This window comes from Narcine bancroftii, chromosome 10, assembly GCF_036971445.1.
Source record: "Narcine bancroftii isolate sNarBan1 chromosome 10, sNarBan1.hap1, whole genome shotgun sequence".
Lineage (NCBI taxonomy): Eukaryota > Metazoa > Chordata > Chondrichthyes > Torpediniformes > Narcinidae > Narcine > Narcine bancroftii.
Genome location: NC_091478.1, coordinates 61,255,788 through 61,327,876, shown reverse-complemented (window position 1 = coordinate 61,327,876; position 72,089 = coordinate 61,255,788).

The following is a 72,089-nucleotide window of genomic DNA, read 5'->3' as shown; positions in this document are numbered from 1 at the left end:
TTTGACTAAATTTGAATCTTTTCTTGTGATTGCACCAAAAAAGGGATACATTTCATTGATGTACCAAATATTATAGGAATGTATGGAAAAAAGGGGATGGGATAGATCTCAGATTAAATGGGAAAGGGATATCAACGTTACTTTTTCTGAGGATGATTGGTTAGATATCTGTCATGATTGTGTTACTAGATCGATAAATGTTTGTTATGCAATGGTTAATTAAAATTTTTTACATTAATTGTATTTAACACCTGAAAAGTTAAAAAAATATATGGTTTTAGTGAATCAGATTCTTGTTTTAGATGTGGTAATTTGGCTGGAACTTTTTTTCATATTGTTTGGTTATGTGTACATATACAATCTTTTTGGAAAGCAATTCAATTGTTTTTGGAACATTTGTATTGTATAAGATCAAAATACCTCTGGATCTGACAATACTTTTGTTGGGTGAGTTGAAGCCTTTGAAAGATTTGGGATTAGATAAATTTCAGATTGCTTTTGTATATTTAGCTTTATCTGTAGCAAAAAAAATGTAGAGCAAGTACATGGAAAAATGCTAATATGATTGATATTAAGAGAAGGCATAATGGGATGAAAACTTGTTTGGTAATGGAAAAAATTACATATGTTTTACATGATAATTATTCTTTTTTTCTTAACAAGGGGTCTTTATATTTAGAATATTTACATTTAGATTTACCTTGATTAGATTTTAGTAAATTTATTTCGGTTTTCTTTTCTCTTTCTTTGGCTCTCCTAAAGAGAGCTGGCTGAGAGGGGGGAGGGGGGGTTTCTTTTCTTTTCTTTTCTTTTTATATATATATATATATTCTTTCTTCTTTGGCTTGGCTTCGCGGACGAAGATTTATGGAGGGGGTAAAAAGTCCACGTCAGCTGCAGGCTCGTTTGTGGCTGACCAGTCCGATGCGGGACAGGCAGACACGATTGCAGCGGTTGCAAGGGAAAATTGGTTGGTTGGGGTTGGGTGTTGGGTTTTTCCTCCTTTGCCTTTTGTCAGTGAGGTGGGCTCTGCGGTCTTCTTCAAAGGAGGCTGCTGCCCGCCAAACTGTGAGGCGCCAAGATGCACGGTTTGAGGCGTTATCAGCCCACTGGCGGTGGTCAATGTGGCAGGCACCAAGAGATTTCTTTAGGCAGTCCTTGTACCTTTTCTTTGGTGCACCTCTGTCACGGTGGCCAGTGGAGAGCTCGCCATATAATACGATCTTGGGAAGGCGATGGTCCTCCATTCTGGAGACGTGACCCATCCAGCGCAGCTGGATCTTCAGCAGCGTGGACTCGATGCTGTCGACCTCTGCCATCTCGAGTACCTCGACGTTAGGGGTGTGAGCGCTCCAATGGATGTTGAGGATGGAGCGGAGACAACGCTGGTGGAAGCGTTCTAGGAGCCGTAGGTGGTGCCGGTAGAGGACCCATGATTCGGAGCCGAACAGGAGTGTGGGTATGACAACGGCTCTGTATACGCTTATCTTTGTGAGGTTTTTCAGTTGGTTGTTTTTCCAGACTCTTTTGTGTAGTCTTCCAAAGGCGCTATTTGCCTTGGCGAGTCTGTTGTCTATCTCATTGTCGATCCTTGCATCTGATGAAATGGTGCAGCCGAGATAGGTAAACTGGTTGACCGTTTTGAGTTTTGTGTGCCCGATGGAGATGTGGGGGGGCTGGTAGTCATGGTGGGGAGCTGGCTGATGGAGGACCTCAGTTTTCTTCAGGCTGACTTCCAGGCCAAACATTTTGGCAGTTTCCGCAAAGCAGGACGTCAAGCGCTGAAGAGCTGGCTCTGAATGGGCAACTAAAGCGGCATCATCTGCAAAGAGTAGTTCACGGACAAGTTTCTCTTGTGTCTTGGTGTGAGCTTGCAGGCGCCATTTTTTTATCGTTCATAATATGTATTTTTCTTATTGTATGCAATAACTTTGTTGAACGAATAAATAAAGTTATTTAAAAAAAAACCCTACCCCAGGTTCCTCTTCAACCACATGGAGAAGTCCCGAGCACAGGCACTTTGGGGCTCCCTCCGTCCTTGTTGTTTGGGTCCGTGTGGGTCCTACAGGTTAAGAACCAGACCAAAAGTTGAGGTACAAAGCAGGGATGCAAACTGGACAACAGGGACGATATGTTAGACAAACCACTACACACACAATTCTTTTTTTTTTCTCTTTCTTTGGCTTGACTTCGCGGACGAAGATTTATGGAGGGGTAATGTCCACGTCAGCTGCAGGCTCGTTTGTGGCTGACAAGTCTGATGCGGGACAGGCAGACATGGTTGCAGCGGTTGCAAGGGAAAATTAGTTGGTTGGGGTTGGGTGTTGGGTTTTTCCTCCTTTGACTTTTGTCAGTGAGCTGGGCTCTGCAGTCTTCTTCAAAGGAGGTTGCTGCCCGCCGAACTGTGAGTCGCCAAGATGCATGGTTTGAGGCGATATCAGCCCACTGGCGGTGGTCAATGTGGCAGGCACCAAGAGATTTCTTTAGGCAGTCCTTGTACCTTTTCTTTGGTGCACCTCTGTCACGGTGGCCAGTGGACAGCTCGCCATAGAACACAATCTTGGGAAGGCGATGGTCCTCCATTCTGGAGAGGTGACCTACCCAGCGCAGTTGGATCTTCAGCAGCGTGGATTCGATGCTGTCGGCCTCTGCCATCTCGAGTACTTCGATGTTAGGGATGAAGTCACTCCAATGAATGTTGAGGATGGAGCAGAGACAACGCTGATGGAAGCGTTCTAGGAGGCGTAGGTGATGCCGGTAGAGGACCCATGATTCAGAGCCGAACAGGAGTGTGGGTATGACAACGGCTCTGTATATGCTAATCTTTGTGAGGTTTTTCAGTTGGTTGTTTTTCCAGACTCTTTTGTGTAGTCTTCCAAAGGCACTATTTGCCTTGGCGAGTCTGTTGTCTATCTCGTTGTCGATCCTTGCATCCGATGAAATGGTGCAGCCGAGATAGGTCAACTGATTGACCGTTTTGAGTTTTGTGTGCCCGATGGAGATGTGGGAGGGCTGGTAGTCATGGTGGGGAGCTGGCTGATGGAGGACCTCAGTTTTCTTCAGGCTGACTTCCAGGCCAAACATTTTGGCAGTTTCCGCAAAACAGGATGTCAAGCGCTGAAGAGCTGGCTCTGAATGGGCAACTAAAGCGGCATTGTCTACAAAGAGTAGTTCATGGACAAGTTGCTCTTGTGTCTTGGTGTGAGCTTGCAGGCGCCTCAGATTGAAGAGACTGCCATCCGTGCGGTACCGGATGTAAACAGCGTCTTCATTGTTGAGGTCTTTCATGGCTTGGTTCAGCATCATGCTGAAGAAGATTGAAAAGAGGGTTGGTGCGAGAACGCAGCCTTGCTTCACGCCATTGTTTATGGAGAAGGGTTCAGCGAGCTCATTGCTGTATCTGACCTAACCGGTCAGAACACTTCCAAACTCTTTTCAGTGCCAACCGCTTAGTCCAAGAATCCACCCTGCTCCAGCTCCCTCAACAGCCCCTAAGGCTAGAGCTAGATGAGTTCCTCACCCGGGAAGAGACATATAAGGCAATTGAACAACTGAAAAGTGGCAAAGCAGCAGGTATGGATGGAATCCTCCCAGAGGTCTGGAAGGCTGGCGGCAAAACTCTGCATGCCAAACTGCATGAGTTTTTCCATGCTCTGCTGGGACCAAGGAAAGCTGCCTCAGGACCTTAGTGATGCCATCATCATCACCCTGTACAAAAACAAAGGCGAGAAATCAGACTGCTCAAACTACAGGGGATTCATGCTGCTCTCCATTGCAGGCAAAATCTTCGCTAGGATTCTCCTAAATAGAATAATACCTAGTGTCGCCGAGAATGTTCTCCCAGTATCACAGTGCGGCTTTCGCGCAAACAGAGGAACTACTGACATGGTCTTTGCCCTCAGACAGCTCCAAGAAAAGTGCAGAGAACAAAACAAAGGACTCTACATCACCTTTGTTGACCTCACCAAAGCCTTCGACACCGTGAGCAGGAAAGGGCTTTGGCAAATACTAGAGCACCTCGGATGCCCCCCAAAGTTCCTCAACACACACAATACGCAGGGGGTAAATATACACTTTGGATAACGAGGGAGAAACCGGCAGAGAATGGGGGAAATTACATGAACACACACATTCAACAGTGAGGATGATACTACATGCCCCCACCCCTTGCCCAGTACGGACACGGCTCTTGCTAACTGACCTCAGGACTCATCCCAACCCAATGTGAAAGGTGCTCCTTACGGGCTACGAGGAGACAGTCCAAAGAAGCAGAACAAAGGGGCACATGGTCCTTTATAGTTCTGCAGGCAGGACAATCACTTGGGGCAGGCTGGGCCCCGTTGGCTGCTGTGGCCAATGGTTTGAAGCCAAGTGCAGGGACTCAGCTGAGGTGATTCAACCGGGCTAATTGGGTGAAGGTCAGGGCTGAGTGTGGATGGGCTGTCTGGATTGCAGCACCTGACGATTTAGGCGGGCCAATCTCAAGGGTCACCTTCATGTCTTTGACCAAGATTGGCAGGTAGTGTGTCCCCTGAACAGGAGTGCAGCGGCGCCGCCAGGTCGTGGGCGCTGTCTCTCCATCACAGTCCTCAAACCATACCTTTCCCTACCCCTCTTTCTGAAGCCACACGACCAGCGTTAACTCGTGCACACTTTGCTCGGATAGATTTAGTGCTTCCTATTTCTGGACATGTTAAAAATGTTAATGTAGGATTATTAAAGGCAAGTTAGAAGATTCTGGCAGCAGGAATTTAGTGATGCTAAAAGATGTGATGAGGAGGGGCTTGAAGATCAGGCGAATGCGACCTGCAAGCCCTGCCAGTCTCAAGTCCTGTCAAGCCGCGCGTCACAGAGCTTCAGCGGGCAGGAGCAGAGGCACCGGCTGCCCCTCCTCTCACGGGTGACGCCGCACGGCGGGACAGACAGAGCAGGGTTGCCTGAAATGAGGGTTCAACAGCGGACTCGCCGTTGTCAGGCCGGCGCTTGAGCTTGTTGCCCCGTGTGCGCTCCATCCCATCCCCTGTAACAACTCAGTCTGCACTAGATACTAAAAGCCCGTGCCGGTGAGTAGCAAGAAGCGGCTGACAAATCAAACCAAACTCGCTCTTTTTCTCTCTCTTCTGAATGTATTCCCCCCCCCCCCCCCGGTTGAAATATTAATGCAATTGACCACTTTTTTTGCTTTTGAAATTTCAAATGGCAGAGACGTTGTTTTTGCTTTTTTTTTTCTTTCTTCGCCGTCATGGTTAAAGATCCAGTATTTTTGTGTGATGTGACTTTGTGTGTTGGTGGATAAATGCTATGAAATCTCAGTTGACGTCCCCTCGGTGGCACCGAGGCGCAATGCAGTGTGCGGAACGCGGAGGAATGGCAACCGAGGTTGAGTCTGAAAGTGCAAGCGCTTTCCCCACTTGCCTGGAATTCTGACCTTTCTGCCACCAGCCCCCAACTCAGAAAAGATGGAAATTGTTTCCCCCGCCCTCTTTTAACAGCTGTTTGGCAACTCTGTGTGTCCGTCCGCATAACTTTTTTTGAAAAGGATAACTTGTTGAAAATGTTGACTGCTAATATAAACCTTTTCTTTTTAGTGATTTTTGGGTGAGTCTTTTTGCTCAACTTTCCACCCCGTTCTCCTTTATTTTGTTTTGGAAGAGATTAGAGAACCTCGCGTCTTGTGGGGGTCTCCCCCCCAATTCACTGGAATCTCAGTTATTTAAAAAAAAACCACGTTTCCGGATTTTTGTCGCCTGTAAACTGCATTAACCTGTGGGGAACACCAATAAAGATGATTTCATGACACTGGAACCGTGTTATTATTTAAAATGCTCAACTGGAATATTTGGGGAAACTGTAACGTGTTCAATGAATATTGATTCTTTTTTAAAAAAACTAGTCGCATTTTAAGTGTAATTAGAAAATGCAAAAAAAAAGTGCTTATTTCTGTAGATCCTTGTTTTAAAGAGTTCTCCAGAGAACTGTGCTTATCCGAGCTTGAGATTTCAAGCCGTGTTAAACGAGAAAGAATTCCAATGATGTGACTCTTCCCTGGTTAGCAGATCGAAGACCCCGGATTACAGTCTGGGGACCCTTTTATAGACTTCACACAGTTTCCAAGATCGCTCGCTTCTTCGACATTCATCGCTTTTAGCTTTTTTCCTTCAGCTGTTCGAAGCGCAGTCGATTTGTGTGTCAGACGCGCACGGAAGAAGACCCCCAGATCGCTGAAAGCGACCCTGCTCAACAAATAGACCGCCGTTTGATGCAGTCCATCAGCAGGCGAGGCTGGAATCCACTCCAATTCATGCTCGAACGTGCAAACCTTCCAACGAGCGACGAATTGATAGTCTTCCGTTCAAGCCCCGCTGCTGAGTGAAACCCCTCAATTTGTTTCTCTTGCCCATTCTGAATCGAGCCCAGCTTTTGTGGCGCGTCGTAATTATATTTGGAGTTTAATGCGATTAAGCACATCAACTTAATGAATAGGAACACACCAAAAGCAGGGCTCTGCGTGATTCATAATTAATGAGAGGCAGTGAGTGGTGTGTGTGTGTGTTTGCGCGACGTTCAGCCCGTTGGCGGCTAACGCAGGAACGACATCAGACCCATCTGACTCGCTCAGAGATTTCGACAGTTCAATGGTTCGCGCATTGAAGCGGCGTTGATTACAGGTAGGTTTGTATATCTGGCTGGCATTTATGCTGTATTTAACAAAAAATAATCTTGTTATTTGGTTTATTATACGCGCTTCACAACAGCGACCAGTGAGCGCGGTGCCCAGTCGCCCGGAGAAGCGGGTCGATGCTGCTCTCGCATCAAGTGCGCCGTGATGAACGGAAGATCGTGTCAAACTTCTTGTCTAGGAATGTGACCTGAAATAATTCAGTAAACGGGGTGGGTGGGGGTGGGGGGCAGACGAATCCAACTCAAATCGTGATGCCAAGAGCTGTGGGGCGAGAATGAGAGGGAGTCATTCCTTCTTTCACAACCCCCAAGAATGGAATTTGAGCCAGAACGCACATTGTGTTCTCCAAGTTTTCACACAACTTGCAGCGCTTGGCGACAACCTCTGGAACGAAACCAACCTTCGGCCGTGTGTGGCAACACCGCAAAGTGCTCCAAAATGTGATTGGTGCAATAATCCGCTTGTTCATCTGCAAATTCAGTTAAAAAAAACCCACCGGGGGATGGACACCAATAAATTAAACATCTGGACCGAAGCATTTAGCTTTATTTTGCGAAAGTGGAAGGGCGAGACGTAACGGGGTGGACGGGCTGTAGCGGAAAATGTTTCCTCGCTGCTTTTGGGGAAGTTCTGCGTTGATGGTGATGGCGAAACACTGACTGAAAATGATTCATTCCTCCAGTGCAAAATTCTTGAGAGAAGGGTTTCTGTGGCCTGGAATTGGCAAATACTTTAGGGCAATCCGTAGATTGAGTTTTCAGATATGAAGTTCAAGTAACTTTTAGTTTGGATTAATGAAGGTTTGCACCACACTGAAAGAGACAAATATTCAATCCCCGTCCTGTGTTTGAACACAGCTCGTAAAGTCTTTCCAGTGTGCGTGAATTCCCAATTGTAATCACCTTTCTCTCTTACCCCCCCCCCCCGACACACCCGAGAGCTTCTCTGCTGGTCGCAAGCAGAAGTTGGCTGAGATGCGGGGCAGTTTGCTTTCTTTACGTTTTCTGGCATTGATCGAGATGCGAAGAGACCGGTGAAAACAATTCTGACCCAGATTTGATTTACCCTGATTTGCGTTTCGTCTTCACAGATTTCAATGGCGAATTACTTAACTAAAATGTCCACCTCTGCTGTTCTAAGTCGTGTATTGTCAAATAAGCCAATGGCGAACAACTAAAGGTGCCAGAATCACAGCTTACTCTTGTCCTCCTCCAGTCTAGTTGCATCATTTGGCTGTTGGATTTCCCTGATATTATTTGGACAGAGCAAATCAGTCCAGATTTCCTTCATTGATTGTTAATTAGTTGAGCCAGTGCATGTGTGAGAGAATAGAGACCAGCCCCAATCTATCTTCAATTCCTTGCAATTTCTGTGAAGGTACATCTATTTCTAACACCACCTTCAGTCAAAAAAATGGACTACAAATGGAGATACAAACCCAGAGGACATGGGTTAAGAGTGAAAGGGGAAAAGTTTAGGGGGAAACTTCTTCACACAGAGAGTGTTGGGAGTGTGGGATGAGCTGAGGTGGCAAATGTGGGCTCAATCTTAAAATTTAAGAGGAATTTGGACAGATACATAGATGGGAGAGGTATGGAGGGCTATGGACTAGGAGCAGATCAGTGGGACTAGGCAAAAAAATGGTTCAGCACTGACTAGAAGGACCAAAGGGGCCATTTTCTGTGCTGTAGTGTTCTATGGTGGGAAAAGTGCAGCAGGTAGCATTTGTGGAAAGAGACAGTTAATATATCATGTTGAAAACTTTTAGAACTGAGAAAGGGGGATTGGATGAGGTTGCAGGGAAAATCTAATAGATGGAGCGGATGGAATTTCTCTGTGAGAATGAAATTGTAACTCTTTATTACTTGTGCCGCTAAATACAGTCAAGTCACATTGATCTTTTATGATCTGACTTACTGAGATGTCCTTGGAAGGCCTGAATATATAAGTAGAAGGGTGGGGGAGGGAGGGAGTGGGGAAGAGGAATGGCAGGCAAAACTCATCTGACCTGTTGGGTAGTTACAGCTTTCTGTTTTTATCTCGGAATTTTAGCACCCGCAGAGTTTTTTTTCATATAAGTCTCTTGGATTGTGATGCAAAAAGGTTTTCAGCCTCCATGAAGCCCTATTTTACAGGAGCACTGTCTTCTGAAGTGTGGAGGAGCGTCATTTATGTGAGCCAGGTACCTTCTGAACAATCAAGTAAGTTTCAGAGCAAGTCTGACTTTTAAAGATTGTACTGAATTAGTAATGATTGGGGTGGTGTTGAGAAAACTTGGGTGATGGAAAGTGAAGTCAATTCTGTTTGCTTTCAGTGCAGGTTATTGAAGCAGGCTTGTGTGGAAAGGCTCATTGAGTTGCCTGTGGAATTGAATTATGTTCTGAAGAGTAAACTTTTAAATTGTAGAGATAATAAGCTAAGAGATCTCAGTGTCATTTTACAAAGTGATCAGGTCACCCCCTTCTATGTGCTGGGAAGAGCTACTTAATTTTGACATGGTTATCCAGTCTTGAATGACCATGAGATTGTGATCAGGTTGGATTAAATGGCAGAGTCATGCAAGAGGCCAATTGGACCACCTCTCCTCACAGGAAAGAATGTAGGTGGAGGTATCCTTGAAGGGGCCTATCCCTTGGAAGGACAACAGAAGGATGCCAGATGGATCACACAAGAGATGAAGACTGATGAAACTTTCGAGACCAGGAAATCAGGCTAGAGCAGTTATCAACGAGGCAGCAGGTGAGGCGAGGGGGACGGCCTGAATTAGGTCAGCCTCTGGATTATGAATCACCACGACTATGCATCTTTTTCTCGTAACTCACTTCAGCTTTGCATTTATTTTTAACCACATTTCATCAATCTTGGTCTTTTTGTGTGTCTGGGTTTTCCAACTTTCTGACCTGGCTGCTTGGATCTCTTGCGTCTTGTTGCCATTCCAGCCAGAACACAGAGCTGCTAATGGTTTATCTGATTTTACGTTGTATTTGTGCAGCATTCGATTTGTTATCTCGATGCCTGGAAGTTGGGTGCTGTAGATTTACTGCTTGTGAGAAACTTTCTCTTGCCCAACGGTTGTGGATCTGTAACACTAGACAATATTTTCTCTTATCTTTAAATATAGTTTTCCCATAATCCTCCCTAAAAAAATATAATCACTGGCACTGTAGAGACATTGCACTAATCACCACGCCAACTGTGTGTTGCGGTTAACACAATCAGTGAGTTACTCTTCAGAAATAAAACATGTTTTATATTTTGAGAAAGTTGACCAAGAGATGAATGTACATGCAAACATTTTAAATTGTAGGAAAATGGAATAAAATGTCTTGCTAAACACTTCTTGAAGACACAGTGTGGCAATTAAATAATTCTAGTTGGGATGAGGAGACAGAATGAATGAGAGTGTTAAGGCAAGTCTACATTTGAAGGTCTGCCTTTTCTTGAAACAAAATTTGAGCTCCTTTGCTACAAGATTTGTGATCAACAAGGATGAAATCTTATAGTGATGGCTCAGTGCACAGCTGATAAAGCTGCTACCTTGGCTCTGACAACCTGGATTCAGTCCTGATCTCCCAGTCTATGTGGAGTCTGCATGTTCTTTCCCTCTGGATACTCTAGTATTTTTCTTTCCCAAAATGAGCTGTTTTTTAGATTAATTGTTAGGTGTAAATTGTTCCCAAGTGTGTAGATTTTTTTGGTGGGAGGGAGGGATAGGGACAGAGTAGAATAAAATGGAATTAGTGTAGGGTTAGAGTACATGATGGTGTAAAACACAAAAGTCTGCAGACACTGTGATTGTAATAAAAACACACAGAAATGTCGGAGGAACTCAGCTGGTCTTGCAGGGTCCATAGGAAGTAAAGGTAGATTACCGACATTTCAGGCCTGAACCCTCCCTCAAAGAATAAGCAAAGAAAAGGAATGGTGTCAGAATGAAGAATGGCTGGGGGAGGAGTCCAGGTCAGCAAAAGCTGTTGATTGGATATGATGAGAGGAAAGGTGAGAAATAATTTGGGCTTTGAGAAAGCAGACAAAGGGAAAGGGGAAAAGAGAGAGCTGGTGGAAAGGTGACGAGGAAGAGTAGGGGTGAGAGGGTTGGGTTTAATGGAAACTGAAGAAGTTGGTATTAATGCCATCTGGTTGGAAGGTGTCCAGATGGAAAATGAGGTGTTGTTCCTCCAATTTGTAGATGGTCTCAGTCTGGCAGTGCATGATAGGGACGAGGCATTGAAGTGGGAGACCAGTGGGAGATCCACGCGAATGCATTGGACAGATCTGAGGCACTCAACAAAATGATCTCTCAGCCTCTCCGATGCAGAGGAGTCCACAGCAGGAGCACAAAAGACGGTAGATGACCCTTGCAGATTCACAAGTAAAATGTTGCTTCACTTGGACTGTTTGGGGCCCCGAATGGTGGTGAGGGAGAACCTGCGGATGCAAGTGGAGCATCTCCTGGGGTCACAGGGGTAGGTGCCAATGGGATGGTTGGTGGGGAGGGAGGAGTGGTCAAGGGAGTCACAGGGTGGAGATGGGAATAAGTGTCTCGTGATGGGATCGTGTAGTAGGTGGCGAAATGGTGGAGGATGATTGGCGGAGGAGGAGGTGAGGACAAGGGGAATTGTATCCTTGTTGCCTGTGGGGTCAGAGGTGACTAGGGTGGTGGAGTGAAAACTGAGCTTAAGGTCCTATTTCTGCACTGTCTTATCCTGTTTTGAGACTGCCATTGGATCAGACACTCAAGGGTTGAGGGTTTGCAATATCCCTGTTGTGCTCTATTTAATTTAGACATGCAGCATGGTCACAGGTCCTTTTGGCTCACGAGTCCGTGCCACCCAATTACATCCAATTGACCTTCAAACCCCTGGTATCTTTTTGATTGATTGGAGAAAACCAGAGCCTCGGGGGAAACCCCACGCAGACACAGATTCAACTGCGATTCCTTACATAAAGCGTGGGATTCAACTGCGATTGCTGGTGCTGTAACAGTGTTGCACTAACCACCTAAACCAACCATGTCCCAGAACACATTTGGACATCTGTGGATAGGAAATGAAACAACGTTAGAGCATGCAACTTTGTGAATGGAGGGTTAGTGAATGGGCAGAAAATGGCAAATAAACTGCCTTCCTTGGGTGCAAAGAGGAGCTACCCAGAGATCAATTGCTAAGACCCCAATTGTTGCCAATCTATATCAAAAGTTTGGAAGAGATGACCAAGTGTAAAATATCTGGGTACTGCGAAGAGTATAAGGTAGTGGTTGGTGGGAAGCTCAGATGAGTTGATTGGGGAATGAATGAATTTGTCCTATACATACAATTTCCAAAGGTATTGGACTGCTGTAGGTAAGATGAAAAACAGCTGCATAAATTACAGTGAAGGAAACAATATTTTGAGTTGCAGTTACTGCAAGGAAAAAAGTTACAAAAGTGCTGAAATGTTTTGAACCTTGAGTCGTTTATGGTTTGGGTTCTGCAGGGAAGTTCAAGAGCTGGAGAACAGTTTGGGGAGGGGGGAGAAGAATTTTTTTTGATCTGGAGGTGCTGGTCTAAAGTCTTCAGTACCTTCTGCCTAAATGTATTAGCGAGAAGAGATTGTGAACAAGATCCTTTCTTGAAGGGTGTCCTCTTGAGATAGCATTTGATATGTCTCCAATGGATGGAAGGTCAGAGGTTGTTATGGACCTGGCCGTGTTTGCCACTTTCTGCTGCATTCGTGGGCCCTCGAATTTTCAAACCAGGCCATCATGCAACCAGCCAGAACACTTCCCACAGTGAACCTGAAGAGGTTTTGGAGAGTATTTGACGACATGCCAAATCTCCTTGGACTCTTTACACAGTAAATAATGTTGGTATGGCTTTTTCATGGCTTTAGGAGGTGCCCAGGAGCTTGAAGCAATGAGTGTGAGTGTTTTTTGTCCCCCAACTGATCATTCTCCAACTCTGCACTTCCCTACTGTGCTTTTCTCCCCGTCCTTTGCATGAGATGCCTGGCTGGGCTGCTCACAAACCTTCTCACTGCACCTTGGTGCTCATGACGATAAGTGGGGACTCGAATGGCTTGTTCCAATTTATCGCCTTCCTGCCCATTCCACAACTTCGGTACCTCCCAAAGTAGAGGCTCGCTCTTGCCTGGTGATGGAATTTGATTCGAAAATTGATTCCGAGATGTGCAATTATTTCAACTTGGCATTCATGATGCTTCGAGAATCATTTTTCCCGAACCTTGTCACAATTTTGAAATGGCAAAAAGGTGTCTGTGGGCATTTGAGCATAGTTTGATCTTCATTTGTTTTAGAGCTGTGAGTTGGTGTAAGTCTTGATGCACTGACTGTGTTGCCATGACTACAGAGTCCTGTCTGCAGCCCACTTTCCCCATTTATGTCACTTGTGTTCCAAGCCATTGATTAAAGCAAAAACAACAAAGTGAGACAGTGGAGGAAATCTTCAAGGTCTGGGAAGCTGTTTGCTAGATGATAGTTCCCTTTTATGAGGACAGGCTGAAGGCAAATTGATTAGAGAGCTTTGTTCTTTTGCAACTCCAACAGTACATTTAACTATTCTTTTACTCCTGTGTAGAGTTGGGCAATAATTGATTTTCTCAAAATCCTAACACAAGATTGTTTCTTGTCATCACTTGGACAGCATAATTACCTTGAATTGTACATAGCCATGTTTAAACAGAATTGTTTGCGGTTTTTCCAGTATCTTAAATTTTACACTTGTCCTTATCTATAAAATTCAACCACGGTCATTTTTCTTTTCTCCAATGGCCGTCAGTGTATTTCCAATCCTCTCCCCTTCCTTTGTGCCCATTATGCACCTGTCTCTGGGTCTCTCTCAACTGGGGAAAGCGAATACCTGAGCCAACCAAGAACTGCTGGAGCAACTTGGCAAGTGGGTCAGGCAGTATACACGGGCAGAAATAGCCAGTTACCGTTTTGAGTTGGGACCCTTTCCCAAAAGTTGACTGACCATTTCTGCTCATAGATGCTGCCTGGCCCGCTGTTTCCTTCTCCAGCAACTCATGGTTGGCTTTTCCACAGCTGGCCTCTGCCTGTGGATGGAACTGCTCTATTCCTTTCACTTCCAAATGAAGTGAAGATGTGGGGATGAGGCTACTTAAACTTCTTGACCGTGAATGCAATGATATGGGGTTATTGGAGCAAGAGATGATGTGTTGTTGAGAGATGTAGCCATTATCTAGGGACTTGAGCAGGGTAGTTTTTCCAATTTTGACAATGTGAGATGAGTTTGTCACGGGGAAGTACACTAGACAGATGCAGCTAAATTCTTGCTTGCTGCCGGCCAACAGGTGTGAGCCAACTACAATATTATACCTTATAATGTGCCAAGAGAGCAAAAGGGGTGATAGATATAAAAGGATATAAGTATTCAGTTGCCGTTGGTGCAGGAGAAAGGGAGATTTCAATAGTGTAGGTGAAGTAATTCATGGTTTGAGTAGTGACAGATTTAAGAACCTGATAACAGGTGGGGGGGGGGAGGTGGTGGGGAAAAATGTGTCCTTGAACCTAGAGGTACAGGACATCAGGCTTCGGTACCTTCTGCCTGAAGGTTGCATCAAAAAGAGATTTTGATTGGAGTGATGTGTTTCTTCAGTGGACAGACGTTGGTGCCCGTAGTGAACTTAGCAAAGTTTGTCACCTTCTACGTCTCCCTGGGCACTTGAGTTTTTAAACCAGGCTATGATGTGATCAGTCAGCATTGTGCATCTGTAGAAGTTCAGCAGTATTTAATGATGTGCCACATATCCTCAGACTTGTTAGAAATAGAGGTCTACTGCCTTCACAGTTGCTTTGGACTGGCTCCAGGTATGGTCTTCTTGTGTGGACTCCCATTAACATGAAGGTACTAACCCTCCCCATTGCCATCTCATTGGTGAAGACTGGGGTGTGTGGTTCCTCAACCTCCCATTCCAAAGTCCACAACAAGCTCCTTGGTCTTGCTGATAATGAGAGCAAGATCGTTGATCTGGCATCACCCAAACAAATTCCTGACATCCACCCGATATACTAATTGATCATTTCCTGTTATTCAGCCAACAACGGCGGTGTCGTTGGCAAATTTATAGACCACATTGAAGTTGAAATTGACAACACAGTTGTGAGGGAAGCTGGACTAGAGCAGGGGCCTTAGCACACAGCGTTGAGGTGCCCTGTGGTTTGAGGAAGAGGTGATGCTGCCCATTGACTCTGATTTGGGTCCTGCTGATGAGGGAATCCAGGATCCATTTGCAGAGGCAGGAAGAGAGTCCCAGATTTTCAAGTGGAATTATTAATTTGCTATTATGATGGTATTGAATGCCAAGCTGTTGTCAATGTACAGCACCCAGATGTAGTTGTTTTTGTGGTCCAGTTGATCTGACAATGGGTGAGGGGGCCGCAAGATGGCATCTACTTTTGGCTTGTTGTGATGCTGTTCTGACCATGGGCCTGAGGTGCTCCAAAACTATAAAGCTTTAATAGGTTGGCTGGGGGGAGGAATAGCAAATGAGGAGAAGACTTTTCAACTGACAATTTTGGAATAATGAGACCATTTTAAATTGATGTTACAACTTTTAGTTAAGGCATTTGATGCTTCACCTTGTAGATCATTTTGACTTGATGTGGCCCACTTCTCCCCCAATTTAGACATATGGCACAGTAACAGGCCATTTGGGCCCACAAATCTGTGCTGCCCAATTGATGCCCCATTAACCTACACCCCTGTATGTTTTTTTTTGAAGGGTGGGAGGATACTGGACCCCCTGGAGAAAACCCATGCTGACACTAGGAGAATGGACAAACTCCTTGTCGACAGCACGGGATTCGAATGCCCGGTCCAGCCCCGATCTCTGACATTGTGTTAACTGTTGCGCCAACTGTGTACAGTGGTTAATGCAATTAGTGAGTTACTCTTCAGAAATAAAGCACATTTTGCATTTGAGAAAGTTCACCAAGAGATAAATGTGCATACAAACATTTTAAATTGTAGAAAAATGGGAAGAAGGGATAAAATGTCTTGCTAAGCATTTTTTGAAGACATGGCATGGCGGTTAAATAATTGTCAGTTGAAAAGTCTTCTCCTCATTTGGGATAAGGAGACAGATTGACTGTGGAAAGTGTTAAGGTATAAATGGCAAGTCTTTGCATTTGAAGGTGTGACATGAAACAAAATTCTAGCTCCTTTACTAAAAGGGCTCTGATAAACGGTCTGCATCATTAATGTGAGCATACTCAATGTTTAGAAAATCTGCACAAATTAAAGGAACTGGTCTGAAGCATTGTTTTTGCATGTTCAATCTTATTCATGGAAGAGCTAGCAATTCTTTTGCAGGATAAGTTTGCTCAAGCAGATGATGAGGAATCTTTTTATAGTCGTCGTCATTTCCCCCCCTCAAAAAAAATTGCCAGGTTTGAAGAGTGAGTGCTATTGCACATTTTGGAGTTGGGATACTCAAAAACAAGAACAAAATCCCCAAAATGTTGTGATGAAATAATTAGTGTGACGGACTTGCCCTTTCAGCCTCTACTGGTTCTTATCGCTTATGTGGTTTCAGGAGGCTCGCAAAAGATTCAATTAATTGGGGGAGAGGAGAGCAACATCAAGTCAAAATGGTCTACAAGGTGAAGCTTCAAATGATGACTAAAAGTTATAATATCAATTTAAGATGGTTTCATTATTCCAAAATTGTCACCCATTCCTAATGGAGTTAGTACAATAATATTAAAGTGCCAGTGACCGGGGAGGGTTTGAATCTGTTGCTGTTTGTACATTCTTCCCATGTCTGTGCTCCAGTTTTCTCCCTGCCCTTAAAATGTACAGTGTATTTGGGGTGCACGGGCTCATCGGCCAGAAGGGCCTGTTACTATGCTGTATGTCTTTATATTAAAAAAATACGGTGGGTGAATTGAAATGGGTCCACTTCTTTCCTGAGAGATGAGTTGATTTTCTCCATCCTCAGCCTTTGGTAGCACATTTAAAATCTCGAGGGGAATCTGAAGTTGGTGAGGGAAGAATGGTGATATCGGGCTTACTTTGTGTTTATTTAAAAAAAAACCTTACGCAGAGATGACTAGGTTAATTTGGTTAGAATAACAGATTCTTAAGTGATTACAATTTTAGTGCCTAAGCAATACAGAAGGTAAATCTGTTGGTGAGAAGTGATCACAATATTTGAGATGAACATCTCAATAACGAACTCATTATTTGGAATAAAAGTGGGAACAAAAGTATAGGAGTCTTCAATGGTCAGGATTCTGTGCAGAAGAGATTTGCAGTCACTGGCTTGGGTGTGATATAATGATTGAAAGAAGTGAGGTGGATGATTGAAACATTCAATTTTGTGCTGTACACCAATTTTAACCTTGTGGGAGAAATCTCTGGCTGATTTAGTAACATGGCAGGATATTATTTTAAAAAAAAAATCTCTGGTTTCTGTCCCTATGAATCAAATCGTTATTGCTTGTTATGCTTTTGTGTTGGAGCTGCCACTGTGAACATCTTGATAGAAGCACCTGTCTGTTGTAGGTTGGTGTTAATGAGCACAGATTTGCCCTACTGAAATATTGTCACTTAATTGAAATTTCAAAGGTTGTGAAATTAAAGTTGCATAGATTGCAGAAGATATTTACGTGTTGAATTAACTTTGAAATTTTCACTTGAAGGGCTAATCATACTCTGCTTGGACCTTCAGCAGCTATTGCTCGGGGCAAGAATAGGTGGCAGAGCATTATTCCATTGGAGCACGCATCTGTAACATTTTAATCAAGGCAAATGCTTCCTGCCTGAATTCATCTTCATTGTAATTTTCAGCACTAATTTCAGATTTAAAATGTGAACAGTTTTGGCTGTGTGTTCACAATATTTTGAAGATGTGGAAATGGCTACTGGATGCAGTTGACTTTGACCCTTGTATACCTCAGAGTGATTGATAGTGGAATTTCTCCTGCTTTCAGTAGATGAACTGGCAGCGTTCATCAGAGATTTGAGTTTATTGCTGGAGAACTGAAAGACGGCTGGATTGCAGTGGGCAAAAGGGACGGACTTGCCTACTTCTGCTAATTTGTCTTTATTGCTAAAGTTTGAAAGTGTAAATGTTCTGAATGTGACTATACCTGCTTACAATGGGGTTACATTCTGACAAATCCACTGTAAGTTGAAAACGAATACAGAACATGGGTTTGGTGACGCTGCTGCCGATTGATAACTATTAATGTTCACAGCACATTGGGTCTGAAGAGCTTTTGAAACATTGAACTAAAATTAATTGCTGGATGGTGGGGGTGCTAAAGCAACAGGGTCATCAATTTCTCTTAGCCTTGCGGTTGTTTACACGAGTTGGCGTGATCGCTACAGAGACTGCACGCGTGGTTGAGTGGGTGCTGCCCAGCATCGCGAGAGAGTATCTTATCGCACGTGCGGTAACTGATCGAAGTTCAAAATACAAATTCTATCTTCGATAAATCAAACAATGGTAAGTAGAAGAGCACCTATAGCGCTCGCTCACTCATTCACTTCTTTACTTATAGCAGGTGAGCTTGTTTAAGCCATAGAACAGATTAAATGTTTTGGGTGAAAATGCATCATGAACAAAGTGAAATCAAAAGCTCCAACTTTAATTTTAAGTCCTGTTTTATTTCAAAATATTTTTAATTATCAGAATTGTTGGCAAAACTAAATCGTGGTGGTGGTTTAATTATTAAGTTCTAACCAAGTTCAGTGCCCATTACCACTGATGAGTTGAAGTTCAAGAATCACCTTAAATTTGATGTCCTGCTCAGAAGCACATGAGGAGAACCAATGCTAATGGGACCACTCTTCCACCAAAGTTATTGTCCCTTAAGTGTCCTCTTAACAAGTTAAGTTTTGTCTCTCTTCGTTCAATTAGCTCACTGCTATAGCTTTCTACAAATATCTGTCTGGCTGCAGCAGATAATAATTTTGTACATAGTCAATGACGAGAAACTCATTATCATGGACCCATTTGAAAAGGGCTAATCTATTTTAAATGGTTTGCAATCCTTTAATAAACAATACTCTGGGCTCAATTTTTCAAGCTCTGGGATGTTCATTTGTGCTCTTTCTCAGCTTTCACTACAATCCTGATGGTGCTGCAGAGTTTAAAAGTGGACTGCATTAAAAGAACTGCATCTAATATTGTTCAGCTCTTCATGTGATGACAAATGTTCAATGTCTTGTAAATAATCAGGCCCCCCTCAAAAAAAGTATTTCTGCAGTGCAAGATTTCCCTCCCACCAGCTAGCAGGTGTCAAGTTCCATCTGATACACCTCTGCTTGTGAATTGAACACAAATGGTCAAGTTTCACAAAACGGACAGCCTTGTGAATTTCAATTCAATCATCGAAGAACCAACGAGAGGTCAAGGGAGGGGGAAAAAAAGCAATCTGCTGGTGGAACTCTGAGGTAGAGAAAACAATTTACACAGAAATTGATTTTATTTCCCAGCCATATTGAATAATTTATGCTGTATTGAGAATAAAATAGCTACTACTTACCTATTCCAAATGAATCTCTCAAATTCCGAACAAGGCACTGGACAGTTTTCCAAACAAAATGTATTGAGTGTTGTTCAATTAATTGTAGGAATTGTTGCTTCTAACATGCAATATCTATGTCTTTCCTCTAAGAGTGTCCAAGAGCATTGTGATGTATATCTGGTAGTGAGAAAGTTTGTCTTGGTGAGCAGTCAGGCCAGACATCCCTTACCAAATGCTGCAGTAAAACTCGTAGAGTGTAGAATGGAAGAGCAAGCACGGTTAGAACTGACCCTGTGGAAAATGAGCTGCTCAACCTGAATGTAGATTTCGTGTTGTTTTGTGACCATCTTATTTTGGACTATACATCCAGATGATTACAAAACAATTTAGCTTTGAGATTTTAAACTTCCATTTGCTGAGTTCTTGGTGCATTGAATGAGCTTTCTCAGCAATGTACTTGAGGTGGTGATTAAGGAATCAAAGATGACTTGGATGGGCGTGGAACCTCCCTGCTGCTCCTTCATTGACTTGATGGAAATTTTATCCACCATAAAGAAGCTGGGATGCTGTCAACATTGGGTTGTCACAAGTTGAGTAGCTTTACTGATAATGTTCTGGGGCTGAAAGAGGAACACCGGACGGCTGGAGAAACTTTGCCCATTTGTGTCAGGGGAAGGCCAGAGATAATGATGTGGGAATGGGAGGAGACAAAACGTGGATGCTTGAGGGAATGAGGGAATGATTTCCGCAAGCTTTCAATGTTGTTGGCTTTTGTGGTGTAAGTGGAGGCCACTTAATTCTATTAATGATTTGAACACAGTATCTCTGTGGAAATCTTTTATCTGTTCTACTCAGGTAGCCTAAAGAAATAAGCATGTTAGAGTGGAAAGTGTAACTTATTTAACCTAACTTAACCCCCTTCTAATTCTAAGCGCACGTGTATGTGCAAGTTCAGAAAAGTTCTTTTCTTCACAGTCCAATCTCACTTCTCATTCCTCCAAGTTCACTGTTTGAGGCAATTCTTGTACTGTGCACAGAATTTAACATTTATAATGTTCACCAGGCTTTGGTGCTTGAAATTGTCATACGCTGGACACCCACAACTGATTCCTTGTATCCAGCCACTTCCTGTCTTGCCAAAGCAACTTACCCCATCAGGGTTCTCCAGATGATGACCTCTTCCTTTCAGGTCACCACAGAGTTCCTTTTTGTTTCCCTTATTTCAAGTGAAACATTAGGCAGTCAGTTCTCTCCTCTTGCATGAACCACAAGGGGTTTGACCAGTCTGAACAAAACTCTCTCTCTTTCTCTCTCTCTCTCTCTCTCTCTCTCTCTCTCTCTCTCTCTCTCTCTCTCTCTCTCTCTCTCTCTCTCTCTCTCTCTCTCTCTCTCAGAAAAGCCTGTTTTATATTTCTCTCTCAGAAAAGCCTGTTTTATATTTCTCTCTCAGAAAAGCCTGTTTTATATTTCTCTCTCAGAAAAGCCTGTTTTATATTTCTCTCTCAGAAAAGCCTGTTTTATATTTCTCTCTCAGAAAAGCCTGTTTTATATTTCTCTCTCAGAAAAGCCTGTTTTATATTTCTCTCTCAGAAAAGCCTGTTTTATATTTCTCTCTCAGAAAAGCCTGTTTTATATTTCTCTCTCAGAAAAGCCTGTTTTATATTTCTCTCTCAGAAAAGCCTGTTTTATATTTCTCTCTCAGAAAAGCCTGTTTTATATTTCTCTGCTTGTAAAACCACATGACCCTCTTAGAACAGCAAGTTCCACTCCAGACAGCCTGCGGGTCTGATGGGTTCTTTCATCTGTTGCCTTTTTGTAAACAACAATCCATTGGTGAAGTCTCTTGGGCACTCTCCAAAGCTTTTGCAAAGCTCTTGGCACTGGCCTGTCAAGCATGAGCAGAGCTCCAGTATTTTAAATAGGATCTGTAAGTGTTTGTATGTGACCTACACTAAAAAAACCTGCCCCAATTTATCTCCCAAAAACATATTTATATACAATAAAAACAACATAATCTGTCACAGAAGTGTAACAATATTGTGATGTAAATTTGGTTACAAGATAACCATATAACTCTTCTGTTGGCTCTGTCTCCATGCCCTCTACCACAACCAGGATTCTCCACCCCTCAGTATAGACCTGCCTTAAACCTGCCTTAAACCTTCCTCCTCCTGGACACCTCGTTATCATCTTCTGCTGGCTCTGGACTTTTATATTTCCAACTGCTGTATCAACTTCACTCCTCCCCTCACTCATTCCAATCTCACCTCCTTGGAATGCCTGGCCTGCCATTCTCTCTGCACAAATCCAAACCTCGCCATCAAATCCACAGACAAGGGTGGTGCTGTTGTGGACTGGTGCCAGACAATAACTTTCAGACACTTTCGCTTGCTTACCTTTCCAACAGGACCCCAGCAAAGCTCATCAAACCACTGTATTGTGCACTAACTCTGAACTCATCACCTGGTCAACTCGTAGTATGGCTTCCAACCTTGCACTGCCTGTTTCTACCTCCTACCTAAGATCCACTAACCCATTTGTCCCAGCAGACCCATCGTGCTCCTGCCTTATCAAATTGGTGTTTGTTTACCTTGATTTTGATTTGTCCCTCCTCACCTACATCCAGGACCCTTCACATGCCCTGCATCACTTCAACAACTTCCAGTTCCCTGAACTCAATTGCCTCATGTTTACCATGGATATCCAATCACTCTGCGCCAGTATCATCCATAATGAAGGCATCACAACCCTTTGCTTCTTTCTGGCAAACAGACTCAACCAATTCCCCTTCATCACCACCCACCTCCGGCTGGCAGAATTTATCCTCACCCTCAATAACCTTCTTTGACTCCCCCTACTTTCTCCAGGTCAAAGGGGTAGCCACGGGTACCTGCATGGGCCCCAGCTATGTCTGTCTTTTTATTGGCTATGTTGAGCAATCCTACACAGGTAAGGCCCTAAAACCCACTACATCGATGATTATTTTGGTTCTGCCTTATGCTCCCATGATGAGATCATTGACTTCATCCACTTTGTGCCAACTTCCACCCTGACTTCAAATTCACTTGGTCCATCTCTAACAACATTCCCCCTTTCCTCGATCTCTCTTGGCTCTATCTTGGGAGACAAAATTGACAGATATCTTCTACCAACCAAGCTCCCACAGATACATTGGCTACTCTTCCATATCTTGTTCCCTGTAAGGATTCCATTTGTTCCCTCAATTCCTCCGACTCCATTGCATCTGCTCCCAGCACGAGGTCTTCCATGCCAAATCCTCTTCAAAAAAATATGGCTTTCCCTTTTCTACCATCAACTTGGCCCTCACCCACCTATCCTCCATTACCTGAACATCTGACCTGGCTCCAATTGCCCCCACACACAACAAAGACGGGATTCTCCTTATCCTCACCAAACACCCCAACAGCCTCCTTGTCCAACATATCCTCCTCTGCCATTTTTGTCACTTACTAGGTGATCCCACCGGTAGATATCTATTACTCTCTCTTCCCTCTCCACCTTCCACATGGACCACTCCCTCTGTGACTCCCTCCCCACTAATTGTCCCCTTGACACATACTCATGTGACAGAAGGAGATGCTCCACTTACGCTCACACTTCACTACCATTCAGGGTCCCAAACAGTCCTTCCAAGTGAAGCATCATTTCCCTTGTGAATCTGCAGGGGTCATCTACTGCATTTAATGCTCCCATTCTGGTCTTCCCTACATTGGAGAGACTGGGTGCAGACTGGGAGATCGCTTCGTTGAACACCTTGGCTCTGTCCGCCTGCAATAGCGTGAACCTCCCAGTGGCCACCCATTTCAATTCCCTGTCCAATTTCCTTGCTGAGATGTCTGTCCATGGTCTCATGATCTGCTCGACTGAGACCACCTGTAAATTGGAGGAACAGCACCTCATTTTCTGTCTGGGCACCCTCCAACTGGGTGGCATTAACATCAAGCTCTGGTTACTGTTTAAACACCGCCCTCCCCACTCTCTTCTTCCTGCTGTTGACTTCCCCCCAGTTCTGTGTCTCTGTGCCTCTCTCAGCCTAAATCAATTCTTTCCTCTTATTATTTTCAATTAACACCTTTGTTTGCCTGGATACCTCCCTCGTCGATCTTTATTCTGTTACCTTCCTGTTTACTTGTTCTTTGAAGACCTTAAACCCAAAATATCAGTAATACATCTTTACCTCTTGTGGATGCTGCAAGACCGGTTGGGTTCCTCCACACTTCAACGTGTTCTTACTACAACCACAGCAGCTGCAAACTTTGTTTCACTCCTCATGGAGGCCAACAGTAAGGCAGGCCAGGAAGGTCTAATTCTAGTTGGTTTCCACATTGATTCCCAGCAGATGATTGCATTACAACTGGCCTTAACCCTTATTGTGAAGAACTGAATTGTTGAATGCCACACAAAACTGCTGCCTTCAGCCTGCACTTCATCTGCACATGAGGTGATGATGTGTCTGGCCTTGGAAATTTTATCCTGTATGTAAAAATGCTATAGAAACTCAGCACACAAACTCCCCAGGAAGTAAAAGGGAGGGCTCGGGGGCCCAAAATGTTGACTGCCTTTTACTTTGGATGCAGCGTGACCTGCTGAATTTCTCCAGGACTTGCACACTTCACTAGACCCCAGCATCACCAGGTTGCCGGGGGTGGAGTGCGGGGTTGGGGGGGGAGGGTTGGTAGAGGGTGTGATTCATGACCTGACACAGGGACCATTGGGGGGGGGGGGGTGGGGGGGAAAGCGATGTTAATGCCATAACCATTTCATGTAAATCCATTCTGAAACGTGCAAAGGATTTTAGGTGATGTTCCCATGACTTCAATTAAAATGTGAAGGTTTTTATGTGAAAGGTGGGAGGAAAGCAAATGGAAACCCCCATCAAGTGATATCTGGTGAACAGAAAGGAGTTAACGTTTCAGGCTGGTGACCTTTTCATCAGTTAACATCTGGTCAAAATAAAACTACATTTCAGCCCATAGATCATTGCCTGCAAGGTTGATGTTTGTTGTGTACTATGTTTGAGGTTGGGGTGAAAGACCCCAACAATGAAGACGCTGTTTACATCCGGTACCGCACGGATGGCAGTCTCTTCAATCTGAGGCGCCTGCAAGCTCACACCAAGACACAAGAGAAACTTGTCCGTGAACTACTCTTTGCAGATGATGCCGCTTTAGTTGCCCATTCAGAGCCAGCTCTTCAGCGCTTGACGTCCTGCTTTGCGGAAACTGCCAAAATGTTTGGCCTGGAAGTCAGCCTGAAGAAAACTGAGGTCCTCCATCAGCCAGCTCCCCACCATGACTACCAGCCCCCCCACATCTCCATCGGGCACACAAAACTCAAAACGGTCAACCAGTTTACCTATCTCGGCTGCACCATTTCATCAGATGCAAGGATCGACAATGAGATAGACAACAGACTCGCCAAGGCAAATAGCGCCTTTGGAAGAATACACAAAAGAGTCTGGAAAAACAACCAACTGAAAAACCTCACAAAGATAAGCGTATACAGAGCCGTTGTCATACCCACACTCCTGTTCGGCTCCGAATCATGGGTCCTCTACCGGCACCACCTACGGCTCCTAGAACGCTTCCACCAGCGTTGTCTCCGCTCCATCCTCAACATCCATTGGAGCGCTCACACCCCTAACGTCGAGGTACTCGAGATGGCAGAGGTCGACAGCATCGAGTCCACGCTGCTGAAGATCCAGCTGCGCTGGATGGGTCACGTCTCCAGAATGGAGGACCATCGCCTTCCCAAGATCGTATTATATGGCGAGCTCTCCACTGGCCACCGTGACAGAGGTGCACCAAAGAAAAGGTACAAGGACTGCCTAAAGAAATCTCTTGGTGCCTGCCACATTGACCACCGCCAGTGGGCTGATAACGCCTCAAACCGTGCATCTTGGCGCCTCACAGTTTGGCGGGCAGCAGCCTCCTTTGAAGAAGACCGCAGAGCCCACCTCACTGACAAAAGGCAAAGGAGGAAAAACCCAACACCCAACCCCAACCAACCAATTTTCCCTTGCAACCGCTGCAATCGTGTCTGCCTGTCCCGCATCGGACTGGTCAGCCACAAACGAGCCTGCAGCTGACGTGGACTTTTTACCCCCTCCATAAATCTTCGTCCGCGAAGCCAAGCCAAAGAAAAAGAAAGAAGAACTATGTTTGAATAATTGTAAATGTCATTGCTAACTGACAACCCTCTTGTGGTAATGAACAAAATTAATAAGAGGTGTTTTGTTTATTAAATTGAGGTTTTGGCAATAAGTGCAGAGATCATTCCTTCAGTGCCTTCTGATTTAAATGCTCTTTAATTCTGCTATCCATGGTGAGGGAGAAGCTTAAGGCATAACATTTCGACCTTGTGATGTGCCCTGCCTTGATGACAATAAAACTTAATCATACAAAGTGCAACTGGGAGTAGGTCTTGTGGCCCCAGGATGCTGCCCCTCTGCCTTGAGTCTAGTTTCTTGCCTGATTCCTGTATCTCCTGATTTTTCTCTTGGTAAATAAAACTCTGTCAGTCTTGACATCCACATTGAGGTTGGGATTGTGTTGCTTAAAAAAAAATTGCTCCTCAATTCAGTCCTGGATGGCTAGTCTCTGTAAACCCTTCTAGGGTTCCGGTTCATATTACTGTGGTACTACCCAGTCTTCCAAACTTCACAATCTCCTCATTCCAAGCATTAACTTTCCAAGGAAGTGTATCCCTATTCCCCTTTCGTGTATAGAGGGCACAAATGGATAAAGCAGTGGTTTTCAAACTTCCCCTGCCCCCAAACTCCCTATGCAATCCCTATGCATCAAGTGGTCTATGATTAGGAAGGGATTGCTTAAGGTGGTAAGTGAGTGGGAAGGGAAGGTATTGTTACTGAAATATTTTGCTTGAGAAAAATTGTCATTTGCCCATTTCCTTTGGAGTTCTGAAACCGTGACATAATGAGTCAATTAGGTATGATTAAAACAGTGGTCTTCAAACTTTTTCTTTCCACTCACATACCACCTTAAGCAATCCCTATGCCATTAGGTGCTCTGTGATTAGTAAGGGATTACTTTAAGGTGGTTGGATCTTCAGTAGCGTGGATTCGATGCCATCGGCCTCTGCCATCTCGAGTACTTCGATGTTGGAGATGAAGTCGCTCCAATGAATGTTGAGGATGGAGCGGTCACGTCTCCAGAATGGAGGACCATCGCCTTCCCAAGATCGTGTTATATGGCGAGCTCTCCACTGGCCACTGTGACAGAGGTGCACCAAAGAAGAGGTACAAGGACTGCCTAAAGAAATCTCTTGGTGCCTGCCACATTGACCACCGCCAGTGGGCTGATATCGCCTCAAACCGCGCATCTTGGCGCCTCACAGTTCGGCAGGCAGCAACCTCCTTTGAAGAAGACTGCAGAGCCCACTTCACTGACAAAAGACAAAGGAGGAAAAAACCCAACACTCAACCCCAACCAACCAATTTTCCCTTGCAAACGATGCAACCGTGTCTGCCTGTCCCGCATCTGACTTGTCAGCCACAAACGAGCCTGCAGCTGACGTGGACATTACCCCTCCATAAATCTTTGTCCGCGAAGCCAAGCCAAGAGAGAGAGAGAGAGAGAGCGAGAGAGACTTTAAGGTGGTACGTGAGTGGAAAGAAAGTTTGAAAACCACGGTTTTGATCGTACCTCGTTGGAAAGAATTTGGGAGCAGATAGCCAGACAGAAATTGCATTTAATATGAAGGGAGCACCTTGGAATATGCTTCAAAGTATTGTCAGCATAAAGCCACTCCCTGGGTGTGGTGATATACCACTAGCCTACTGCAGGGGGCGACCTGTGTACCTGTAGGTAGAGCACTAGCGAACAAGACAACAGCTGACTTGAATGGACCAAGCCCCACCAGGTCAGCTGCCAATCATCAGCTGGTATATAAGCCACATCCGGCCCCTCGAGGTCAGTCGCACGGAGCTACAGGTAACTACAGCTAACTGCAAGCAGGGACTTTAAGTGGATTAAAGCCTGTTGATCTTTAAGCCTTGTGTCTGCTTTCTGTAAGACAGTGCCCCACACTGAGCTAAACCCCTCTCAGTCTGGTGTGTTTCAGTTCCTCCGATGGTTTTTGTACACCTTTTTCTTTGCATCTCATGCCCTGCTGAACCATGTTCAAAAGTGATACTTGACCAGCAACTTGGTGCTTGTTCAATCGACCCAACCTAACTGAAGAACAATCTTGCACACTCTCAGCCAATGCATTCGGACTGGTCTAAACCTCTCTCCAAAATCAGAATCATTCAAATTTGACCCAGGCAGTGTGAAATGTTTCCTGGTTTTAAATGGACACCATCTGACGGTGTCTCAAATGGGGGAAGTGAGGAGTGGTCACCTGCACTTGGTGTTTTATGGGTGTCCATAATGAGGACAAAAATTGCATTGCAAATGACAGGCTGTGCCATGGTCAATCAGGCTGCAACTTCTGATTAACCCAAATGTTCAAGCTTGTATTCTCCTTGGGAATACTGAAAGGCTGGAATTTTGTTTTGAGTTCTGACATGTTTCTTATTTGCAGCTGTTCACAAATGTAAACAGCTGTAAAATCTTGTCACCTCGTCCATTATTCAGACAGAAATTAGGGAGGAAAATGCATATTTTGCATCAAGAGAGTAACACGGGGCACTTTATCTCAGATCCTTCTTTTCGTAAAGCACTAAACAACTTACTTCATTGCGAACAGCTCTGCGGGAGGTTGCCAAAATGCATTTATATTAAAACTAGCCTGGGTGGCACGCAGTCTATGACAGCAGTGTTTTGATTGACAAACTTTCAAATTGCTGAAACAAGTCGCTGATTTGTCAGGCAGATCCATTGAGTGAATGATATTGGCCAGTGGTTCTCAAACTTTTTCTTTCCACTCGCATACCACTTTAAGTAATCACTGTGCCATCGGTGCTCTGACATCAGTAAGGAATGGCTTCAGGTGGTATATGGGTGGGAAGGGAAGGTTGAGAATCACTGCTCTAGACCCAATTGTTATTGAAATATTTAGCTTGAGAAAAATTGTCATGGGCCCATTTTCTTTGGAGTTATGAAACTGTGCACATAACGAGTCAATGAAGTACAATTAAAACAGTGGTTTCCAAACTTTTTCTTCCCACCCACATCCATCTTAAGCAATCCCTCAATAATCACAGAGCATCTACAGTGTAGGTAATACTTCGTGGTGTGTGAGTGGAAAGGAAAAAGGTTGAGACCCACTGGCATAAAGGTTCAGAAGGAAGATGTCCAGTCTGATTCTTTCTCCACGATCCCACCTTACAGGACTCCATACCTGAGTTGTTACTGGTTTCTCCTTTTGTGGATGTGACTTGAATTGAATGGTTCCAGCATTTAAAAAAAAATTTGGTTTACCACCTCCTGCAGCCATTGATTTTTTTAAAATTTTGTTCTCGGCTGTTCTCCTGTGATCTTTTTAACAATGTAACATGATATGCTCATCCATGTGGTGAGGATTTTCTGCTTCCATGACCGGTTTAAAGCAGCAAGCTCCAGAGCTCCACCATTTGGGTCTGAATTCTCTTTTTATCCCCTCTAATCTTTCATCATAAGTCTGCATCTGTCAGCATTTAAATTGTCTTCAGATATGCATTTGAAAAGCTGAGCTACTAGCAGAATTCTAGGATTTGATGGGTACTTGATGGCAGGCTCAACAACAAGGGGCCAAAGGGCACATTTCTTTCTGGATAATTCCTCTCCTCCATAGACTTTTTAAAATGTATCGCAAAGTACTTTCTTAACAACTGCAAGTGAATTTTGTGCCTGAATTTCAAATTTTAAAATCTCCTTTGTCTTGGTTTTCAAGTTCAAGTATTTGTTGGCAGTGGTACCACAATGCAAAGCTGCATGCTATCCAGCTAGGTCTATCCGTACAAGTGTTCAACAGAATAAAATGGTGCATTAGTGGAAGTATAGTGAGAGATCAGTTCACATTTGGACCAGTATATTGAAGACACTTTGAAGCATTGGAACTCCAATGCATGTGATGCATGTTTGTGTCTTTAGTGTGAAAAGTTCTCAGGATTATTCAGCAAGACCCCCCCCACACCCACCACCATCCCCCCTGGGGTCATCTGCTGGAAATTTGGCTCTGCTCAGATGATTTTCCTGGTGGATTTATCTAATTAGTTAGAAAATGAATCCAAAATGTTTGAGTTAAATTTGAGAAGAAAATTGTGGAATACTGGGTTTGCCATTAACGAAAGTTACTGGCTCAACTTAAACATAATTTACACTGAACAAAGGAGCTGGTGAGACTCAACAATTCAGGCAGCTTCCACGGGGAGGAAAGATCTGTCAGACCCAAAAAGAACGGTCACGATGCTGCCTGACCTGCTGGTCCCTCCAGCTGATGATTCTTGTTGCAGTGCCCATATTTTCCCCTCATAACCTAGAGCACCTTGGCCTCCTCATTAAACACTGCTGTATAGTTTTGATTTGGCTGCTAATTTGCAGGCAAGTGCAGCTGCTCATTGCAGACTATCAGATCTCAAAATGCAACAAGGTCTCAGGACCATTGATGGAAAAGATTGTGGACATGGGAAACAATTGTTTTGTGCCTGGATCTTTTTGGGTCTATCTGAACACCGAGTGCTCAATGCTGTGCTAGGGTTGTACGGAACAGAGATGAGTCCTGTGGACCAAATTGTCCATGCTGACCAAATTGTTTGCCCGAGCCAGTTTTGTTTTCCTGCATTTGACCCTTATCCCTTTGTTCCTTTCCTATCTATGTATCTTTTATTAATACAGATATCTGAAAGTAGAGCATTCCTATGAAACCTTTCATAAGCCAAAATGGTGTAAAGCAAAGAAGCGATTACCATTAATTTATGAGAATTTCTTTTGAGTGTTCTCAGACCCAAAAAATATCCATTACTGAATGCCGACTAAAAGAGACCACTTTGCTACCGGCAGACCCAATAGTAACTTTGGCAGCTTTCAGGATTCTTTCTCTCTGCGTGTAAATGGTACGAATGGTGGACGCAGGCAAGTTCAATACATGTACACAGTGTCTTTATTTCATTTACCATGATTGAAACGCTTTATTATGTCCATTTTTAAACTAAGCGTGATACCCTTACAAGCTCCTTTAGACTTTTCTGATACCTTAGGACACATCTTGCTAACAGATACACAAAATAAGTCAAGATAAAGCACAGATGCTCTCAGACACAGTTCAAAGTCATGGCGGCTTGATGCTGGAAGTCGTTCCCAGGGAAGGAGCTTGGCGGCACCACCCTCGCTGCTGGGGGTGCATGCTGCCCCTATAACGGCTCACTGCAAAACCAACGGGGAAATGCTATTTTTACTTTTTGCCTTTTTTTTGGTAAAAGCAAAAATCTTCTTCAGATTTCTTTTGGTTGGTATGAATGTAGGTCTTTCATAAAAATGAAGTGGTGTAAAGTGAACTTTAAAGAAGCAGGGGATACCTGTACACCATGTTTACTTTATCAGTGCTAAGCCTAGCTTGAACCCACAGGTCTTGCATCAGAGCAGGGATTTTCTTTACTCCAACCTATTGCCTTCATAATTTGAATCATGAAATTGCCCAACCCAGAGGATGAGACCATCATGACTGAGTTGGGCGATTTCATGATTTTATTTGGTGCAGTAATAGCAAAAGAGAGTGTCGGGATGATGTGTAAATGGAAGATGGAGGTGCTTGTTCCTGATGGGTGTTTGGGAGTTGCTTCAGAAAGTCACTGTGAGCATGTGGTGTGTTGGTCTTGGGGAAGTGAGTGCTGATGAGCTGGATGGCTTGCTGACTGAGGAGAGGGTCTGGTCCTGACCTGCCTGGTTTTTGATGTTTAAGCTATCTTCATCCAAGTAAGTGTCGAGCTCGTGCTCTTCAAGACTATGCACAGACAATGAATTTAATTGTAAAATCTCTATTTCACTCTGGATTTTTACAAAGAAATGTAAAACTCTTTTCCTGCCTCAGCTTGAATTGAATTATTTGTCATGTATACCAAGGCGGTGAAAAGCTTTGTTTTGTGTGTAATCGAGGCAAGCTGGCTGGTGTATAGCACAGTGGGTAGTACAAGAGTTAAGAAGTATTTTAAAGCAAGTTCAGGGTATAGTGTTAAAGAGAAGTACAGTTAGAATGGCAGACTTGTACTCGTAGGGGATTCATTCAAGAATTGGGTAACTGCAGGTATGAAACTGGCCTTCAATCTGACAAAAATCGACATTTGGCTGCATCTTTTTTGCAATTAAAGCAATTCAAGAAGCAATCATTAAAAGCTAAGGTGTGGGTGTGGCGGGGATGTATGTGTGTGGTCTCCTTCCAATGTTGTCTCTGCCACGACAATCCCCCATCCCTTACAAGTTTTATTTTCTCCAGATTGAAGAACACTGGCCAGCAAACAAATTTTTAGATGCACTTAATTTAAAACCTCTGCAAATTGTCCTTTTAAAATTGATTTTGTTAAAAATTGAGCTTGTACAATTTACTTCACCAAAATAATTGTTTTGAATTTGGAAATAAAAGCTCCCAAAGGTTTATTGTGGCTGCCTAATCTTTGGAAGGGAAAATAACCTATAATTTTATCTGACTCTACTATTCATGCCGAAGGAAAAATAATTCACAGCCAGATTTTGAAGGGCAGCTTTATTTTGCAGTTTTAAAGATCAAGGTTTTTTTTTGTGGGAATATGCATGTTTTCAAACTACCGGCTCTGACTGTGAAAGCACTTCAAACTTCAAGATGAAGCTTGATGAGGCCTTAAAGGTGCATTTTCTGCTCTTGAATGTTAACCACGTACCATCGGTCAGCTGTGCACCAGGTTCACCCCTGTTAACGTGATCTGGAAGACTATCCACCTCCATGTTGCAGCAGGAGCTAACATAGAGCTCACAGGTGAGCTGTTTGGATGGATGTGCAAGACCAAAGGCTTTGTGGTGTCGAAGCTACCATTTTGGGAAGTAAATGGAGTGCGCTGCCAGAGGAGGCGGTTGAGGCTGGAAGAACTCAAGCATACACGGGCAGTCAACGGTACGGCTCAGCACTCCAGTGAGTAGCAGGACCTCCTCCAAGTCTAAACCACAAGGAGGTTAAAGTCTCGAGTCTCTTGGCTGGCAGGGTATCTTCAACCAATCTATCCGGCAACAGGATGGGACATGCTGAATTTCCTCATTGTTTTGGCTAAGATCAAGTGTAGTCTTCAAAGAAAGTAGAAGCATTGGTGTGTTTTTGAGACCATTGTGTTAATCTGCTTCTTCCAGGTCAGGTGATGTTGAAACTGTCTGCACTTCTAATTTCAGCACCATTCATGTGGACAGGGGTGTGGGCTCTGCCCATTCTTCTCAAGGAGATAATTTCCATGACCTTGTTCACGTTGAGAGCGGTAATCTTGGCTCCATGCACAGTGCCAGGCTCTCCGTCCCCTTCCCGAATTTTGTCTCCCCGTCATTTGATACCCTGCCCACTATTGTGGTGTTGGTCAATTTGAAGGTGGGGTTGGGAAGGGATTTAGGTCATGGTTCAGGGGGGAGCATGGAAGAGACCAAGCCCATATCTTTGGGGTGCACTGGTGTTGAGAGTAGTCGTGGAGGAGATGTGACCTCTCTTTGCTGATGGTCAGATTGCAGACACAGGGCAATTGACTATTTTCAGCTTTATTTTGCCTGATTATGTTTCAAATTTGGACGATGTCTGTGATCTCTCTGGAACAAGACCAGGCACGATCAAACGGATCTACAAACTCCAGGTCTCTGTTCGGTGACAGTAATGATAATAATCATGTTAATTTGTTTTGCAAACTGTCATGTGGAATAACATGCACTTCAACCACCAGGGGGAAAATGTCAAGGGTGCTGAGTGGGCTTGGGTGCTATTCCCCTTGAGGCGGGTGTTGTAGCTCTTGCTATTCATTGGAGACTTTTCAATTTGATTTGTGCATGTCAAAGCTCTCACTATTTCTTTTTTTTTTAATTTTTTATTTTTCACACCATAAATCACAATAGCCATGATATACACTTTTTCTTTTCCACTCATTTACAGTGACTTTTTCTCCCTCCCCCCTCCCTCCTCCCAAGCCACCCCCCCACCCCCCCCTCTCATCCATTTTAGGTATACAATCTAGGTTGCATTAATTCAGTCAGACAATGTTGTCATTCAACAAAAATACACCAGAAATTCTACTGAGTCCATTCTTTTCTTTTCTTCTCCTGCCATCAACTTAGGTAATGTTTGTTCCCGGTAGGTTTTCGCTATTGTATTTAATGTAAGGCTCCCATACTTGTTCGAATATTTCAATATTATTTCTTAAACTATATGTTATTTTTTCTAATGGAATACATTTATTCATTTCTATATACCATTGTTGTATTTTCAAATTATCTTCCAATTTCCAGGTTGACATAATACATTTTTTTGCTACGGCTAGGGCTATCTTGACAAATCTTTTTTGTGCATCTTCCAAGTCAATTCCAAATTCTTTATTTTTTATGTTACTTAGGAGAAAGATCTCTGGATTCTTTGGTATATTGTTTTCTGTTATTTTATTTAATATCTGATTGAGATCATCCCAAAATTTTTCTACTCTCTCACATGTCCAGATTGCATGAATTGTTGTTCCCCTTTCTTTTTTACATCGAAAACATCTATCAGATACTGTTGGGTCCCATTTATTTAACTTTTGCGGTGTAATGTATAGTCTGTGTAACCAATTATATTGTATCATACGCAGCCTCGTATTTATTGTATTTCTCATCGTTCCAGAACATAATTTCTCCCACGTTTCCTTTTTTATCTTAATATTTAAATCTTGTTCCCATTTTTGTTTAGTTTTACCATTTGTTTCCTCATTCTCCTTTTCTTGCAGTTTGATATACATATTTGTTATAAATCTTTTGATTAACATTGTATCTGTAATCACATATTCAAGGTTACTTCCCTCTGGTAAACTCAAATTGCTTCCTAATTTATCTTTCAAGTAGGATCTCAGTTGGTAATATGCCAGCGCTGTATCTCCAGTTATATTGTACTTATCTCTCATTTGTTCAAAGGATAAGAATCTACTTCCTGAAAAACAATTTTCTATTCTTTTAATCCCTTTTTTTTCCCATTTTCTAAAGGAAAGGTTGTCTATTGTAAAAGGGAGTAGCTTATTTTGCGTCAATATTAGTTTTGGTATTTGATAATTTATTTTATTTCTTTCTACATGAATCTTCTTCCATATATTGAGGAGATGGTGTAATACTGGAGAAGTTCTATGTTGTACCAATTTTTCGTCCCATTTATATAATATGTGTTCAGGTATCTTTTCCCCTATTTTATCTAATTCTAGTCTCATCCAGTCTGGTTTTTCCCTTGTTTGATAAAAATCTGATAGGTACCTTAATTGTGCGGCTCTATAATAATTTTTGAAGTTTGGCAATTGTAAGCCTCCTTGTTTATACCATTCTGTTAATCTATCTAGTGCTATCCTCGGTTTCCCCCCTCTCCATAAAAATCTCCTTATTATTTTCTTTAACTCTTTGAAGAATTTTTCTGTCAGTTGTATTGGCAATGCCTGAAATAAGTATAGTATCCTTGGAAAAATGTTCATTTTAATACAGTTTATCCTTCCTATCAGTGTTAGTGGTAGCTCTTTCCAATGCTCTAAATCGTCCTGTAATTTTTTCATTAGTGGATTGTAATTGAGTTTATATAATTGGCCTAGATTTTTGTTTATTTGCACACCTAGGTATCTTATTGCCTGCATTTGCCATCTGAATGGGGATTCCTCCTTAAATTTTGAGAAATCCGCGTTATTCATAGGCATTGCTTCACTTTTATTTATGTTTATCTTGTATCCCGACACTTCTCCATATTCCTTCAATTTCTCATATAGTTCTTTTATTGATAGTTCTGGTTCTGTTAAGTACACTATCACATCATCCGCAAATAGACTGATTTTATATTCCCTGTCTTTTATTTTTATTCCTTTTATATTATTATCTATTCTTATCGATTCTGCTAGTGGTTCTATAGCTAGCGCAAACAATAATGGTGATAGTGGGCATCCCTGCCGCGTTGACCTGCTTAAGTTAAATTGCTTTGATACCTGTCCATTTACTGTCACTTTCGCTAACGGTCCCTCATATAATGCTTTAATCCAATTAATATACTTCTCCGGTAAACTGAATTTTTGCAATACTTTGAACAAGTAATTCCATTCTACTCTGTCGAAGGCCTTCTCTGCGTCTAAAGCAACTGCTACTGCCGGTGCTTTATTTCCTTCTACTGCATGAATTAAGTTAATAAATTTACAAATATTGTCTGTTGTGCGTCTTTTTTTGATAAATCCAGTTTGGTCTAAATTTACCATTTTCGGTACCTGTTCTGCTAATCTGTTTGCTAATAGTTTAGCTATTATCTTATAATCTGTGTTTAGCAGAGATATTGGTCTATATGACGCTGGTGAGAGTGGATCTTTCCCTTGTTTTAGTATCACTGTAATTATTGCTGTTTTACATGAATCTGGTAAGTTTTGTGTCTCTTCAATCTGGTTGATTACATCCAGGAGGGGCGGTATTATTAGATCTTTAAATGTTTTGTAGAATTCTATTGGGAGTCCATCCTCTCCTGGTGTCTTATTATTTGGTAAATTTTTTATTATCTCTTGTATTTCTACTATTCCAAATGGTTCTGTTAATTTATTTTGTTCCTCTATTTGTAGTTTTGGTAGTTCAATTTTAGTCAAAAATTCGTCTATTTTCCCTTCTTTCCCTTCGTTTTCAGTTCGGTATAATTGTTCATAGAATTCTCTGAAGTTTTCCTTAATTTCTTTTGGATTATATGTAATTTGTTTGTCTTTTTTCCTTGTTGCCAATACCATTTTCTTAGTTTGCTCTGTCTTAAGCTGCCATGCTAAGATTTTGTGTGTTTTTTCACCTAGTTCATAATATTTCTGTTTTGTCTTCATTATATTCTTCTCCACCTTATATGTTTGTAATGTTTCATATTTTATTTTTTTATCCGCCAATTCTCTTCTTTTGGTTGTATCTTCCTTTATTGCTAATTTTTTTTCTATGTTTATTATTTCCCTTTCCAGCTGCTCTGTTTCCTGATTATAGTCCTTCTTCATCTTGGTTGCATAACTTATTATTTGTCCTCTAATGAATGCTTTCATTGCGTCCCATAGTATAAACTTATCTTCCACTGATTCCGTATTTACTTCAAAGTACATTTTTAATTGTTTTTCAATAAATTCTCTAAAATCCTGTCTTTTAAGTAGCATGGGGTTTAATCTCCATCTATACATTCTTGGAGGGATGTCCTCTAGCTCTATTGCCAATAACAGGGGTGAGTGGTCCGATAATAGTCTAGCTTTATATTCTGTTTTCCTAACTCTCCCTTGAATGTGGGCTGATAACAGGAATAGGTCTATCCTTGAGTATGTTTTATGTCTAGTCGAGTAGTATGAGTATTCCTTTTCTTTTGGGTTTTGTTTCCTCCATATGTCCACAAGTTTCATTTCTTGCATTGATTTAATTATAAATTTGGTTACTTTGTTCTTCCTGTTAATTTTTTTCCCCGTTTTATCCATATTTGGATCCAAATTCAGATTGAAATCCCCTCCTATTAGTATGTTCCCTTGCGTATTAGCTACCTTCAAAAAGATATCTTGCATAAACTTTTGATCTTCTTCGGTAGGTGAATATATATTAAGTAGATTCCAAAGCTCCGAATATATCTGACATTTTATCATAACATATCTCCCTGCTGGATCTATTATTTCCTCTTCTATTTTAAATGGCACATTTTTGCTAATTAATATAGCCACTCCTCTTGCTTTTGAATTATACGATGCTGCTGTTACATGCCCTACCCAATCTCTCTTTAATTTCTTGTGCTCCAATTCAGTTAAGTGTGTTTCTTGGACAAATGCTATATCTATTTTTTCCTTTTTCAGTAAATTTAGTAGTTTCTTCCTTTTAATTTGGTTATGTATTCCATTAATATTTAGAGTCATATAGTTCAGCGTAGCCATTTTATATTTTGTTTATCTTCTCTTTCCGTTTTTCCATCATTACCTTTCCTCCTTTTCCATTTCTGTTTTCTTATTTTCAACTCTTTACCAGACAACATTCCTACAACATCCAACATTTTCCTTGTTCTCCTATTTCTATCTTCTTTATCCCCAACCTCCCCTTCCCCTCCTGAGTTGTCCTTTATCCCTTGTCGGACAACCACATCTCCCCTCTCCATTTGGATTTGCGAATCCACTCGCAAGCGTCAACTGATTTTGCAGTGACCGCTCTTTTCCCCCACCCAGCCCCCCCCAGAAAAGGTTTCACTTTTTATATGTCACAAAGGTCACTCTTTTAATTCCCTCCTTATTCTCTCTATTCCATTACCTTCCCTTGTTAATTCTTGTCTATACTATCTATGTTTTCCTCTAATTACAGATACTTTCACGTATGCCCATTGTCTCTATTCACTCTTATACCTCGTTACCCGCATACATATCAATCGTGGTCATTTTTACCCTCATTACCCGTCTTCATCCCTCAGTCTATTTTTGTCTTTACCCACATACATATCAATCGTGATCATTTTTGCTCTCATTACCCGTCTTCATCCCTCAGTCTATTTTTGTAATTGTTCTGCAAATTTTCGTGCTTCTTCTGGATCCGAGAACAGTCTGTTTTGTTGTCCTGGAATAAATATTTTCAATACCGCAGGATGCTTCAGTGTAAATTTATATCCTTTCTTCCATAGAATCGCTTTTGCTGTGTTGAACTCTTTCTCTTTTTTAGGAGTTCAAAGCTTATATCTGGATAAATGAAGATTTTTTGCCCTTTATACTCCAGTGGTTTGTTGCCCTCTCTTACTTTTTCCATTGTCTTCTCCAGTACCTTTTCTCTTGTAGTATATCTTAGGAATTTTAATACAATAGATCTTGGTTTTTGTTGTGGTTGTGGTTTAGGGGCCAATGCTCTATGTGCCCTTTCTATTTCCATTTCTTGCTGTAGTTCTGGACATCCTAGGGCCTTAGGGATCCATTCTTTTATAAACTCCCTCATATTCTTGCCTTCTTCATCTTCCCTAAGGCCCACTATCTTTATGTTATTTCTTCTGTTATAATTTTCCATTATATCTATTTTTTGGGCTAGTAATTCTTGTGTCTCTTTAGTTTTTTTATTAGATTCCTCCAATTTCTTTTTTAAGTCTTCTACCTCCATTTCTGCTGCTACTGCCCGTTCTTCCATCTTGTCCATTTTTTTCCCCATTTCTGTTAAGGTCATATCCATTTTATTTATTTTCTTTTCTGTGTTGTTTATTCTTCTTCTTAAATCATTGAATTCCTGTGTTTGCCATTCTTTAAATGACTCCATGTATCCTCTAACAAGAGCAAGTATATCCTTTACCTTGCCTTTCCCTTTATCTATTTCACTGTATTCTTCCTCTTCTTCTTCCTCTGGGTTGACCATCTGTTGTTTCTTTGTTGCCCTTTCCTCCTCTTCTTTCTTGTTTCCATTGTCTTCTGTGGTCTCTTCTTGCTGCAGGTGTTCTGCAGCTGTCGTTGCCTGCTGTGGAGATCGACTCCCCAGCTGGTCCCCCCTCCCGTCGGTGTGTTTTTTTTCATGCGCATCGCGCATGCGCGAGGAGTCGCGCATGCGCGGTTGCTCACTTTTACTCGGCTCTGTGAGCCATTGTTGTAGTTCTTTTTCTACCGACCTGAGGTTGTGGGCTCCTCTCTCCACAGCGGGCCTCTTCGGACAGGTAAGGCCTTCACCTTTTTCCTCCGATGTCTTCTCTTCCTCTCTTCTTTCCGTTGATTTTGATTTTTCTCCTTTTGTCTCCATCTTCTTTCCACCTTTATACTCACTTTTCTTTAACTTGTATTTCTGTGCCTTTGTATTTTCTCTTGTTTTTCCCGACTTTTCTGGCGAGGGCTGGAGTTCACCGTCCGGCCACTACTCCATCACGTGACTCCTCCCCAAAGCTCTCACTATTTCAATGTTGCTCTGTGCTCGGTACAAATGAATATCAAACAGGAGGAGGAAAAGAAAAAGCCTGCTGGAAGAATTTAGTCGGCCAGGCAACATCCATGGGTGGTTGCTGCTTCTCTCAGCACTTTGGCTATCAATCCTCTATACTCAGTTTTGATGCAGTGTACAGAAATAAAAGGGGAAGGCGAGACAAAGGATGGTAGATAAAATCGGGTGGAGGGTAGCTGGAAGCAGGTAGGGTAGAGGGGAACTGGATGATTGGAAGATGAAATAGTGTGGGAAGGAATAGGAAATGGGAAGCAAGAGGGGGGGAGATAAAACTTGCACTGGATGTGAGTGATGGGCAGATGGAAACAATGGTAAGGGGGATAGGGAAAAGATGGGGGGGGAAAATAATGAAGGGAAAGAGAGAGACCTGAGGTGAGAGTAGGAGAAGAAAATTGTGGGGGAGGGATGGTGGAAGTACATGTTCCTACAGTTGGGTTGTGGGCCACCCAAGCGGAAGGAGTTGCTGTTGTTGTTTGTGTTCAGCCTCCCTGTGACAGTGGAGAAGGCCGAGGGTGGTGGCTTAGGAGCTGAGATGATTGGAACACAGCAAGAGGTTGTGAATGATTTGGGTTGGGCTTTTCAGGTGTTTGCATAAATCTGGATCGCAAGTTTTCAAGTTGACACATTGCCCCAAGAATTTATTTTTGCAAGTGAAGCATACTTCTCTCTGGAATACAGTTGTTTCAGGGATTCGTCTGCATACATTGGCAAGTTAAACTGCTTGGCGTTTGATTACCAATGGGTGCAGTGCCCTTTGGGGAAACAGCATGCTACAGTAAAACTTCCGGTATCTGGCACCTCTGAGATTGGCAGATGAGTGTATTTTCCAGTTGCTTGAGATTGTGAGTTCCATGATTGTCAAACTAACCACTAGGGAGGGCCACTTTTAAACTCTAGAGTTTTTTTTAACTCTAGTTTCTGTGGTTTTTTTTTGCCAGTTGCTTGAATTCCAGATAAATGGGATTTCCATCAGTGGTCCCCTACCCCAAACAGAACCTGCACCTCCAAGGCATTATTGCTGAAGTTGACAATGTATTTCATTGACCTTGCAAAATTTGGCTCTGGGCATGAATCTTTTTAAAATTTCTTTTAACAGGTCCTTTTTGCCCACACCACACAAACTCACCCAAATTAACCATGGTACAAATTTCTTAATATTGCAATTTTCTTTCCCCATGCACAAGATTGCAGATGACCTTTGGTCTGTACCTGCCCAATTTCTGTAAACTCTCCATAAGGTTTATTGATTCAGGTTGCTCACACCCTCACTGTGAAGGTACACACTGTTCCAATGTCTGAGCAATGTCAATGGATCCACTCTTCCCATTTTCTATGCCAGGGTGCTTGCTTCGGAGTAAGGATGGCTTGGTTTTCTTTTCCTCCTTCAGCTTTCAAAATGACAGACTGCCTGATCCGCAATTTACAAAACTCTATTTAAAACAGTTTTGTAAACAGCAATGTGAGATAAATTTTAAGATTTGAACATTTAGCAGAGAGCCAAACTCTGCATGGAGCCCTCTCCCGGAATTGAATCTGTACAGTGCTGCGTGGTCACTGAAGACAGGCCACTAAACTTCTAAACGTGCATTCCTTCCAACACTGGCAAGTTACAAAAATCAACAAAATGCACTGCAGATAATCAGCCCAACACCATCCCCTGAATCCACAGCCTCTACCATCAAAAGTGATGGCGTTCAATTCATTTATTGTCGTATGTACCAAGATGCAGTGATAGAGATTGTTCTGTGAGCAGACCAGTTAGACATTTAATACATGATATGACAAGACAGTAAAAGAATACAAAGTGTAGAGTTGCAGAGATAGATCAGTCAGTACTGAGCATCGGCAATGTAATTTCACTATTTTTGAGATCATTTAGGAGTCTGGTAACAATGGGAAAGAAACTGTCCTTGAATCTGGTGGTGTGTGATCTAGTACTCGAAACATCTTCCTGAGGGATAGGGGGTGTAGTTCAAGTCTTGATACAAAGCTTCCTTTTCCAAGTCTGTGCGAGTTATAGATGGAGGGAAGGAGTGTGTGGGTGATGGTCTGAGCCACGTTCACAATCTTCTGCAGTTTCTTGCAGTGTTTGGTGGAGTCATTCCTATCCCTCGCGTCTGTACCCTGACAGAATACTTTCAACAGTGCACCTGAAGAAGTTGGTAAGGGATTTTGGTGACGTGCCAGATTTCCTCAGGCCACTGAAGAACTAAAAGTGCTGGTTCATGTTCTTGGCCAATGCATCAAGATGGGTGACGAAGGCAAGTCACTGTGGATTTTTACCCCAAGGACTTGAACTGTCCACCTCAGCACTGATGCTATGGACTGGAAACTGAGTTCTACCCCTCTCCAGGTTTATAACCAATTCTTTTGTCTTGCTGGCTTTGAGGGAGAGATCATTGTGCTGGTGCCAAGCAAGAAGTCCCTCAATCTCCCTTGTGTATGCAGTCTTGTTCGATATTCTGCTTGCATCCACAGAATTCCAGATGGAGTTGGAGCTGAGTTTGGCCACTCAGACGTGGGTGTACAGAGAATGTAGTGGGGCACTGAATACCCATTCTTTTGATGCTATAGTGTTAAGATGATCATGGAGAAAGTGCTGTCACCAATTCTCATTGTGGCTTGTAGGATAGAAAGTCATGGATCCAATTGCACAGAGAGTTCCGATGACCATGGTCATGTAGCTTAGGTACGCTTGTGGTGAAAGTGAAGCAGTAGTTGAGAAATAGGTGTCCTTTGTTGAGGTGTTCCAGGGCTGAGATTAGTTGGTCAGTTGTGCTTCCAGGTTCCTTCAGTTGCACAACATTGAGTTAAATATTTCTCCCTGCTTTTATTAATGCTCTTGGTCCTGGAACTCCCTTCGATCATTGTTGTGGGAGTTCCCTCAGAACAACTGCCGCCATTGGAGGAGATTGTTTACCACCTTGGGTGTTGAGGATGCAACTAAGGGTTGAGTTGATGGTGGTGGAGGGGAAGCCACATTCCTCACAAAGCCATGCTGAACATCTCTGAGAAGAGTAAAAACACCCAAACGCTGGATGAACTCAGCTGGTCTTTTCAGCGTCCAACAAAGCAAAGATATATTGCCGAGTTTCAGACCTGAGCCCTACTTCAAGGAATAAGTAGAATGAACATAAAGAGAAAGTCTCAGAATTCAGATAATGGGGGAGGGATCCAGATATGATAAGGGATGAGGTAAGAATTTACCATGTCTGTGTGAAAGGAGACTGGGACAAGGGAGAAAGACAGAGCTGGGGGAAGACAATAGGGAAATAAGTGAGGGGGGTGGGTTAAATGAAAGCTGAAGAAGTCGATATTAATGCCATCCAGTTGGAGTGGGCCCTGCCAGAAGATGAGCTGTTGTTCCTCTAATTTTTGGGTGGTCTCAGTCTGGCAGTGCATGAGATCATGGATAGACACAAGAGCAAATTCCCCATCCCATTCCCTTGCTGATTCGTCTGTCTATGGTCTCATGCACTATCAGACTGAGACCACCCCCCCACTTCTTCCCGGTTACCTTCCACCCCCCCCACCCCCCACCCCCTGCCGTTGTCTCTCTCCCTTTTCACATAAACGGGATAAATTCTTACCTGGTCCCTTATCATATCCAATAAACACCTATTGTTGGTCTGGATTCCTCCCCCAGTCAGCGCTGTCTTCCTGCTTCTAGTCCATTCTTATCAGGCCCGAAACATTGGCAACATATCTTTGCATTGTTGTTCGCTGAAAAGACCTGCTGAGATCCTCCAGGTTTTCAGTGTTTTTTTTTTCTCTCCAATCACAGCATCTGCAGGCTTTTGTGTTTCACTTATCTCTGAGAATATTTCTCTAAATGGTGCAAATTCTATCCCAAAGAATCCTCCCCTATAGTTTGCACACCACTGATGTTCAGTAAGCCTCACTGGTCTATAAATTGCTAGGATTCTCCTTACTATCTTTTGTTAAACAAGGGAGCTGGCGTTTGTCATTCTCCAACCCTCGAATACCTCTCCTGTGGACAGGGAGGATGGAAAGATCATTGCCAACACCCCAGTTATCTCTTGTCTTGCTTTCTGTAGTAAGCTGGTGTCTGGTGTACATCTTCTCCGGTGCTAGGGACTTAGCGATCCTAATCACTTCCTCTTTCTTAACTTCAATGTGCTCACGTGCATGAGCTTTTTCTACATTTGCCTTCTCATTGACCAAAGTTCCTCTCTTTGGTGAACACTGAAGCATAGTATTAATTTAGGACCTCCTCTGATCTATCTTCACTCTCATTATCCTTCTATCCTTCAAGTATGCATAGAATGCCTTCAGGTTTTCCTTAATCCTACTTGACAAAGCCTTCTCATGTCCCCTTATGGCTCTGAGTGCTCTCTTTAAGTTCCTTCCTGGCTACCACATAATTCTCATGAGCCCTTCCTGTCTTTTGTTTCCTAAACCCTGTGTATACTTCCTTCGTCCTCTTAACCAGCTGTCCCACCTGTTTTTGTCAACCATAGTTCCCTTATCCTACACTCTTTTCCCTGTCTCAGTGGGACAAACTATCCAAAACACCATGCAAGTGGTCGCAAAACATCCTCTACATTATTTAATTTCTTTTCCCTGTGAACATTTGTTTACAATTTACTCTCCCCAGCTCTTGCCTAATCCCATTGTAATGAGCCCGTCCCCAATTAAACACTTCACCATTTTGTCGACTCGTATCCTTGTCCATGGTTATGCTAAAGGTCTGTGAATTGTGGTCATTGTCAGCATTGAGAGGTCTGTCACCTGACCAGGTTCATTAGCCAGTACTAGATCCAGTGTAGTCTCTCCTCTGGTCAGCTTGTCCACATACTGCATCAGGAATCCATCTTGGCCACACCGAATAAATTCTGCCCCATCTATCCCCTCTCGGTAAGGAGGTGTCAGTCAACATTTGGGAAGTTGAAGTCTCCCATGACCACAAACCTGTTATTTCTGCACTGTTCCAAAATCTGCCTACAAATATGCTTAGTGTCCTGAGGGCCATTTGGGGGGGGGGGGTCCTATAGATGCCTCCTAATGTAGTGATCACTCCCTTCCTGTTTCAGACTTCCACCCACATCAAGTCAGTAAACAACCTGCTCCCATTCTGCAGCTGTGATACTATCTCTGATTGGTAATGCCACACCCCCACCTCTCTTTTTGTCTCCCATACTATCCCTTATAAATCCTCAAATTCCCGATACTTGCATCAGCCCAGTCTCTGTAATTGCCACATCATTGTAATTCTATGCACTCATCCATGCTCCACAAGTTTGTGGGGAAAAACTAGTCCAGGCTGGAGGCCTGTGACCACGCATTAGTGCTGGGACCCTCTGGGTTTGTAATGTATACAAATATCTTGGATGAAAAAGTAGGTGGGTTAGAGAGTTTGCAGATGATCAGAATATTGGTGGACTTGTGGATGGTGTAAAGCAGACATTCTTAAAGAGGAGCCACAGCACAGGTAAGGGGGTGGGAGAGGAAACAAGGACTGAAATCATAATTATTTTACATGTTGGGGAGAGGAGTACAGAAAAAGTACTAAAATTGACTGCTTCACAGGGAAGAGGACCCATAAAACTTTGAGCAGAGTCCTAAGGGAGAATGGCTGATGTAAATAGTGGTTTAAAAGAAAAATCCAACAGGACAATGTTCAATTACAGACATGGGCAGAGAAATGGCAAATGGTGTTTAATCCAGACAAATGTGGACTGATGTTCTTTTGTGGGTCATAATGGGGAATGTATGCAGTTAATAGAAGGACTCTTGAAAACAATGAGATATAGACATACAAAACAGTAACAGGCGCTTTTGGCCCACGAGCCTATGCTGCCCATTTACACCTAAATGACCTACAATTCTGGTACGTTTATAAACGATGAGAGGAAACCAGAACACCCAGAGGAAACCCATACAGACACGGGGAGAACATACAAACTCCTTACAGACGACGCTGGATTCGAACCCCGGTTATAATAGTGTTGCGTTAACCGCTACGCTAACCGAGCCCTCCGACCTGTGCAGATACAGATGGATCAGGGGGTCCAGGTTAGTGGGCACTCACGTTGATAGGGGATGATAAAGAAGGCAGATAGTGTCGTTGGGTTGGCCATTGAGTATTAAAAATTAGCGGCATCGTCTGCAAAGAGTAGTTCACGGACAAGTTTCACTTGTGTCTTGGTGTGAGCTTGCAGGCGCCTCAGATTGAAGAGACTGCCATCCGTGCGGTACCGGATGTAAACAGCATCTTCGTTGTTGGGGTCTTTCATGGCTTGGTTCAGGATCATGCTGAAGAAGATTGAAAAGAGGGTTGGTGCGAGAACACAGCCTTGCTTCACGCCATTGTTAATGGAGAAGGGTTCAGAGAGCTCATTGCTGTATCTGACCCGACCTTGTTGGTTTTCGTGCAGTTGGATAATCATGTTGAGGAACTTTGGGGGACATCCGATGCGCTTTAGTTGCCCATTCAGAGCCAGCTCTTCAGCGCTTGACGTCCTGCTTTGCGGAAACTGCCAAAATGTTTGGCCTGGAAGTCAGCCTGAAGAAAACTGAGGTCCTCCATCAGCCAGCTCCCCACCATGACTACCCCCACATCTCCATCGGGCACACAAAACTCAAAACGGTCAACCAGTTTACCTATCTCGGCTGCACCATTTCATCAGATGCAAGGATCGACAATGAGATAGACAACAGACTCGCCAAGGCAAATAGCGCCTTTGGAAGACTACACAAAAGAGTCTGGAAAAACAACCAACTGAAAAACCTCACAAAGATAAGCGTATACAGAGTCGTTGTCATACCCACGCTCCTGTTCGGCTCCGAATCATGGGTCCTCTACCGGCACCACCTACGGCTCCTAGAACGCTTCCACCAGCGTTGTCTCCGCTCCATCCTCAACATCCATTGGAGCGCTTTCATCCCGAACGTCGAAGTACTCGAGATGGCAGAGGTCGACAGCATCGAGTCCACGCTGCTGAAGATCCAGCTGCGCTGGATGGGTCACGTCTCCAGAATGGAGGACCATCGCCTTCCCAAGATCGTGTTATATGGCGAGCTCTCCACTGGCCACCGTGACAGAGGTGCACCAAAGAAAAGGTACAAGGACTGCCTAAAGAAATCTCTTGGTGCCTGCCACATTGACCACCGCCAGTGGGCTGATAACGCCTCAAACCGTGCATCTTGGCGCCTCACAGTTTGGCGGACAGCAACCTCCTTTGAAGAAGACCGCAGAGCCCACCTCACTGACAAAAGGCAAAGGAGGAAAAACCCAACACCCAACCCCAACCAACCAATTTTCCCCTGCAACCGCTGCAACCGTGTCTGCCTGTCCCGCATCGGACTTGTCAGCCACAAACGAGCCTGCAGCTGACGTGGACTTTTTACCCCCTCCATAAATCTTCGTCCGCGAAGCCAAGCCAAAGAAAGATTAAAAATTAGGAAGCAATGTTGTGGCTATCTAAAACCATGTTTAGGCTGCACTTGGAATAGAGTGTGCCTTTCTGGTCACTCCATTATAGGAAGGCTGTAGAAGCTTTGGAAAGGATAGAGCAGAGATGTATCAGGATATTGCCTGGGTTAGAGGGTATAAATTATGGGGAGAGGTTGGACAAAGTTGGGTTGTTTTCTCAGGATTATAAAATCATGAGGGGCATTGAAAGGTGTACAGTCAAAATCTTCTCCACAGGATAAAGGTATTGAACACAAGAAGGCATGTGTTTAAGGTGAGAGAAAGGAAGTTTGAGGACATGTGGAGCAATTTTCTTTTTTTTTACACATTGGAATGGTGGGTGCCTGGAACAGGCTGCCAGAAGTAGTGTTGGAAGCAGGGACAATAGGAGCACTTAAGACACTGATGCACATAGATCTGAAGGGGATGGAGGAATATCCTTCCAATGCATGCAGAAAAGCTTTAATTTGATTTGGGCAAATGATCAGTGCAGGCACATGAACTTGTTCCTGTAATGTTTTGTTCTCCTGTCATTGTTGGTCAGGAAATGCCTGGCAAAACGTTTGACTTTCCCAAAACCTCCGTTGAATTGCATAATGGATGGCATTGCTTCTTCTTTAGTGGTAGTTTCAGCCACGTATTCCTGCACCATCTCCATTGTTAGAAGTTCGTCTACTGCTGCCAGCTGCTGCTTTGTGGCTACAGAGCTGAACACCTCGGGGTAAGCTTTGATCATCTTTTTAAAATTATGATCCACCTCGTGCAGAAAATAGTCTAGTCACTCTTCTTTGCCTGGAGAATTAAGTAATTTCTCACTTAATATACAACTTTATTTCAGAATTACAGGTAACCTGTTCATTAAAATCTCCCTTCAGTACTATGTGAGGCTAAAGATAACAGCATTAATAAATTTGGGCTAAGTCATATACACAGTACAGTTCCCATTTTGAAGTTAAGTATCTTGCACTTAAATTTACAATGGAGCATTAAAAATATGTGCCCACATTGATAAATGAACATGCCTGTGTAAACTTGCAGCCTGAGCCCTGTGCTCAGCATGGAATTGTTTGAATCATAGATTTATTTAGTTTGGAAGAAATATCAAGCCAGAAATGAATAAAGGAAGCTCACTCAAATTCTTGAGTTCTTTTGTGCAGACAATCTCTTCTCACCTGGATCCATTCCAAACATTAATCTCTGAAGAAAAAGTTGTATCTACATATTCCTTCAGTGCAAGGGGAATTGAATCAATTTTAAGAGTATCCTTGATGTTCCAGTTTCCGTTGTTCAGCACCCCGTCCAAAGATAAGGTGACTGAAATGGAAGATGATGAGATGTGATCAGGGAGATGTTGAGATGCTTCCACCAGTGAACAAAATGAGAACAAAAATAAAATAACACTTACAAAAATAAAATATTGTCAATTTAAAACTTTGGATGGTTTGGAACCTGTGGCAGTGAGTGGAACTTGTGGCAGTGAGTGGAACCTGCGGCAGTGAGTGAGTGGAACCTGCGGCAGTGAGTGAGTGGAACCTGCGGCAGTGAGTGAGTGGAACCTGCGGCAGTGAGTGAGTGGAACCTGCGGCAGTGAGAGAGTGGAACCTGCGGCAGTGAGTGAGTGGAGCCTGCGGCAGTGAGTGGGTGAACTGCTGCTGCTTTGTATGTTCAGCAATACAGAAGGTCCGGTCCATGGCAGATTCTGATCTCCCATCCATTGAAGATGTTCATGGAAGCACTGCCTCCAGGAGGCTGCCAACATCACAAAAGACCCTGATCACAACCTCTTTTCACTGCTACCTTAGGGAAGAAGAAATTCAGTACCTCAATGATCAAGAACAGTCTTTTCCCTCCGACTGCCCTGATCATAAACCAAAGTCGGTCTGCACTACTAAGATGATTGACATATACAACTAACTCTAAATCACCTCTTGTATGATCTCGGTTGAACAGTAAGTGTATTATTTTGGAGTTGGTTTCCTTGTTACATGGTACCTGTTTTGCTGCAGCAGTAAGAATTCTGAATACTTGTATGAATGACAAACTTGTTATTTTCTTGGAGAGTTATTCAGGCTGGGTCACCAAAGAAGACTCGAATACATTTTTGGAAGATCATGGGACTGTGGGCTCTGGGAAATGGTGGCGGATCAACCACATTGAATGGCAGAGCAGACTTGAAGAGCCAGTTAGCCTACCCCTGCTTCTGTTCCCTTGTGTCCCTGGATCAGAAACTTCTCCTGTGGAAAGTTTAACCACATCATGACTAATAATTTTTCCTGGGGTACCCAAAAAAAGATGGCAGATGCTAGAACCTGAAGCAAAGAACCATCTACTGGAGGAACTCAGCAAGTTGATTCCATTGCTCCATCTAATGCTGCTCATCAACATTTTTGACCAGAACCTTTTCCACACTGGGCCAGCCTTGGTGAAGTTTCTGGCCTGAGATGTTGACCATTCTTTTGATCCCACCAATAATATTTCAGCCTCCTTTGTCAGTGGGATTTTCTTTAAAGGGTCTGATTTGATCTGACCAATGATAAAAGATTGCCATAATGAAACAAAAACCAGAAATGGGTTTGCCTCACTTTCTATGGACCTGGTTTCTCTGGGGAAAGACCAGCATTTCCCCTCACCACCCCCCCCCCCCCCAATCACCATCATTCTTGTGAGTTATTACAATCCTTCCAGATACACTCAACATACTGAAGAGGAAAGAATCCCAGGATTTGGGTCAGCAATGATCAAGGACAGCAAATAGATTGGTGTGTGTGTGTGACTTGAGCTTGGACTTCCCATATGTCTGCTGTCCATGTTAGTCATGGATTTAATGGGCACTGTTGGAGCAGCATGAGCAAGCAAATGATATTTCTGTGCGTATAATTCTACCCCCTCTAAAGAACCTCAGCCATACCATGCTTAACCATGCTAACCTTGGGGATGCTTGGGAGCGGAAGACGGAGATTCGATATTGATGGTAGACGTTTGGACTCTCTTTTTGAAGATGGTCATTATTTGGAATGAGATCATTATCACCTCATGACTGCATAGTGCGTGAGTCTAGCCATCAAGTGATAGAATGAATCAGTGACAATCCCATCACTCCATTAACACTGGGCAATGAAAATTTCACTTCCTGAACACTTACGGGTATATTTTACAGATTTTGGGCTGCTGATCACCAAACTCACCTTAAAACTTTCCTATCACATCTCGTTTTTTTTTAGATATTACCTATTTTTAAGGTTTTCTGTCATATTTTAAGTCCACTTCAAGCAGAGAATACCACGAAGTATAGCATTATCATTGAAAATAAATTATTTTGTATTTGCACTTGGACGTCTTCCCCGCTGATCTTGGTGCAGTCATTGAGAAACATGGTGAAAGGTTTCACCAGGTCACTGCAACCATGGAAATGTGGTTATCAGGGCAACTGGAATCCATCAGGGCCGGGCGACTATTGTTGGACACTGATACTAGAGGCATCAGATGCTGAGTGCAAACGAAGATCAGCAGCAAAATATTTTTTGGTCCGTTGAACTAACGGAACGCGTCAGCATCATGATGCCATTAAACTTGATAAATTCAATCAAAGCTAATTTAATGTTTCTCCAACTTCCTACGTGATACAGCAAATCTGAAATTATCTTTGTGTTCAGCTTGATTTGTTCATCACAATCCCCAATATATTTTTCAGGAAAAATATATCTAATTCACATCCAGAGAGTAGTTCTAAATGAAGGTAATATTCCAAACATCATTAAACATCTCCACTTCTGATGGAGATCACTGATAAAGCAGTGGTCAGGCTGGTGACTCTGCCCTTATGAAATCCTGCAGTGATGTTCTGGAACTGGGATCAAAGACCACCATCTTCCAATGTTCAAGTTGTGTCTCTAACCATCACTGAAATTTGGCTCTTTACAGCTATAAGCATCTGGAACCCTGTTCCTGGGGGCAGAGCCTAACTCAAGTACCTGTGAGCAGGTTTACAGAATTGCTGATGAGACTGTCAGTGATGGGTTCTGTTCCTTTCCCTGCTCAGCCAGTTCCCTCTAAAATATCATTAATCAGTCTGCATGGATTTGTCCAACTTTTTTTGCATGGGTCACCTCCTGAGAAGACACTTCAGTGGGGTAATGCCGAGATTTACAACCATCCTGGAACAGTTTGTCTCTGAGAAAGAGTTCAGTGTAACCATGGAATGTCCTGATGACTCGGCCACTTCCCGATCTGACTTTTGTGTTGGCTGGAGACTGGGCTGAGTCATGGCAAGTTTGTTGGGAGAAAAACAGTGATGGATCATCTTGCACTTCAGATGATGATCATCCAGTGAATACAGAATTATTGGAGTGTCCACTGAAAATTTTAAATGGATGCAAAAGCGTCAAAATTGTGTTCATTACTAAAAGGAATCGGCAGGCTGAGCTTAAGTGGATGGTGCAGAATATGTCTGCAGTATTTGTCAATGTGGGAGGGAGGGGTTGTTGGGAGGGAGGGGTTGTTGGGAGGGAGGGGTTGTTGGGAGGGAGGGGTTGTTGGGAGGGAGGGGTTGTTGGGAGGGAGGGGTTGTGGGAGGGAGGGGTTGTTGGGTGGGAGGGGTTGTTGGGAGGGAGGGGTTGTTGGGAGGGAGGGGTTGTTGGGAGGGAGGGGTTGTTGGGAGGGAGGGGTTGTTGGGAGGGAGGGGTTGTTGGGAGGGAGGGGTTGTTGGGTGTAGTCTACTGCACAGTGAAGGTCAGGAAGATTATTGCCAAATCCATACTTTTTTTTTAAAAAAAGCTAAAGCTGTCTGGGGCAAAAACACAAAGAATGTGCTGGAAACATTCAGCAGCTCAGCATGAGTAGAAAGAGAAACCACATTCACTGGTCAAGAACACGTTCACCTTTCACATATGCTGTCTGAACTGAGTGTTTCGAGCATTGTCTGTTTTTATCTCAGATTTACAGTATCTGCAGTTTTTTTTTAATCTTCTCCCACCATCCTCCCTCCCCCAATCTCAGTTTTAAAAGCTCCTGCATTCTCTGAACCACTAAAGGCACAGCCAGGTGATGAAGGTATGGCGGCAAATGTCCCAGCATGTTTGCAATAAAGTGGAAAGCCATTCTTGAACCACATTCTGAAATGTGCCTTTTATCCAAGGCACATTTGCCACATTTTCTTGAGGTGTCATTAAGCAGTGGTTTGTGTAGTTTTAGTTGATTAAAAAAAAAAAGAATTACGGGTCTTCAAGCGTAGAAAGGTTTGTGGCTAACATTGCAGGTGATGCAACGGTTGTATATTCCTATCTGTTGCAAAACGACCAAAGGCAAAGAAATCCAACTAACTCTGACTGTGATTGGACTCTATTTTCATATTTGATGCAAGGAGCAGTCATAAAATTGTGAGTCAAGTAGCAAACAAGTGGATTAGGAATCGTTTAATCTTAGATGGGTTGACTTAATAGGGGCACAAATGTAGCACGAAAGTAATATTTTTGGGGGTAAAGCAAAAGTGGCCTCCAATGGTTTCCCCAAATATGCCAAAGATTATTTTGTGAATTTGGTGTGAAAATTGTTAAGAGACCTCTAGTGTCTCTCTGGTCTGGAGTACTGCCTGCAGTTCCGTCTCCTTGCTTGCAAAATTGCATACTGGGCAGCCCAGACGAGGTTCACCAGGTTGATTTGGACATGAGGGTGTTTGCTTATGTGGAAAGATTTAGTTCCTGGGGATTTCTATTCACTGGAATTTGGAAGAATTGGGGGTGGAGGGTGGATGAAATCCTCTAGAAATGTAAAATTATGAAAAAGCAAGTTAAGATAGTGTGGTGCGCTGTTAGCCAGAATCAGACACACACCAGGTAAAGTCTATAACCCTGGCTTTAACCCAGGCTGGCTGTAGCTGCAGTAACTCTGAGAGAGCTTAAGGAGCCCGACGCAGACTTGTATTCCGGAGGGTGATTGACACCTGACCGGATGAGGCTTGATCCCTTCAGGACGATTGATTGACAGCTGGCCAGGCATTGTCCTGTCCCCCTTACACTCCTGCAGGTATAGGTGTTTCCCCCTGCAGTAGACTGGTGGTGTACCACCAGATTAACCCATTTCTTTAAAATTTTCCCAGTGGGGTGGGGGGAGGTGGTGGGGAGCGCAGTAACAAGTAATCGTACCCACTATACACATACAATATTTATAGGTTGAGATGGTCTGGTGGCTGCTGGGGTCTCTGTGACCATCACAGGACTGGCTCCTGGTCACTGGTCAGAAGTTAAGTGAGGCTGGCGGCAGGGGTCTGTGTGACTGGTGTGGTGCCGCATGGAGGGGGGGCCGGGGTCGATGTATGAAGGTTGTATTGGATGGGTGGGGGGGCAGGTTTGTTTCCCAGGGCTGAAGCAGGCCCCTGGTGGTCAAGGAGGTCCTGCGTGCCCCATAGCTGCCTGGGGACGGGGATGTATGCCCGGTCAGTGCCATCCTGGGCCGGAGGTGCTCCTGCTGGTGCCAGGTCCCTGCTTGAGATGGTGTCCTCCCTACTACTGCCGAACCTAATGTAGGCATAGTTGTGGTTTGCATGTAGGAGGAAGACCTGCTTGACCAGCGTTTCGGCCTTGTGTGTCCGTATGTGCTTACGCAGGAGCACTGGTTCCGGGGACGTGAGCCAAGCTGAGAGCGACATTCCAGTTGCCGACTACCTGCCCATTGACTTGCACATCCATCATAGAGCACCCAAGGTCACGAGGGATGTCTCTGTTCAGCGTGGTGGCAGCTAGGACTTTGTCAGAGTCATCGTTCTCCAGTTGTGCGCAGTTGGAAGTATGGGGAGCATTGGTCGTGAGGTGCAGCGTGCAGTAGCCGATGGCACCCGGAGGGATGGGGAGCGTCCCCGTGTTGATCATGTCATTCTCAACATTGTTGGGGGCCCTTTGTGTCAGCTGCTGCCTGGCTCAAGATGGCGGTGGCACGTGGGGCCCGCTGCATGGCTGGCCTCCTTCCCCAGCCGTGTTCATTGCATCGGGGCAGTGACGTCATAGCGGCTGGCGGCAGTTACAGCATTACATCAGCTGGAAGTGACGTCGTGCTGTGAGCCGGAAGTGACATCGCTATGGTTCTCGGTGAGCGGTGCTGGCGATGGCGGGGCTGGTCCAGGTGGTCAGGGCACACGCTGTAACAGTTGCTGGCTGGGCCAGATGTTGCACCGTTGAGGTCCGGGAAGGTGGAAATCGTAGCGAGGACAATGGTGCCACCCAGCACGCGCACGTGGCGGGGTCCACGGGGGAGGTGGGGAGGTCATAGAGGACCACTGAGCTGCCGGCTGGTTTTGAGAGGTACACTTTAGCGAAGTGGCTTTTCTTGCCGCATCGGGAACAATACTGGTTCTGTGCCGGGCAGTTTTGGCGCGATCATTGCTCTGACCCACACCAGGACCCACAGTACTTACAGAGGCGCCGGGCGCCTGCCGCAACGACTTTTTCCTCCGAAGCTCAGTCTGGGGCTGCAGCTGCAGTGTGAGAGGGCCATGAGGGAGCCTGGGGAACCTGGAATCGAAGGCTTTGATGTACAGGGCTGCCGCTTCCAGGGTTTGGACCACTTCAACTGTCTTGGTTAGGGTGTAGATATTGTTTTCCAGCAGCTTCTGCCGGATGGCCCTCGTGCGTAGCCCTTGCACGAAGGCATCCTGGATCAGCCTCTTGACCTCCTCTGCACCTACGCTGGGTTCAGCCAGACACGGTCAGGCCAACTCTCACATGTGTCCCAGTAAGACTCAGTTGTCTCCCCGGGTTGCTGGGCTTGGGTGTTGAGGAGATACCTTGCACACACTGCATTCATGGTGGCCTTGTACAAGTTCTCGAGAGTGTCCATTTCACTCTCGTATGTGGAGCAGCCTTTGGTTGCCTGGAAGGTGTGGGGACCTAGCTTTGACCTGAGTAGGGCCAACCTCTTCCGTTTTGAGTCCAGGATGCTGCCTTCGTGTGCCTTGGTGATTGCCTCGAATGTGTGCTGCCAAATCCTGAAGCGTTTCTGGGCTTCTGGATGGCGTGGGTCAACTTCGAGGCTCCCTGTGCTCTGGAGTTTTTCCTTGGCAGCCGTGGGTACATTTTGTGGTTTAAATTGTGGTGCACTGTTAGCCAGAATCAGACACACACAAGGTTAAGACTGAACAACAGGCTTTAATCCACAAAGACTTCCACAGAGCCAGGCCGGCTGTGGCTACAGTAACTCTGAGAGAGCTTCGGGAGGCCGGCGCAGGCTTATATCCTGGAGGGTGATTGACACCCGACCGGGTCGGGCTTGATCCCTTCAGCCGACTGATTGACAGCCGGCCAGGTGTTGTCTTGTCCCCTTACACTCCTGCAGGTACAGAGGTTTCCCCCTGCAGTAGGTTGGTGGTGGACCACCACAGACGGAGAAATAAAAGTTGTTTTTCACTAGTAGGTGAGACTTGAGTTAGGGGAACTAGCCTCATGAATTAGGGCAGAAACAATAAGGAACTGCTTCTTCAAGAGAATAGTGAATCTGCAGAATTCTCTACCTAGAGAAGCAGAAGAGACTGTCTCGTTACGTTTATTTAAGTTACTGTTAGATTCTTTGCATTGCAGGGAAATGAAAGATTATGGCTAGAACACAGGCCCTACAGCCCACAATGTTGTTCTGACCTATATAAAAAGACCTGCCAAAAAGAAACTAAGCCCTCCCTACCTTGTAACCCTCTTTTTCTTCCATCCATGTGCCTATCTAAGAGTCTTTCAAATACCCCTATTGTTCAAGCCTCCAACACCACCACTGGCAATGTATTCCAGGCACCTCTATGCCCTCTGGTGTTTGCTATTTCTGCCCTGGGAACAAGGTGCTGACTTCATCTCTTGTGCCTCATAGTCTAGCAGACCTCGAAATCACCTCTTACCTTCTTTGCTGTCGAGCTCTGCTAGATTATGAGGCAAGCAGCAGAGTTTCAGTTCTACTAAAGGCAGGTCAGTGGAGCTGAGTCTTTAGTCAGATTAGCCATTATGAGGCAGGCTGGATGGTCGACTCCCTGCTCCTGTTTCCCACGTTCTTGTCTACGTGCCAAACTACATCAGGCTTCTGAGAAAATTATGACTGAGTTCTTGGTTCTAACATCAATGTGAATGGACCAGGGCAAGTTATTTAAGTTTCCAAGAGTGGTGAAAGCAGTGTCCAGGTGTTTAGATTCCCGAGAAACAATGGATGAATGCTTGGAGGGGATATGGTGGAAGTGGAATTCTGATCCTTCAGAAATGGGAATTGACCTGAAACTTTAACACTGTTTCTCGATCGATGCTGAGTACTTCCAGCAGTTCTTATTAGAGATTTCCAGCATCTGTAGTGTGTAACGTATAGTTACCAGCATTAGAAGTGTCACTTGCCCACATGGTTTAATAACATTTAAAAAAAAGTCTCTCCATGCTCCTAATCTCAGGGTCCCCAGCAAATATGATTGTTTACTATCCAGCTCATTTAGATTTTGGTTAAAAATACAAGTCTAAGATTTCATCCCTGTAGAATTCTGCAGCTCTATTCGGTTTAGCATTATGTTTCTCTCTAATTAGCTGTGCTCCATTTTCTTAGATCGGCTTCTCTAAGGCAATGCTTCTCCTTGGTGTGTCGCAGTTTTTTTTAAACTGTATGTTGCCCTTTGGATCAAATATCTTTTACTTAGGTGACTGCTCATCAAATCCCCTGTGTCCTTCAGTGCTTTGTCACGGATTAAAAAAAAATGGCAGTCAGAGATGAGAGAATATGGAACCCCATTTATCAACCGCAACTGAAGTGTCTGTGATATTGGAAGAGATGGCCTGTTGGTCAGGATATTTGTGGAGCTGTTTAGTTCTTCAATAGTCTCTTAGGGCTGTTTCAGTTCCTGCTTACACATTCTTTACTTTTCATAAATAGTGGCTTTTTAAAAAATGTATATCAAGTTATTATGATCAAAGGAATGACCTAATAGTTTATAAAATCAAGAGGCAGGCATTGAAAATCTCTTCGTCAGTGTGAAAGCCTCACCTGTGCATTTGTTTTTATGGTGAAGAGGAAGTTTCAGGTGGGCAATTGTTTTGCACGGTGGGCTTGGAGTGGGCTGTCACATGGAAGCTGACGCAATGGTAGTGTTTAAGAGCATTCAGGGTTGACACGGGGAATAGAGGGATGTTCATCAAGAGCAAGCAGCAGAGTTTTAGTTTGATTTGGGCCTGTTTGGCACAGTACAGGAGCTGGAAGAGCTGTTTCCTGGGCTGTACTGTTCTGTTGTTAACCGAGATTTGAAATCAATCCATTCTTGTGAAATATCTCCAGACGTCTGTTGTGCTGGTTAATGTTCTTTGGAAGGGATATTAAAAGCTCAATTTGGCAAGTGCAGAGAACTAGACTTGGTTATTTTAATATTTTACTTATAAATTTTAAACCACAATAATAATCACATTCCATTCAATTCAAAGTGATTTGAAAAAGTTATACATGTGATATATAAACCACTTCCCCAACCTCCTAGAAAGAAAATAAAAGAAAAAGAATAGAAAAGGAAGGACTGGAGAATGACTAGAGCATTTATATGATAAAGTCTAATATTGGAGATTACCAAGAAATGAGGCCTTCGGAGAGTCGATTAAACATACAAACCCACATTTTGTAAATATGGGGCCATATTTTCCAAAATACGTTTGTTTCCTAAACATTAAGTAATCTTCTTTAACGGTATGCAACTACAATGTTCTGCATGTCTTCTCTCCATTCCTAAATCTATTTCTGACTTCCATGATATTACTATACTTTTTCTAGAAACTACTAAAACAGTTAACAAAAATTTAATTTTGTTATGTCTCTGTGTTACTTGGGAGGGTTCTAAATAACTTAGAGATGCAAGATTCAAATAACAAGAGATTTTACTCACTGATGCCTTCCACCATCTCGGGAAACTGTTCACTCACACTCATGTACATGCACCCCACAGTGATGAACTACGGTTACTATAGTGAGAAAGGTGTATTACCTCACTTGATATTGGTGATGCAGGCCTTGCTGGTATTAAAGCTTTCTGCTTCATCATATCTTGCGTCGGCCGGATGTGAATTCTGTTCCTCCTCAGCTGATTGCCAGAGTCTGTCTCGACATTATATGATCTTGGTGTCTCAGCTTCTCTGATGACCTTTTCTGGGGTCCATGTTTTCGACATCGGCTCTTGAAGATGCACATGCTGCCCTCTGAAGAGTTCTGGCATGCTTGTGCATGTTTTTTATAATGCTGGCGTCCTTCTCGTGTGTCAGCCAGTCTTCTTCTGGTTTTCTCCTGGTCTTCTGGAGGGTGCATTTTGCTTGGCAGAGTTGTTTTAGATCTCCTGTCATTTAGAAGTTCTGCCGGGGACTTCATGTCAGCCCTTAAAGATGTTGCTGGTAAATGATAGAAGAGCTGAGTCTGAGTCTTCTTTTGTTCCGACACTTAACTAGTGTGCATTTCACCATTTTCACTTGTCTTTCGAAGAACCCATGTCCTTTGGGGTAGTATGGGGATGATGAAGTGTTAACAAAGCTATACTCTGCAGCCAGCTTTCTGAATTCTTGTGACGTGAACTGTGTTCCATTGTCACATATTACTTGCTCGGGTATTCCTTGTTCAGCAAGGAGGGCTCTCATTTCTGAGGTGATAGTTGACGCTCTCAGGTCTTTCACCCTTTTGATGAATGGAAAGTTAGAGTAGTTACAGGCTACTATTAAATACCACTCTTGATTCTTGGTGAACAAGTCTGCTCCCACTGTGTGCCATGGCCTGGCAGGTACTTCTGTGGGAATCATTTCCTCTTTTTGTTGTGTGTTTCTGTTGATCTTTTTGGACTCTTTGTCTGGATCTCATAATTGACAGAGACCAACTGCAACTCCCAGCAGCTTTCCAGACCTAGAATTGCTGGTCCATCTGCATCTACCACATAGAATATTCAGAGAATGTTCTTTCTCTTATGGCAACCATTGATCTTAGCTCTCCCTTGCTGCTTGATCATGAGTCCACCATAGGCCATTAATGTGACATTCGCATTTTCCAGTGCATCATTTTTTGGATACCCTTTTATTATGTCTGAGTGGAAGGATATTGCTTTGTGGTCCAGTATCCAGCTTCACCTTTAGGTTAAATATCGTAGGTTTGTTCTGGATTGTCCTCTGTATTTGGATCCTTGTGTGGAACTTGCTTCCTTCTTTCATCGCACCCGACATCTCATGAAGGTGTATGGATTCTATGCCCAGTATCTGGGTGTCAGAGTCCTTGTTATTTCCTTTTATGTGGCGGATCATCTTCTTGTCTTTTTTATTCACTGGTATTACTGTTTTCTTCATCCCAGATTCAACATCTTCGCCCCGTGGTTTGCTTTATCGCAAGCTCTACATTCAGAACCGTATGCGGGGCATTTGTTTCGCTCATCGAGGTGTGTTGTCTGCCGCACTTCCTGGAGGTCTTGGGGTTTGCACTTTTCTGGTTATGTTCTTTATAGCATCAACCCTTCCTTCTCTTTCCTGTGGGTGGGTCTGCATTGATAGGGATTTCATTTGCATCCTCGTGGCTTCGAAGGCTCTGACTGTGTCTATAGCTTTGGCCAGCTTCAAGCTCTCCTTCCCTATAAGAGACTTTTGCACTTCAGGATGGACACTGCCCCATATTAGTTGATCAACTAATCTTTTCCTCTATAATCCTTAAATCTGCATTTTTTGCAGCAACAATTTTTAGTCAAGTGAGGAAGTTATCAACAGTTTCATCAGTTTCTTGCCTTAAGCCTTGAAATTCATCGCATTTAATTCTATGATTAGACCTGGGTTCAACATGAGAAGCAAACTTTGCAGATATCTGGTCTGGGTCATTTCTCTGCATCTCTGTAAGCTCCCAGCTATTAAATAAGTCAAGGCTTCGCTCCCCTGTTCAGAGAAGTAGAAAACTGACCTTCTCATCTGCTGTTGCATTTTTAAAATAGATTTGAATGCTAAATTGCACTTCCGCTGAAACTTTTTAAATGATTCAACCATTCAGCCTCCCCATCCATCACTGGGTGAACTGCTGTTATTTCAGCCATTTTTTTAGTAATATTTTTTCTCCTCTTCACTTTTGTATTTCAGTAACTTGTAATCAATTGTCTGGCTTTATTCTTGTTCTTTTATACCGCTGCCTCCAGGTTATGTCTCTACTACATGGGAGGCTTCTTAAATAACATAAAGATGCAAGATTCAAATAACAGAAGAGACATTACTTAATGATGCCTTCCACCATCTCAGGAAACTATTCGCACACACATTCATATACATATACCCTACAGTGGTGCACTACAGTGAGAAGGGTGTATTGTTACATGGTTACAAAATAGTTCACATTATTCTGACTATATAACAAATTTGATGCATAGTTAATTTTAATTTAGGTCTTGTAACCTTAATGTTATTCAATAAAAATAACATCGGATCCTGTGGGAACTTGAATCCTGTAATCTGTTCCAAAAGATTACCGACTTCCGACCAAAAATATTCAACTACAGGACACTGTCAAGTTGAATGCAAAAAGGTTCTACACCAAAAACATAAATCTGATAGAGCAGGATTCAATCTGTTTAGTTTTTGTGGAGTCAAATATAACTGATGCAAAAAATTATATTGAATTAACCTACATCTCACATTTATGATTTTTGTCCCATTATTCTTACGTAATTCCATCCAATCTTATTTATTTATTTTAATCCATCTTAATTTTGATTTATGCACCCCTATTTTGGGGGCTTTCCTTTGAAATAAATTGTTAATTAATGAGAAATTTACTTGTGTTACTATTCCAAATCAAATTCCAATTCTCTCCAGCAAGGTAGCATCAAACCCTGACCAATTATATCAATCAAAAATGCCTTCACTTGAGAATTGCAAAGGAAATTATTATTAGGCACATGACATCATTCGTTCAAATGTTATAAATCTTCCAACTTCAAAACAATCCTCTATCCTCACAATACCCTCCCCCCCCCCCCCCCCCCCCCCATCCAAGTCCTCAAACTTCCATCAAAATCTGTTTTGACACAGTGACAATTCCTGGTATTGCTACGTTATCCTCTATATTGAGGCCCAAGCTACACAGTCTATATTGGGAAAGTCACATAATTGACACAATCAGCATGTAACACCTCCATTGGGGATTTTATTCTCGGCTTTGTCATTGGGAAGATGTTTCCTGGAAAACAGAAGAAAAGGTGAATGAAAATCCTCCTTGACACAAAACCACTGGCTCCTGGGAATCTCTGGACTGACGCAGCTCAAAGTGGTGAAGCAGCATTGGGGATGGTAGAGAGAGCCTGGAAGTCGCACAATGAGAGCACATGACCTGTGTGCCACGTGCTGCAAAAGAAATCCCTCCTCTCACTGGCAACTTATCCACTTGACCAGACTGCCACCACTTACCCCATCTGTAAATGTGGGGGGTTGGGGCAGGCGGTGCGGTGGTGGGGGTGAGGGGGGGTGGAAGGAAGAGACTCGCGTTGGCCTCATCAGATATTTTGGAACGAAGTGTGAAAGAAAATCACTCTCAGTCCAGAGAGACAGCCTGAGGGGAAAAAGAAAGGGGTAGCCAAGATAATGTGACTGGAAATCTGAACAGGAGTGAGTATTTGGGAATTTTGCCTAATTATTTTGGGATGTGGATATTATTGAGGCTACACTTTGCCCTGAAGATACTAGTTGGGCCAAAATGAGCAGGCTCCAAGTGTGACTTTCTCTGGAGCCCTGCTTGTTAATGCAGAGCTCAACTTGGCATGTGCCTGTAGCAGGAAGAATAACGGAGGTGTTGCAGTTGAAGAGTACTTGAGAAACTGGATTTGTTCCAAGAGTTTCCATTGGCGGAATGTTCTTTTAATTATTTTTATTAATTTAAAAAATATATAAGCATGCAGATACAAATATTGGTATAATCTGTTGGATTTTTAGCATTGAGTCATGCAAATGGAGGGCTGGAAAACTTTCTGGGCAGGAGTTAGAAGGCGATTCACATCCACGTCTGGCGTGGCTCTGATTCCGATGCTGAACATGTTGCCCTCGTGATTCATTTAAGGGAAAGTGTTCAAAAGGATTTGGTGTGAGGGTGGTTTGTCAAATCAAGATTATTGATATCTGATTGTATGAGTACAACCTGACGAAACAGCGTTCTCTGGTCCTCAGTGCAAAACACAGACACATAACTAGACAGAACACACAGCAGACAATATATATGCAGGACAAGTATCCCTACATATAAATAAATATTTTTCATGAATAGGAGAGTCTTGGATGGTCAGTGTGAGCAGTTCTTTTGGTCGTTCAGCGTTCTCGTTGCCCGTGGGAAGAAGCTGTTCCTCAGCCTGGTGGTGCTGGCTCTAATATTTCTATCTCTTTCCCAACGGGAATTGCTAAAAGATGTTATGTGTGGGTTGGAGAGGGTCCTTGATGATTTTGCATGCTCTTTTCAGACAATGATACTGGTAGATCATGTTAATGGGAGGGTGACTTTGGTGATCTTCTCTGCCTCTATTAAGGTCCTGTGGATTGACCTCTGATCCATTTCTCTGCAGCAACCATACCACACCGCGATGCAGCTGGCCAGGATGTTCTCGATAGAGCATTTGTAGAAACTTGGCATAATAGTGGGCGGTCGCCTTGCCCACTTTAGTCTTCTCAAGAAGTGCTGTTGCGCCTTCCTGACAAGTGAGGAGGTGTTATGTGTGTCCACAATAGGTCACTAATTAGGCAAACTCCAAGGAACTTGGTGATTTCTACTGCAGAGTTGTTGATGTGTAGTAGAGGGTGGTCATTCCTGGTTCTCTTGAGGTCCACTAGCTTCCTTCATCTTGTCCATGTTGAGACTTTGGTTGTTGCACTCGCACATGATCTCTGTAGTGCGACCCATCATGGTTACTAATACTGTTATGCCATCTGCAAACTTGATGACACTGTTGGAGCTGGTAGTGCAGTGATGCAGTAGTGCGAACGGGAGCCAGCTGAGCACACAGCCCTGAGGTGCGGCAGCGCTCAGCGTGATGTTGCTTGATGTTCTGCCATCGCCTCGGACAGACTGTAGTCTTTCTTGTAGAGTTCAAGTTTATTGTCAATTGACAATCAAGAGAACCAGCTATAGCTCTGGACACTGGTGCATCCAATGCAGAGCACGTAGTAATCATGTACATTTAAAATTTGTACAAGATTTTATAAGCATTTACTCAGTTACAGGATACCGTCATCGTTCGTAGACTGCAGAAAGAAGCTATTTCCGCTTCTGGTCATTCTGATTTTGACGCTCCCATGCCTTCTCCTTGACAGGTCGAAGATGCTGTGTGTGTGCTGAATGGTATAGGCCCTCAATAATTTGTTGATCCCTATTTAAACAAATCTTCTGGTGAATGTGGTCAATAGAGAAGTCCCAGTGATCTTCTTGGCAGTTTTGATGATCATCTGTATTGCCTTCCAGAAGTGTCTTCCACTGAGAGGAGTTACGAAAAATGAGAGAAATTTAAAGTAATTGGTAAAAGTACCAGTCCATTTTATTTTATAACGATTATGTATCCATAATCTCACTTGAAAAGGTCACAGCTGCAGAATCTATAGCTCCTGATACAGGGGATTTGTAAATATGAAACAATTTTAAAATGACTGGCTGTGTCAGTGATATAGATGAATAGGAGTGGTGTATTAATGAGCACCTAATGCGCATCCTCTTTTGTTTTGATTCCAAGCTCTTGAGGTGAAACCGTTTAGTTGTTGTGGATAGGAATGCGGCAGTTTGAGCCCCTCTGATCACCCCTCAGGTTATTGTATGTGACTGTGGAACAGCTTTGTTGGTCTGCCAGTCTGGCTTGTGCATTTGGATCAATTCCAATGTGGTTTCTCTGTTCAGACTTCCAAATGTGTGCATTTGAACTGTATCTGAACCACTGCTGGTTGATTCTCAGCAGTAGTTGCGTCCTGTTGGATCTTGGAGCCATCGGAGACTTCCTAAGTTCTCAGCCAACCTATCTAAACTCGAACACCATGGGGGGTGAGTCACCATAGTGGCTGGAATTGGTGAGTTCCCTAAGATGATGTGGCAGAGTATTGAGGAGAGGAATGCAAATTTGTCTTGGGAATATAGGAGGGACAAGATAAGATCGTTTCCACCACAGAGCCCAGCCCATTGGTGATAGAATATAAGCAAGGATGGATCATTGTTCAAATTCCCTTGTCAAGCCACTCAATGGAGGGAAGTGAATTGGCAAAACAAACAGGAAGCTCCCCATTCCTCATTTCCACTCCTGAACCAAGAGCTTTGTATCCCATGGCTGTACCTCGATGCTATTTGTCTTTGTACAAACAAGGAGACAGTGCATTGTAGATTCCTTCACTTAACCATTTAAGAGGATGGACCTTGCATTTAAATGGCAGGAAGTCACAATTACTGCTCAGTCCCTGCTGTTGTCCTCTGACCATCAAGATCCATGATGGGTCCTTTGAAAATGTATGCCAAGTGCCACATCTCTTGACGGTGAGGGGACATCATAATGAAAGCAGAACTGGAGGAAATCCATCACCACCTCCAGCGCACCATGTTGTCTGAGGAGAAGGGTGTTTGAAGATGAAGACTTGGAACCCAGTTTCTCTGTATCCCGTACTCCTCAATATGTTCAAACGCAGAATCCTGGAGGCTTAGTGGGTCAGGTAGCATCCATACAATGCAAAATGCTGACAACATTTTAGCCCAAAACCCTTCATTAGGAATCAGATTATCCCTGATGAAGGGCTTTAACCCAAAACAATGACAATCTATTTTCCATCTATGGATGGTACCTGATCCACTGAGTTCCTCCTGTATTTTGTGTGCTTGCCCAGCTTTTCAGTGCCTGCAGTCTCTCTTGTTTAACTCCCTGAATATGTTCATTTGAATGGTATTTAAACCACTTTTCACAATGCCGATGTTTAATTCTCACCAGTGGTTGTTTCCTGGGAGTCTGGAGACAAAATACTTCCTAAATTCTGAGTCAATATACCTGAACCATGGGAAGTGATTCTCCTGGGCTCATGGCCTTCCCCATCCTGCTGTCTGTTGTGGAGAGTGATGATGGCTGGACAACGAAGATTTTGCTTCCTGTACACTTTTGGGTGTATTTTATGGAGTTTGGGCTGCTGATCATGCAAATCACGTACTGTCTTTTAGATGTAACCTATTTTTGAGATTTCCTGTCATATTTTAACTCTACTAGTATATAGCCCATGAACAAGTTGTTTTGGCCAGTGCAAGCATGTCTGGGCCTGCACTCCGTGCAAATACTATGCAAATGTTGGGCCTGGGCATGCTAGTGAGGTCACAGAAAATAGCAAGGAAGGCATTTAAAGATGTTGTGGAGAATTTTCTTGGCAACTTCAGAGCACCAAACAACATCAAACTGATTGATGATGAGCTTCAAGCATTCAAAGGCATGAAATACCACATGTCATTGAAAATTCATTTTCTATAATGAAAATTATTAATGTTAAATATAGACTGATTCAATATTTTTTTTGCATCAATTATATTTAACTCTCAAACATTAAAAAAAGTTGAACCCAACATTATCAGATTTATGTTTCAGATGTGGTCAGGAAGTTGGTTCATTTTTGCATTCTACTTGGAAGAGTCCTAGAGTAAACCTTTTCGGTTAGAGGTAAGAAATTTTTTGGAGAAAATATTAGGGGTAAAAGTCCCACAGGATCCGATGTTATTTTTGTTGGGTAATGTCAAAGTGGTTAGACCTAAATTAAGGTTACCTATGTTTCAAATTGAATTTTTAAAACCGGCTTTAGCTGTTTCTAGGAAGTGCATAGCCATTACTTGGAAATCAGATACGGACTTGCTGAATTGCGTTCTTGTATTCCACTTGAGAAAAAAAACATAATTTACATAAGTATCAATTAAAAAAAATATGGAGCCCATATTTACAATTCATTGGTTTGAAAATTTGAAAGCCCATTCTGATGGTAACCCTCAGTTCAATTATTATTTGTATTGAGACTTTATATTCCTTTTTGATATTCTCCTAACATTTTTCTTTTTCTTTTTTATTTGATATTTCAGGGAAGAGTTGATGGGTGGGTGGGGGTGGGGAGGGAGGGATGAGGGGTTTTTATATATTTATATACCATACATGTACTTAAACTTTTTTTTTGAATATTTATACATGGATGTTGTTTTAAAATTCTTAAAATAAAATCTTCAAAAAAAGAGAAAATTAATTTTCTGCATTTGCACTTGGACTTCTTCCTTACTGATTATGGAACAGTTAATGACAGACATTGAGACCATGGAAAAGCAGTCTCAGGGCAACTGGAATCCATCAAGGCCTGGCCATCTGTTGTTGGGCACTGACAGGAGAGCCATCAGATGCAGAGTACAAACTAAAATCAACAGCAAAACATTGTTAGGTCTGTTGAACAAACACAATGTGCCAACATCATTGTAATTGAAACAACTTTTATTGAATTTTGAATATTTAATGTTTCTCCAACTTCCTACATGTTACTGCAAATCTGACATTATCTTCGTATTTACCCTGAAATTGTTCTTCATAATCCCCAATTTTTTTTTCAGGAAGCAAACTTTTTATTGGGGGGGGGTGGATGGAATTGTTGTTCAGTGTGATCTCCAGAATCACTCTCATGATGATGGTGGACACTCGATCACTGACCATATTCGAGTAAATAGATACAGTATTGTGATTAGCACAGCACCAGTGATCGGAACTGGATCGGTTCGAATCCCCCACTGTCTGTAAGGAGTTTATGCGTTCTCCCAGTGTCTGTGTGGGTTTTCTCTGGGGTTTCCGGTTTCCTCCCTCTGTTATAGGGTTATAGGGTAGCACGGACTCATAGGGCCGAATTGGCCTGTTATTGCTGTATGTATTGTTACACTCCCCAGCAGCAATTGGGAGGGACACAAATGAATGAGTTAAGTTTAAACACAAAATTTATTAACCAAACTAACAATAATAGAATTAACTCAATAAACTTAACATCAGCCTTAATGGCAACTCTAGATCAACAACAGTCTATTATGCAGTGTATTTGGAAAAAACCAAGACCATTACAGTCCAGGCTGAAATGCCCCAAAAATCACCAAAATAAACCACAAAACCAAACAAAAGCCTCATGTCAGTCATGTTAAATCTGTCAGGGGAACACAAGACTGCCTTGGGATTCAAATGGGCTACCACCAACCTTCACTTCCTTTATCCAGGAATTTGCACAATGACCTCCTGGTGACTGAGGTTCACGCTTCCGAAGCCTACTTTAAGGTTCGCAAGTGTCCTTCTGACACACAAGTCCTCTTCCTTGAAAGGGACAGGAGAGGCATTGGCTAGTCCCACGCACTCCGCCAATGAACCTCTCCAGAACTAGCATTCTAGGTTCTTTTGAGCTGCTCAGAGCTGCCTCCAGCTCTCCCATTGGTGCAGAGGTTAGCAGCTGCAGGCTCACTCTCCTGCCAGCCCATGGACTTCTAGCGCGTGGTTCCCATGCTTTGACAGCGGTCAAAATTCCCTAGTGGTAGCTTAGCACTAATATAGCTGTCAAATCTCCAGCAGTAAATTCAGTCCAGTCAAAAAAACAAAATAGTCAAGGTCCTTAACAGTATAATTTTTTTTAAAAAAGGGCCACTGTGGGGTTGGTGCAAGGTACTTTCTTTGAGGTAGTTTCAGAGGTGCAGATTTCAGGCTGACCTTGGCATCTTTGTAATGAAGTACTGAGAAATTCTATCAATGCTGCCTCTGTTAAACCCTCCAAATCCACAAGTGGGACAGATGAACCAATATCCATTCCCAAGCAAGTGTCCCTCATATCAAGCTTTTGATCTCCTTCATCTGGCTTGTTGGTGAACCCCATTATCCAAGGGCCTCTCGAGATGAGGACCCTATCCTGAGCTCTGCCTCAACAAGGTGTTCATGGGAAGGTGAAGGAAATGTCGGCTGGAAAAAAAATAAAAAGGTTATGTCCTTCGATTCATGGGAATCTCTGATCCCTGCCTGCTTAGAAAGGGGTAGCTGGGAAGGTACTAGGCCTCTCTGTTAGCAGTATGTGGGTGCCAAGTACAATTTACTGAAGGACCATCCCACTTGCCTGGCCAGTTTGCTCAACTGTGTCAGAATTTCAAGATCCCATATGAGGCTTTTCAGTCACCTTGGAACACACTGGAATGGAGCCTTGACCCCAAAGTATAATCCAGTCAGGGGAGGGAGTGTCCAGAAGAGAAACAACCTGCAAACTGTTAAGTATAAAATAGATTAGATTTAATTCAAGTCTGCCATAAATGAGTATCGTCCATCAAATGGCTCAAGCCTGAAATGTTGGTTATGTACCTTTTATCTTTGCTGGTTATAGTACCCTGACTGACCTGCTGAGTTTCTCTAACATTGTGTTTTTACTTTCAAATTGTTAACTGGTTTGATTCAGCTTAGAACTCTGGGTATGAGCAGTTCACTAGAAGTTCACTAGAAGTGAAGGGGTTAACTCGTAAGAAGAGGATGAGTAGCCCAGGACTAAACTCGTTGGAGTTTAGGTGGGGGGGAGGGGGTTTGAAATCTTTTAAATGTGTGTGCAATTCTGAAAGGAGTAGATGGGTAGAAGCAGGGATGTTGTTTTGACTGGCAGGTGGGACTAGAATTAGGGGACAGAACCTCAAGATCCAGGAAGGCGGATTGAAGGTGCACGAGGAGGAGCCGCTTCTCCCAGAGAGTAGTCAATCTGTGGAATTTTTCTGCCCAATGCAGCAGTCAAGGCTGTTGTGTTGAATGTATTTAAGACCCAGATGAACTGGTGAATAGTGGGAATTTACAGTCTTAAGTAAAGGTAGAGAGATTGTGCTACCAATCAACCACAATCGGACAGGGAATCATGATTAACAGGCTTTAATCACCTTAGGGCTAGCACAGCTTGCATGTTGCTGGCCCAGTTCCAAGGCAGGTACTGAGGGAGGGGTTAATAACCTTTATGGTGACATCTGGGATGGAGGAGTCACAGGTTCAGGAGGGCAGGCTGGCCTTTACAGTACATGGAGGGAGAGCTGAGTCCACCCCCGCATTGGCTGCAATATTATTGAATGGGGGAGCAGGCTTGATGGGCCGGATGGCCGCCTCCTGCTGTTCTGATGAATGCTTTACCAATGAGACCAGATGGCCCCCTTTCAAGTACGTCAGCCCCCCAAGCCTACAATGCTGCAGAACAGAAGGAGAACATTGGGACTAAAATAGTGCAGGGCTGACGGGTGATGACAATGGCTCCTTCACCTACACACGGGTGCATGATGCCAATTGAATAGAGATGTGCTGCATTTGGCAGCATTGCCTTTAACCTGAAGGTGTCTGGTGATAGCCACGATTTGGAGGGAAAAAATTATCTGAAACCACCAAACTTTGTCCCAGAAAGAAATAGTGTATGTCTTAATAGGTTGATTTCTATCCTTTCCCCTTTAATAATGAGTATGCTGGCAACCAAACCAGGTCTCTGCAAAACAGTTGATCTCTCTGCTGTTATCTATTCCTTATTGGTGTAGAGAATTAGATTATCAGTCACCATGCCCCAAAGAATCTGTGCGTTGCTCTTGTTTTTTTTGCTATTATGTTCAATTCTTTATTCCTAAAGAAAATTCACAAAAAATCCGAAACCTCGACCGCTGAAACATTTGGAGCTGTAATCAGGAAATGTGATCACCCTCAAGTTCATCATGAGGAGTTATTTGGAATTGCATGCAATGGCAAACTTCTAGTGCCAATAGTTAACTAAAAAAAAAGTTCGAACGTCACTTTCGCAAAATAGTTTTGAAAATGTTTGTTTATTTGAGGTGCTTGTTTTAAGGGTTGTTTCATGCATCAGGGCAGATATTTACAACAGCTGAGTGATCCCTTGTTAAATCCTGCCTGCAGTGCAAAGAAGTCTGGTCTAAAGAAGAGTCCACAGAGGACAACTTTCCATTGGTCAGCAAAGTAATTTTTTTTTAACCCAAATGAATCTACATTCTTGAGGCCATCCATGTTGAAAATCGGACTGACTATGCAAGCCACATTTCAATCACTTCAGGTCTCAAACTCTTGGGACAACTGCGGCCATCTGCACGTGCTCCATGTATGCAGTGGGAAACGAGTGACATTGGCAAGGTGGGTTAGAAATGGTGGAATTTGCCACTCACTCTCATTCTGCTCTGCAAAGTCTTTCTGAGCAAGTTTGATGGAGCTCTTTGGAGTGACAAAGGATAAATTTAATAGAGGTATCTGATTATGAGAGGGTGCCAATATCAAATACCAGAAGTGAGTGGAGGAAAATTGAGGGGAGATGTCAGAGGGTTCCTGGAATGCATTGGTAAGGGTGGTTATGGAGGGTAGAACAATAGGGACATTCAGATTTAGTGTGTGGATGTAAAAACCGAGATGGGGAGTTATGGAATGAAGTAGGGAAGGGTTGGTTTTCTTTGGTTGAGTATGTTTTTATAGGTTGGCACAACATTATGGGCCAAAGGGCCTGAACAGTAATGTTCCGTGAACACCTTGCCAATGCTTTTGCATAACAATTTCAAGAGTGAATATGTGATGTGAATGCATCTTAAGAACATAATGCAAGCCTCTCTCCCTCCCCCAATGGTGAGATCTGCATCTCCTGCTGACTGGGATTGTGCCACCCAGTGGCACAAGGACAACTTCTACCCCGCTGCCCTCAGATTCGTGAACAATTAATGAAGCAAAGACATGGCCTTACTTTTTGTGCACTGTTATTTTTTTTTTGTACAGTTGTAAGATGGTTAATAATACAAATGATTCGGACCCATGATTTGGAGCCGAACAGGAGCGTGGGTATGACAACGGCTCTGTACACGCTGATCTTTGTGTGTTTCTTCAGGAGGTTGTTTTTCCAGACTCTTTTGTGTAGTCTTCCAAAGGCGCTATTTGCCTTGGCGAATCTGTTGTCTATCTCTTTGTCGATCCTTGCATCAAATGAAATGGTGCAGCCGAGGTAGGTAAACTGGTTGACCGTTTTGAGTTCAGTGTGCCCCGATGGAGATGTGGGGGGGGGGGGCTGGTGGTCATGGTGGGGAGCTGGCTGATGGAGGACCTCAGTCTTCTTCAGGCCCAATTTGAGAGAAAACTCAGAAATGTGAAATTGTGTTCCATCTGGCTTAGACAGGTTCTTCCTCGCAGCCATTAGGCTCCTGAATGATCTCCACAACAATGCTACCACAGGGCCTTTGCTTGATGTTGTCCGATCTCTTCATTGGAATACCCCACTCTGTAATGGCCAGCGTGGTTGTTGGAGAAACCTGTTGGTCTGCTTGCAGAGAGCCCTTCTCACTGTACTTGGGTATTTTGTGACAAGATATGGGCAATAGGAAATGGAGGAGAATCCACTTGGGTTCTTGCAACCCTTAATGGGATGTGGGATGCAAAGCCTGTCCTTTTTGAGAATGCTCCCACAATATCCACCGGTGTCCTGACTTCAAAAGAAGTGGTGCTGGATGAAGATGTGATTCTTGCTTGTCCCACTGCAGTTCAACAGATGGTTTCTGACCCAGGGAGTTCATACTGACCAGAGGGTGAAGTGGAAACAACAACATCTTGGTACAACTGCAACACGCACAGTTGCTGCTTTGGCTGAACTATTAAAATTACAAATGGATTGAAGTATAGAGGGATGCCAGTTTTCTCAAAAACACAAGCAAAAAAAAAAATTTTGAAGAGGTCATTTTGGAAGATCTGAAGCATTCTCCCTGTCAGTTTTTAGTGGTGCCCCTTGCTAATCCTTCGAAAACAACCGTGCACAATGCTGGAAATGGTCAGCAATCGAAGGAGAAAGGAATCGTGTTAATGTCTCGAATTTCACACTGTTTTCAGACATGGAAGGTTCACTGTTCCTTCCACAAATGTTAGTTGACCTCCTGAGTGTTTTGGCTTTACTTCGGTTTTCCAAAATCTGCAGTTAATTTTGCAAATCCATGTTTTCCTTTATTGGCATTTTCAAAATGTCAACAAGTTGGTAAAGCAAAAGACAGTTTGCCTTTCCAAATGAATCTCAAATGGGATGAACTCTCGTTTGTAGATGTGTGGATGGGGAGGGGGAAATTAAATTTTTATCTGGAGAATGAATTCTGCCACCCGGGAGGTTTAACTTGGAAGCTTGGCTCCTGGGAACGTAGGCACCTTTTAACTGTTGTATGCAGTTCCAGTGGAATCTGTTACGCTACTCCCTTGAGTGCCATTTCAGATTTGTACCCTCACTCATTCCTGTACTTGATTCTGTTGGTAAGTGGTTAGTTTCACAGCATGAAATGGTAGATTTGTGCAGCGCTAACAACCCTTTCCAGTTCGTGTTGACTGCAGGTGCTCCTCAACTTATGATGGTGTTGCATTCCGGCAAACCCATCGTAAATTGAAAAAGAATACCTGCCCTGCAATTTTTTACGGTGCACTTGTTCGCGAGATTGCTGCAG